Genomic DNA, 72,089 nt, shown 5'->3' with positions numbered 1-72,089 from the left:
TCTGAATCTGTAAAAAAAAAAATCTAAGAAAAATTAAAGAGAAGTAGTTTTATTTTGGTTCACGATTTCAGAGATTTAAGTCCATAGTCATTTGGCCCAGTTACTTTGGGCCTCTGGCAGTACAGTACATCATGGGGAAAGCACATGGTGGAGGAAGTCTGTTTACCTCAAGGCAAGAGGAAGCAGAAGAAAGAGGCTTGAGTTTCCAGTATTCACTTCAAGGGCATGCACTCAGTGGCCTTATTTCCTGCTACTAGGACCCACCTCCTGAAGGTCCCACCACCTCAGAATAACTCTTTGGGCTGTGTAACAAGCCATGAGCACCTGGGCCTTTGGGAGACATTTTAAAATCCTAGCACTAGAGTTGACAATTTTACCATTCTCTCTAAAGAACTGTTTGGGCTTTTGTGATTCCATCTTAGTATTATTTTTGTATTTAATTAAATCTACTCATATCTCTATTGTTATTTCTTCACTTTATTTGTTCTGTTGTTCCTTTTCTAGCTTTTAAGTTAAATGTTAAATTCAAGAGTATTCAGCATTTCTGCTTTTTAAATGTGAGAATAAGATTATATAGTTCTTTCTAAATACAATTTTAACTGCATCCCACTAGTTTAGATATGTAGAATTTTCATGATATCTCCATATTTTCTAAGTCTCTCACTGGCATATTCTTTAACCCATGTGGAAGATTTTTGTTATTGGTTGTGGTGCTAATATCTAAATATTAGGAATTATTATGGGCATCTAATCTACAATAAGTTTCTTCTGAATTATGGCAGCAGAGTTGTGGCAACACAATTGGTTAGAAAATATTAGTTGAGACTTTAAACAACCTATTGTAATCTATTTCATGCCCAGTTTTTGTAAATATTTTAGTCTATTTAAAAATAGAGTATATTTGCCAGTATTTTGATGTAATGTATACATATCCATTAGACATGTAATTATTGTTAATTGTTAATTATGCTAATTATTTAATAATTGTTAATTGTTAATTATTATTAATAATGCTGAAGAATTCTTCAATATTCTTACTGATCTATAAATTATGGAGAGGAGTGTGTTAAATTCTTCCATTAGGGCAATGTTTTACTGATTTCTTCTTGCAGTTTTGACTATTCTTTCTTTTTATAATTTGAAGGTATTGCTATACTTTGATTCTAGAATGTTCCCAAAGGCCTTGGTCCCCAGAGTGATGCTTTGGGGAGATGATGGAGACTTTAAGAGATGGGGCCTACTGAGGTCTTTAGGTCTCTGGGGCATGGCCTTGAAAAGGATAGTGGGACTCTGGACCTCTTCTCACTTTTTTTTTGGCTTCTCAGACATGAGGTGAACAGTTTTGTTCTATCCCATACACTTCTACTCTGAGATACTGTCCTTCCAGCCTCAAATGCAATAAGGAAAACCGATCATGGACTGAAATCTCTGAAACCATGAGCCCAAATAAAGGCTTTCTCTTCAGAAGTTGATTATCTTGGGAGCAATGGTGAAGGAAAGCTGATCTGTTTATGTCAGTTATGTTATTACATGAGAACATTTTAAATTTGTATATAAATTTGTGAATTTCTTTATCAACACATAATGACTCTATTAGCATTAATAACATTCTGGGTACACTCTACTTTGATGTTGGGATAGTCTTGTTAGTTTCTCTTATAAATATTATATTACTGAATTTTGTTTTATTTTAATAGTTGAAATCTCTATATTTCAACTGGTGAGTTTATTCATCTGCTTATTGTGGTCACATCTGTATTCATCCTCACTCTATTTCTAAAATTTTGTTTTATGATTTTCAGTTTCTCACTTTTTTACTTCCTTATTTCTTCTCCTCTTCTGTATTCTATGGAAAAAAAATTCACCTCTTATTCAGTTTTATACAGTTCACTAGTACGCATGTTAAACAGTTTATTTACTATTTGTTAACTGGTACCTAGAAATTTAAATTCCACGGTTAGCTTTAAAGATTAGGCCTATTCAATATCTTACCCTCCTCTCTCCAAAATATAAGACATTAGAATACCTTGAGTCTGATCATCACATACCTACTCTATATATTATTGTATCTAATATTTTGGCTTTTGTTTAACCTTAAAACTCATACATTCTGGCTGGGGATGTGGCTCAAGTGGTAATGTGCTCGCCTGGCATGCATGCGGTGCTGGGTTATCCGATACTCAGCACCACATTAAAAATAAAATAAAGATGTTGTGTCCACCGAAAACTGAAAAATAAATATTAAAAAAAATTCTTTCTCTCTCTTTCAAAAAAAAAAACCTCATACATTTAAATTATTTATTTATTTATTTTGCTATTAAAGTTAAATTTTCTTTACCCAGGTATTTTCCTTCTCCCACCCCATTTTTCTCTTTTTATTTCTCCTTGCATTCAAACTTAGATTCACAGGATGTTTTCCACTTTTCAGAAGTGGATATATAGTTAAAAAATTAAGCTTCATTAGTAGTAAACTTTTTATTCTTGAACATACAAAATCTCTTCCTCACCTATTTCTTGAAAAATAGTTTTGCCTTTATATATTCTGAATGCTAAAACATGCTGTTCTACATACAAAAAGATGTGTGTATGTATGCCTATATACATACACCTTTGTTAGATCTGCACTCTGTTCATTTCTTTAGTTGTGTCATAATGATTCCTGATATTGGACAGTTCAACTCCATGCACCTTATAGGATAAGTCTATCCCATGAATATTAATTTTCTTTGAGTAAATAAAATTAATAACATAATTTAAAAGTCTAAGTCAAATAATTTATCTGTAGATCCTTTTGTGGTGTTATGTAGACAATCAGCAAGTCTAAGAATAATAATCTTTCCCTATACTTTTTTTTCTTATGGCACCAGTTAGAATCTCTAATGTAATATTGAATAGAAATGTAATCCTAGACATCTTTGTCTTTTGCATTGTTTTAAAAGATATGCTTTCATTTTTATTAAATATGGTGCTTTCTGTTTTGTATATATCCCAAATCAGGTTCAAGAATTTGCCTGCTTTCCTCATCGCTAAGATTCTTATTTTTCTAACAAAAAATTTTAATTAAATGCTATTCTGCTATTGGTATTTTGTTTGTATGAATATTTAGACACATTCATAGTTTTTATAGACCTTCCTTTAGTAGGGCCACTATTTGATGGAATTATCCACACTATGTATAGTTAGCAGGGGGCTTCCCTTTGGTTTTCCTCCCTCAGCTTTTCTTGGGAAGATTATAGGTCTTAGAACAAGTAAAAGAACGAGTAGTCAAACCTAATTGCAGTTCCTAGTTGAGAGTTTTAGAGGGATATTTAAATTCAAAAGTAACCCTCCAAATTTGGAATTGTATCAAAGTTTTATCCAAAAAGCAAGGGGAAATGATTCTTCAGTGGTGGAGTGAGAGTGAAAGGTAATGGGAAGGAATACATTCTTCTTCTATTTGATGAACTTTCAAACTCCCTTTTTGTACTATTAGTTGCATGAATGGATAATTAGCAATGGCAGCCACATGAAAAGATTATATAACTCTGGTTTCCTGAATGAGCACACCCAAGGCAGTTAAGAGGCAAATGCCCACATTTGGGATCCTACTACTAGGCAGGACACTGGAGGAACCCAGTATCTTGTAATACTTGTTCCTGTACTATTTACCTATCCTATCAAACCCATTGGGGAAACCATTTTATTGAGCAATGTAAATTTGAACAGTGTATAAAACAGAAGAAATCTTTATTCTTAACCCATAGGCTTTTGACTCCATACTATAAAATCATTTTTTCCCTGACCTTCAAATTAAATCTTGTACAGAAGTTCAAGTTTTTGGGTTACTTTCAGATAATAAACATCTCTTCTCTATCTTTAGTCTCCAGAATGGCTCAATCTCAGTAACAAAGCATCCACTCCCTATAATAATCAAAGCTCCAAACAACCTTCAAAATACACATTTTGCCACACACTAGCTCATGCCTGATTCATATATGGAAGCCTGAAATTGGGAGCAGAAGGTGGGCAACTTCTTTCTCCTCTAGTTTTTCTGTAAACATCTCCGATCTCTTAGCATCTCTGGGAGAAGGAAGGAGAGGGACTACTGTTGTAATTTAGTATCAGAAAGAGATGTATAATTGCTAACTCATGAGATGCTTTTGTCATTCTGCTTGACATGCTTCCTTGTCAGGCACTTTAACACCACATCCCTCAGCTTCTGCAAGCAATGCTACATGGTCTCTTTCTCCTGTGTTGGCTTCAATCCCATCTGGAAAACTTGCTGAACTGGGTCCTGTTTAAAATTACCCCTACCACCAGCTCTATATGGACTGGCAGGCTCTTCTTGGTCCAGAAGAAAATGCAGGCTTTTTTTTTTTCTTCTAAGGCAGAGAAATACCTTCATTCTCCTCCCTGGACCCAAACCAGCATACACAATCACCACTCCTCAATCATCTGCAGTTCAAACATTTTACCTTTAATCTTTTTGCAGTTGGGTGATATTTGGTTCTTAGATTCTCTCAAACCCTAGACAGTTGTTCCTAAACTTTACTGCACTGGAAAATCACTTGTGATCTTAAAAAATATCAACATGCAGCTCCCACATCCAGACAATCTGATTTAATTAGTATAGAGCACAACCCAGGCATGGAAAATTTTAGAAGACTCTTGGTGATTCTAATATGCTGAAAAATTTGAAATCACTGCATTAGGGGATAAATGTCAATCTATCAGGGTGACCAACTTGAGACCCTGTCCTAAAATGAATATAGTGACCTTTGTCCCAATATTGATAACTCTCTTCAGCCACTTCTCTGAATTGACCTAGTATCTCTCTTACTTTGGGCTGTGGAAGTACTTAGTACCTATCATTCTACAGTTTGTCATCAAATTTGTTCTAAAATTTTATTAAAGTCAAAGTCTAAAAGAATCACATTATAACATTGAGATTACTGAAAAATAGTTCAGAAATTTTTAGCATGAAGAAATATAGTTAGTGATCAAATATAGTTTCCATATAATTATAGAAACAAGAACATTGCTATATGGAAAAATAATACAAATAATTTTAGTTCTGTTCTTATTAAACATCACATTACTTTGAATGCTTATTTTGTAACACCCATCCTGAAATGTATTTATTTTTGCCTATATTCAGATGCTGAATATTTTTGAAGAGGGTTAAAATGTATGAATTTCTCTGGATTGCTTGTTATAGATTCTTTAGAAATCTTGATTCAGTGTGCTAAGAACAGTGTGTTGAATGAACATCCTCAGCTGGGCAGCAGCATACTGAGAGAACTATAGATCTGATTGAAGTAACCACAATAACTGAGCAAATGAGCTCAAATGAATGGCTTAAATATTGTTTGCAGTTTGCAAATTAGATATACACAGGCAAGAAAAATGTTTCTATACTTTCCTTCTACAATTATGCTCAGTTTGTTAAAATATTTCCCATAAATAAGAGGATTGGGACTCTCAAACCTGGGTTCTGATTTTGGCAAAATAAATTTGCAAATAACCTTGATTCTGGGGCATACAATTCCAAATCAAAGCTATTTACAGTGTAATTTGGCAGACTGCAATCCAAAATCAGGGCTCTTTAGAATTTCATCATCCCAAAATGTGAAAAAAAAAATCAAAATGATTTTTCTTTTTCTTCTTGGAAACTTTTCTTTTAATTAAAAAAAAATCCTATATCTTTTTAGATGGCAAAAGCATAGAAAGAAAAATCTCATTAAAAGAGGAACTGTATCAGTCAGGGTCCTGGAAAAAACAGATGGCAAACTCAAATTGGGTAATTGGAGAAGAGTTTAATAAAGAAACTTGTTATAAATGTGTGGGCAGAGTATAGAATGTTACAGTTCTTTGGAATATCCTGGGCCTGTGGGGAAAATGGAGGAGGCAACAAATCAGAATGTGGAGAAGTGCTGAGCTCTGTGAAGGTGGTGGGGTTGGGGAAGTTATCACCTTTGGTAGAGGGAGGTTGCCAGTTCATTAAACTTCAAAGAGAGAAAGTCTGGGGAATAAATCCCCAACATCTCTCTTCACCCACCCTTCCTTCTTTTGATTTCTTGTTACATTTAGACAATGTAAGGAGCCAGTGGTCAAAAATTCAGTTTTTCTTGGTGGACTTAGTGGCGACTGGAAGCAAATATTTGTCATACAGCATCTGTAGGTCTGAAGGGGAAAGTGGAAAGCATTCGCACAGTCCATTCCTTTGGTCCTCAGACTCCACTTTTGCATATCATTCAGGTAAGAAACCACCATCTTTGACAAGGTGTGACACAGATGAATTCCATTTCATCATGGGGAGATGATTATGTAGACAAACTCCTATCTAAAGCCCCAAACACTGGCAATCTGTATATAAGGTAGCAGGGAATAACAAGGAAGGAATAAACAATGTGAAACAGAGTTGCTGTAGTCCCTAGTGATATAGCTCTTCAAAAACCTTTTATTGGTACTCATAATAGTTTCTTCCCCTATGGTCTCTGTACTCTTTTTCTGCTCTGTTAGTGCCTCACCTAAGTTGAGTTCTTTGCCTAGTAGGATGATCTATATTTTCATTTAGTTGGGCCATGAAGTCTTAAGAGTCCTGTATTTATTGGATATCCACAGTTCTTTAATGACAAGAATCTCCTGGTTCTAGCATAGTTCTAGCTCTCATAGTATGGTTGCAACCCATCCAGGATCAAGCGTATCCCATAATGGAGTTATCCCTTCTCTCTGTTAGTTGGTGATGTGAGACATCCAAAATGACCAAGGAGGAGTCTCAATTTAGAAATAATGGCATCATAGCTATGTTCCTTGATAAAGGCACCAGGGAACAAGACTTTTACAACAAAAGAGACTGAGTTAGTGGCGACTGGAAGCAAATATTTGTCAAGAATTTTGGTGGTAACCTGGGCCATTTCTACCTCCATGCGCTGGTTCTGAAACCTGACTGTGAATGAGATGGCAACACATATTATCCACTGGTTAAGAAATATACTGTATCCTTTGACATAGTCCCCAGTTTAGCAGGCTACTCTCTCTCAACTGGCACAACTGAGCTTTTATTCTCTAGGATAAAGAGCAGCAGCAAGAACAGTGAATTGCATTGCCATATCGCCTTCACTATAAATTGATGTCTTTAACAGAAGGAATAGAGGCAAGATCACATGAAGATGGACAAGACATTCTTCAAAGTGGAAGAAACAAAGATCAATAAATACCAAGAACATTTCTGACCCTCTGAAGACAAGTTACTAATCCCTCTGTGATGAAAGGAATCCAAGATAACAACTTGCTATCAGGTAGCAGGTTGGTCACCCTAATAAGTGACATTCTGTTGGCGGCATAGTGTTGAACTCTGGGCTTGGTTGACACACAGCTATGGTGGCAGCCAGATTACCACTGATGAGGGGACATGTGTGGTCCTTTTCTATTGTATCAGCTAAGCAGGTGAATAAACAGGGATGTGATAGGTAATTCAAGCATCTGTTATGTGTCAGGGACATTTGTCTTTTAAATTCCCTACAGAGGTGGTGTTTAATTTTGGTTTACTCTTTTAGTGAAATTAGTGGCCAGGGATTTCCATCTGGCCTTTTCTGCTATAATAGTTTTTATTCAACTAAGAAATACATAATGAAATTCTTTCAGAGACTGAATACATTTAACTTCATTTTCTGGAACTGGAGAACCATCCCATGATGGATGCACAGCTCTACTAACTTGTGAGAAGAATTCAGGTCACAGCTCCTTTGGTTTCCTGGTCTTCACTGAGCCACTCTGGCCAGCAATATTCTGTATTTCAATCTCAGAAAACAAAATAACAACAACAACAAAAAAACCAAATAACCCAATCTTCACAAAAGAAATACAGTTGATCAACAAACATATGAAAAAAATTTTGTTCAATATCCTAGGAATTAGAGAAATGCAAATAGAAACTAAGATTTCATCTCACTCCAGTCAGAATGGTAATTATCAAGAATTCAAGCAACAATAAGTATTAGTGAGGATGTGGGGAAAAAGGCACACTCATACATTGCTGGTGGGACTGCAAATTGGTGCAACCATTATGGAGAGCAGCATGGAGATTCCTCAGAAAACTTGGAATGGAACCACCATTTGACCCAGCTATCTCACTCCTAGGTTTATACCCAAAGGACTTAAAATCAGCATACTACAGTGACATAGCCACATCAATGTTTATAGCAGTTCAACTCACAATAACTAAACTACAGAACCAAACTAGATGCCCTTCAATGGATGAATGGATAATGAAAATGTAATATATATATATATATATATATATATATATATATATATATATATATATATATATATACACACACACGCACACACACACACACACAATGGAATATTACTCAGCATTAAAAGAGAATAAAATTATGGCATTTGCAGGTAAATGAATGAGCTGGAGAATATCATGCTAAAAGAAATAAGCCAATCCCCAAAAAACCAAAGGCCATTTTTTTCTCTGATATGAGCATGCTAATTCACAATAAAGGTGGGTGGTTAGGGAAGAATATAGTTACTTTGGATTAGGCAGAAGGGAGTGAAGGAAGGTGGTATGGGGGCAGGATGGGTTGTAGAATCAATTGGATATTATTACCTTATGTCCACATATGACTACATAACTATTGTGATTCTACATCAGATACAACCAGAAGAATGAGAAGTTAAACTCCATTTATGTATGATGTGTCAAAGTGCATTCTACTGTCATGTATAACTAATTAGAACAAATAACACCAACAACAACAACAAAAACAACAAAACCACACATACAAAAAGCTCTGGTGACTAGTGCCACCCCTGCAAATTCTGATTTAATGGTTTGGGATGTGACCTAGACTTTGTAAAATTTTAAAGCTCTCCAAATGAGTCTGATGTGAATTTTGAGGAATTTTGGTAGGTATTAGCAGAGTAAGCTGTTGTATTTTACCAATCTCACTGGGTGATTTTGAGAAGATCAGAGAATCTCTGCCAGAAAGTTGCAGCATTTGCACTTCACATGCCATAAACCACTATGAGTTCTAGCTCCACTGGCCAACCTATAAGATGATTTTCACTATGCTCAGGAGCTCCAGGCATCACATGAAACCAAAATTGCGCTAAGAATGCAGATATGCTTAATCCTCCTGAGTGTGTCATAGGCTCATGCCTATAGAGCATAACTTGATTTCTTAATTTCTTTGGATATATGTCTATTTCCAGAGCAGACATGTTACTTTTTTGCACCGGTTATGTTGAGATCTATTGGCATGGAGTATAGGTGTGTTCTGAGGAGAACTGGCATCAGTTTCTAGGATGTCTGATTTAAATGAAGTCATTTATAAACTTTGATTTTATAAACTCTTTCTACTTATAAGAGTTTCAAAAAGATTTAGGAGTTTTGCACTCTGATCTTTGTCTTTTTTTTCCCCAATATGTCAGGGTCTCATATGAGTGAGACCTGTCAGGGTTAAGTATCTGTCTGTAATATTTAGGTTTAGATCACTGGCTTGGTTTATAGACTTACTTGGCCCATGACTCCAGGAGATGAGGAACTCTTTAAAATCTATTTCTGTGACTTTCTGATTTCTACTTGTGTAATCATTTTATATATACTGCTTTCTAGACAGAGTTTCTTAACTTCATTACTGTTGACATCTTGCACTGAATAATTATGGGGATTTTATAGTGTTTAACTACCTCCTTGGCATCTATCCACTAGATGCCACTTAAGTGGTGACTACCTAAAAGTGACTTTGGATGTTGCCAAATGTCTTGCAGAGGCAAAAATTGCCACCAGTTGAGAACCACTATTTTAAAGTAGTCAGAAAAAGCCATAATCTCTGAATCCCCACATTATCATTATGGGGGCTTATTTCTACAGCAAAATGACTTTCCAACAACTTGCCCTCGACTTGCCTTTCCTTCTGTTCCACTTTAATTTGAATAGTCCCACATGAGTTAGCTGCTGAAGTCCCCTTTGCCTGTGGCAAGGAGAGAATTCTCTTCCAGATGCTCATGTAGAGGGTCTGTTTCCTAGAGCTATTTCTAGTACCAACTTCTTCATCAGTTAACATCCCAGCAGGAAACAGATGTTGCCCTCAACATGAGCATTTTGACAACAGTTTAATCAAGGGGCTGGTTACATAGATGTGAATGGAATGTAGGAAACCCAGAAAGGAGAATATAGTACCTCTGAATTAGCAATGGGGGACTCCATTCTCACCTCCAGATCTGAATAAGCAGGGAAGAAGGAGAGGTCTAGAACCTCAGTACCAACACAGGGAAACAGAACAAGAGAGTGGGTTTATGTTAGCCAAGGCTTTCAGACAGCAGCTCTAGTGAAGGATGAAGCCTGGGAAGACAACTACTGCAACCTTGCTGTCTCCTCTCCTTTCTGCTGATGGTCTCTATGGGCAGGGCCCAACTACAAGACAGGCTGAAAGGAAGGCCCATGACCAAGGTATAATGAATTAATTGACCTTCTGGGACACATTACAGTGTAGAGAAAGGGGAAAATTAGATCTATAGGAGTGCAAGAAAGACATCCTGCTCAGGAGTTCTGCTTCCCTTGCTGGGAGGGAATATTATAAGGGGATATTATAAAAATATTCCCAATATATCATACATAATGCATATAAATATATATATATATTTATGTAATATATATATATATATTTATAAATATATATATATATAAATATATATATTTATATATATATACATAATATTATGTATATGTACATGTGCACAGACATATATGTACTTCTCTTTTCCTTTCCTATATTTGTTAGGGCAAAATTTCCACTTTAGTCAAGGCATAATTTTAGGGCTTATATTTTCTTTGGTTTTAAAATCTACTTACCATCCAATTGATTTTATCTCTGAAATGGCCCTTGAATCTATTCTCTTTATTTCATATGACTTTGTTCACCAAGTTCTTCTTTCTGCCAGATAATCACAAAGGCCTAATACTTCATATTCAGATTTTCTTTTTTTAAAAAAGTTACTTTTTACTAATTATTACTTAACCATATTATTTTAGGCTGACAATTTAATATGTGTCTCTAATGTGTAATGAGCAAACTCTAATGTGTAATGAGCATTCTGAATTAGCATGCAGAAATCTGGCATTTTCGTCTGCTTAAACTAAATTTTTTGATCAACATATAATAATTGTACATGTTTATGAGGTACAATGAGATATTTCAATACATGTATACAACATGTCTTAATAAAACCAGGGTAATTTACTTTTCCATCTCCTTATCATTAGTATATGTTTGAAGCCTTTTAGCTCCTCTATTCTAGTTATTCCTAAAATATACTATATGTTATTGTGAACCATATCCACCCAGTTGTGTTGTAGAGCAATAGGACTTATCACTTCTGTTTGTGTTTGGGTACTTGTTACCCAGCCTTCTTCTGTCTGTCAGGTCCTCCCCACCCTTCTCAGCTAGGCTTCCTCCTTTCTAACTTATTCTCTTTATCACCAACAGTTTTTATTCTAAAACAAAATCTGATATACAAATTAATTGGATGAATAATTCTCAGTGTTCTCTGTTACCTATAAACCAAGGTTATAACACCTACCACAGCTTTAAAAAGATTCTGCTTTCAATGTATTTAGTTGTCATGGTCTCCTGCAATTTTGCCCAGATATCCCTTGTGGTACATTTAATAGATCACCATCTTATTGATCATTTCACGCTTTATACTTGTGTGTGTATGTCATTCTATCTAGAATAAACTCTGCACCATTCCATAACTACTTCCCATGTTTCTCATGAAAATGCAAATACAGTTTACTTTTCAGAAGTCAACTCAACTATTAATCTCCAGTGAAAGACTTACCAAGGCATTTGGGCAGATTAGTGCTAGAAAATAGAGTTCTTATAAGCACTAAAAGTACTCAATACTGTTTTTTAGATGTTTTATTGTAATAGCAGCACTTAACATGAAATCAACCCTATTAACAAATTGTTAATCATGCAATACAATATTTTTGACTATGGGTAAGTCCTGTTAACATACAAAATAATTAAAACAATGTGATTTCATTGCTTATTTGATGGTTACATCAGATGTGCCATGCTGGTAGGAATGTGATACAAAGGTCATTTTCATAAATTAATGGTTAAATATTAAATGAATAAAACATTTGTAGAAGGGAAAACAAAAGACAATGAATCCAAGCTATTGACTCAGTAAATTTGGTTTTAAGAATTTATAAGACCCAGTGATATGATATATGATTACTACTTCTGATATTACCATTGCTCCTACTGCAGCTTTGTTTTGTTAGGCAATAGCTCTTGATGGGGATTGTTCTGATATTATAATGGTCAATTCCTTCAAGGATTCCATATGAAGAATATTAATACTTGCATTTTATGGATGCAGAAACTGAAACTCTAAGAGGTGAATTAGCATGCAAAAATCTATGGCACTTACTAGATGGCACCTCTCAGAATCACACCCAGGTCTCTCTGACAAGAAGGACTATGCTTAGAATGATAACAAAGAGCTATTACAAAATTTATTGAAACAATAATCACCCTTTCAAAAAATTAGGAAAATCATTGATAGAAGTGCAGTGTACTAAATTTTACTACCACTATATTATGAAATATTTAGCTAGTAAGATAGTGTTTTGGAAGATATTTCAATAATATGATATTTCCATAATATCATTATATAAATTTAAATAAAAATAATATTTAAAAAGCTTATACCAGAAGTGAAATAAACCAGACATAGAAAGATAAATATCATATGATCTTGCTCATATGTGGAATATATATATGCTGTCTCATAGAAGAACAAAGTAAAACAGGAGGGTAGAGAGAGGTCAGTCAGCAGGTACAAGTTATAGTTCAATAGGAGGAATAATTCTGGTGTTCTGTCACACAGCAGGGTGACTATGCTTAATAACATTGTACTGAATATTTAAGAATAGCAAGAAGACAAGGTTTTGAATGTTCTGACCACAAAGAGATGATGAATACATGAGGCAATGGATATACAAGGTACCCTGTTTTGAGTATTACACATGGTATACATATATCAAAACACCACACTATATTCCATAAATATATACAATTATTATGTGTCAATAAAAATAAAAAATAAAGTATATATCACATTGTCTATACATCTATCTTAAATAAATATATATTTAGTACTTTTTTTTGCATTGTGGAATCATGGAGGATTTTTCATTCTCATTTATTCTTTTCTATATTTTTCAAGATACCAATGAAGGTCATGTGTTATTTAAAAAATAAGAATAAAATTTATTAAAAAGTAAAGATTCAAGTTTAAAATTCATAGCAAAATTTAGGGAAACCATTATGACATGAAAGACAGCTGAGTATGGGTATGCCATTGGTTCTCACTCTTGGATTGCATCAGAAGAAGCACTTAAGGGATAGATAAAAGACAGATTGCTGGACCCCCAAATTCAGATTTTCATATAGTAATTCTAAGAAAAACCCAAAGAATTTACATTTTTTTCCTTTTTTTGTTTTTTTTGGTACCAACGATTGAACCCAGGGATGCTTAACTATTGAGCCACAGGCCCAGCACTTTTAAATTTTTAAAAATTGTTTTATCTTGAGACAGAGTCTTGGTAAATTGCTTAGGGCCTCAGTAAGTTGCTGAGGCTGGCATCAAGCTTACAATCCTTCTGCCTCAGTTTCCCAAGTTGCTGGGATTACAGGCAGGTACCATATTGCCTGGCTCAGAGTCTTCTTTCTGTAATCAGTGAATTAGGCAATACTCTTTGAGAACCATTAATTAAAACACAATGGTTACCAGGCTTTTTCTTGGCAACAAAACTTATAGTGCATACCATAGGTGCCTTCCTGAGATTTTCCTTAATTTCTTTCCATACAAATCCCACAATTTTAAATTCTTGGTCTATTTCTTATGTTTCTCCAGTGAAGTATAGCCTCTACTAACTTCCTAAGAAGGAGTAGATAGCAGGGTTAGAAGGTCTGGTTTTTCTTCTCCCTCCTAGACTTTCTCTTTTCCCCTTCCTTGTATTTTTAGTTTATTTATTTGCAATTTTTAAACTTTGAATTATTTGCTGCATTGGTATTTGGACTCTGAAATGATACTGAAAAGTCAAATGTCCTACTGATTTCCAATCTTTTGCAAGACAATATCATTTCCTTTCTGGACACTTTAGGATTTATTCTTTAGGGTTGGGGTGCTCCCCTTGCATGTAGAAGGCACTGGGTTTGATCCTCAGCACCACATAAAAATAAAAGAAAGGCATTTGTGTTCATCTACACTAAAATATATATTTTTAAAAAAGATTCATTCTTTAAATTTCATGTTCTGATATTCCACAACCATGATCTTTCATGTGGCTCTGTTTTCTCTATTTTTTTCTATCTGGTGAAGTTCTTGAATAATTCTTGAGATATTTTTATAATAATTACATTGAATTTATAAGTTAATTTGGGAAGTATTGTAATCTTTAAAATATTTAGGTTTATAATAAAAAACATGAAACAATTCTCTCCAGTTTTTAGGTTTTGCAATAACATATTTCATAGTTTCCTCTTGAACAGCTTTATTTAGCATACATTCCTATGTGTTTGGTATTTGTAGGTATTCCTTTTTTTTCCCTATTGGTAATGTAGCTTAATAGTAAATCTTATAATGTTTATTGCTGATTCATAGACAAATTATTAAATTTTGTGTGTTGATCTTTATATTGCCTGTTATTGGTTACTGGTAAATTTTATTATTTTTTTTCCTGTGGAATCTCTAAGACTTTGTTTGGAACCAACCATATTATCAGTGAACAGTAATTTTATTTCTTCCTTTAAAATTAAACATGTTTTTGCATTCATTTTTATACATTTTTAAATCTATAATTAAGCTCTGATAGCAGGTGTCCTAGTATTGTTCATGATTTTAAGCAGATGCATCCACAACAGGAATATTTACTAGTTTATTGCCAGGTGTCTTTGGTAGATGCATTATCAGATTCAAAACATTCCCTTTATTTCTATTTGCTAAACATTTTCTTTTTATCACACATTAGTGTATCATATAATTGTCATGTTATTCAATGCTTTTGGTGCATTTGTTATATTGAAATAGTTTTTCTTTATAATATCTGTTAAAGATGAATTGTATCATTTTTTTCTAATGTAGATTCTCCTGGCAACATTGGGATCAATCCTTTTTCTTCAGTGTGCTTTAAGTGTTCTTTGTCCACCATTCTCTTGAGGACTCAGCTTTTTCATCCTTTGGATCAATGCTTAATGGACCTTTCATGGCTTTTGACAAAAATGTCTTCCTCTCTCCCTTTCCACACTTGACACTTTCAGAATTCTCATCTTCCCAATGTGTTTGATTATCCCTGGGACCAGATGAAGTCTAAATCTTCTAGATACTCCTTCGTCACCCATACTCTTCCATGGTCTAGAGTCAACAAAATTCTCCACAGCCTCACCTTCCACTTTTAACTTTTTGATGTAACTGCAAGTTGTTTTCCTCCAAAACCCTCTTGGATGGTAGATGTTTTCTTTCTACACTCCTACAATTGATCCTGGAGTTAAGGGAGTTGGCTGTGGCAGATTGTGTTTTCTAGAGATGACCGCATGGTGATGTGTCCCATCCATATGCTCTTCTTTCAATAAGACATTTTTACTCCTTCATTTGAAGTGTGGGTTCTGTTTCCTTCCCTTGAAATTAGATGGAACATAATAGTAACTGCTCAATCACCAGAATGTGGCACTGATATTGCCACATGACTTGCAAGGCTAGGCAATAAAAGGCAACACAGCTTTCACCTAGCTTGCTTTATTTTAGGGTGTTTGCCCTGGGAACCCAGTTATCATGTTGTGAGGCAGCTCATGTGTGGGTACTGCAGTTGGCTCATTAAGCTCACACATAATAGCCAGTGTCCAGAAAATAAATGCAATTTTAGATTATTCCTGTCCCTCAGGGTTTGCATTTTCTAGATGGGGATCCAACTCTAGAGATAAGCTGTCCCTGCTGTGCCTTTTATGAATTACTGATGCACAGGAATTATGAGAGGAAATAAACGACTATTGCTGTTTTATGTTTTGAATTAATTTGTTATGCAACAATAAATAACTAATAGAGGTCCTTAGTGTTTCCCATTACTGTTTCCAAATCATTATCCCTACCTTCTTCAATACTAAGTTCTTTGCAATTCATGTTCTTAGACTGTATCATGCATTACTTTTCATTCTTGCTTCTCCTTTTTGGATATTTTAGCTCTGTACGTATCACTTTCTATATTAACATTTCATTATGCATACAATTTGGTTATATCAATATAAATTCATAGAAAATATTTCTAATACCTGGATGACTCCTCTTTTCTCAAGCTTGCCTTTTCCAATGATCATACCCATCATCAGTTTCAGCCACCTAGGTTTTTAATTTCAGGGTTGTTGTCACTCATGATCATCGAAACCCTTTTTCATAACCTCAATTTCAAATATTCCATTCTTTGACCATTGCTTAAAGTCATTGCAATTTGCCATCTCTGTTCCAATTTCATTTATTCCATAGACCATTGATGAATTGACCTGCAACTCTGTCTTTGTCCTTCAGACTCAGTTCAAGTCTCATTTCCTTTCATTCCTAGATTATAGACTCTGGTCCTTCACTGCATTCATTGTCATATCCCTTGCCACTCTTTTTCTTTATTCCTGGCAGAGTACTTCACCTGGTTAATTCTAGTTCTCCATGTACTATCCACCTGTACTCAAGAACAGAAAAACACACTCTGATACTGAATGGCCTCTCCTTCAATTCATGATCATTATACCTAGAAGAGTTTGGGTACCAATAATATAACATGTTCCTAATTTTTTCAGACTCCCACTCTTCTGAAGTCTCCTTTTAATCTCCCAAACGTCTTGCTTTTCATTCTCAAGTAATGCTTTTTAAAATTTCCATTTCTATAAGAAAATGTATATATTAAATGAAAACTTTCACAGCTCCCACCATTCTACCTGTGTGTGTACACATATTCTGCCTTGCCTTATTTACTTTGATTCTCTTTGGTCCTAAAACCAGCTTCTAAGCTTATGTAGAGACTTATTTTCTTTCTAACTCAAGTACACCCTTGAATCATCTCTCTTTTGTATCACTACATTTCCTTTTCTATTCAACCATTTCCATCATCATACCTTTGTACATAAAAATGAAAACCTTAAAAAAGCCTTTCTTGACTCCATGTTCCCCTCCAGGTGTCCTGTTTTTCACCCTATGCTTTAGAAAAAAAATTTGAAAATGTTTCCTGTACTTCATCTCTCTATTTTACATCCTCTCATATCTTCTTGAGCCCACAGTGGTAAGCAATCACTGCTGCCATTCTACCATGACCTCTCTCAGCAAGGTCATCTGTGATTTCCATGTGGCTAACACCAGTGAAGATTTCCACATGTGATAACTTGCTCTCCTGCCCCTTTTTAAACAGGTTTCTGTCTTTGGCTTCTGAGGATTACTTAATTCCCAGATCAATCATCCATGCCAAGGTATTTCTACTACTATAGAATCTCATGGAAGAAAGTGATGTCAGTTCTTTTGGGGAATTATTGATGAGAAGTCATTCTTCATGAATAGAATTTATATTCATTCATGTAAATGGGAGAGATGAAAAGGCATCACTTATTTTTGCTTTCTCTAATGCTCCTTTTCTCCCACTTTTCCATTTAGGAGTTTTTCATTTGTTTTAAAATTCTCCTGTTTATTTTAGTACCAAGGAATTTTGTGGTCAGCAAAGTTTCTGTTTTTCTTTGTCTATGCAATTTTTGTTTTGTTTAATAAGAATTTAAAGTGTGTATGTCATAGATAGTGGTTTCTAATTGAATAGAAGGATGTGTCCTTAAAGTGCTGTAGATAAAGTGATCTTCTGGACAGCAGTAACCTGATCCTGGCATTTATTTACACATGCCACATTTCTTTCCATGAAAGATTTATGGCAGTTTACAGAGAAAACTAAAATTCAAGAAGATAATAAATGTCAAAAGTGAAAGTTACATAAAAGATAATATACCAAAGATAGAGACATAAAATGGTACCAAAAATGAAGCAAAGTTGAATGAACTGGGTCAGCCACTAATTTTTTAGCAGACAACACAAAATGAAAAATCTGTCAATTATATAATTCTGTGTCCATGAGTGAAAAGTCAACTAAATTTTCAGAAGGTGTAAAACTAATTTTTTATGAGCACCAAAGAGGACTTCCTCTCGGGAGTAATCACTGCATGCTGAACACAAAATTGTTGTTGACAGCATCATTTACATAAGTTCTATTAATGTGTTCACAGCTTCTTTATTTTTGTTTCATACTGACACTCATTAAATGAGCACATGCTGTCAGACTAAAGTGAAGTAGAATAAGCATAAGAATTCTTGTGGGCAGTGTGAGATGGCCCAGGTATCCTGTTCTCTGATTTCCTTTTACTTAGAGATGAAGAGTTATCTTCAGGGGAAGTTAGAAATCCTTCCTCTGATGCATGGATTATTCCCACAAAGCTATTGGTGAGAATTAGGTATTGATGAACTTAAGGTTGTGTGTCCTGAATTGTGGCTGGGGAGAACCTAGTCTATGTCTCTCAGTGTTCCAATCCACATGATATAGCAGATAATGGCTTGTGCATACAGTTGATAGTCTCTTTGAAAACTAGAGATTAATAAGTCTTCTGCCTAAATGGTAACACACCTCCAACCATTTCAAAACCTCTGTCCTGTATATAGGTGTGGGTAGTGCTTAGCAAGGTCATCTGTGATCTCCAGGTGGCCAACTCCAGTGATGATTATTCACAAGGAGCCTGGCTCATTGAGTAAGAGCTTATGCCAAGGAATCTAATATCCAATAATGTCCACATAGAATATTGGGTCCATGGCAAATTAAATATTTACTAAAAAAGTGCAAGATTTTAATATTATGAAAGCTTAGGATGTTTTAGGGCATTCAAGATAGCTCCAAATTAAACTGGGTATCTTTTTGGTTTGTGAGTTTAAGAGTGACCGAAATGTTTTCATCATCTCATGTTCCATTTCTATTTTCAGATATATGTAAAGCAGTTGTTGCTGATGTGTATTTGTAATACTTGAGTCTTTTAGATCCTTGTTCAATTAAACAAATCACCAGTGCATAACAAACAGCCTCCAATCACATAAAACCACTCCTGCCTTGTTAAAATCTCATTTGTTATAGGAACTCTTAAAAACATAAGGTGCCTCCAAGGAAAAATTATTACTACTCATATTGCCACTGGAAATAATGTTCCCTATAAATCAATACCAGGAGGCATGGTTCTTATTAAAAATGGATTCACAGGTCAATTGCTAATTTCCAATTGACATCATAATTTAGTAAGACATACCATGCCTTTATTGTAGCTAGTGATCACATTTAGAAAGAGTAGGGGTTATTTTTGTCAGGGTCTGTTAGAAGTAATTTGCAGTAGAAAATAAAATAGAAAAAGCTTTCAGATAGGTGTGTGTGTGTGTGTGTGTGTGTGAGAGAGAGAGAGAGAGAGAGAGAGAGAGAGAGAGAGACTGAGGTTGAAATCAAACTATGGGAGAATTAGGCCAAGTTCAGTAGAAAGCATGTTTCTGCAAAGGAAGGTGAGTCTTCTGAACTTAGTAAAGTCTAGAGAGGATTGCAAAAAGGGCTGAAGCATGCGGTTCAAGTTTCTGACCTTAGGAATTTAGGAGCAGTGACATAATAGCCCACCAGTTTTGGTTCTAGACCATTGTATCACAGACTAATGTATAGTTAAGTCTCATGGGAGGTCTGGTTAAAATGCAGATTTTTAATTCAAAGCTTCTACAGTTTTGAATTTCAAACAAACCAACGAATATGCTACTAATCTAAAGAACACATTTAAGTAGAAAGGTTCCTGTCTATTTATCTCATTTTCATTCAAGATAGCTATATCCTTTGTCCACTGGAGTTACCACTGTGTATAAGAACATCATTAGGAAGGTATGGAGGTATGAGGCTGCTTATTTTTTATTGTCTTCTGCTTTTTTTTTTTCCTAAATGAGAACACTAGTTAACATCTCTGGAAAACTTATTATATAACAAGTGCTACTCTAATTAAGACACCATTATTACATTTTATTTAAGAAATATTTTCTTTAAACTTCACAATGGTCCTATGATGCAGGTCCTATTATATCCCTAGTTTATGGAGAAAGATGCTATAAGACTTCCTTAGTCCAGATGGTCAATGGTGAGATCTGGACTGATCCCAAAGTGAGTCTGCCTGAGTCTATGCTCACGGCACGTGTTCTTGGTGAAAACTGCCTCAGAGATGAGTAGTTCAGACTCACATTAATTGCACAATCTTGAAAGCATCATGTATAGTTTACTTCCTTACAAGGTTGGCTATCTGTCCTGCTCATCTAAATATTATTGCTTGTTTTACCTTTTTTTTTACCACCTCTGGTTTAAAAATATTGTCTACCATAATCTCCCTGATATTTAAATACATCTATCTATCTATCTATCTATCTATCTATCTATCTATCTATTTATAATATACACACACACATATCAGACAATATAGAAAATGCAAGTAAAGGAACACAGAAGCCCTTAATAAAAATAATGCATATGTGTTGGGTTGTTAATATAATAAAGTCATTATAAGTGTCTACTTATATGTTTATGAGAATCAGGTAAATTTATATATGTAAATATTTCATAAATGTGCCTGAGACATTGCATTTAACATTAACTATCATTGTCAAATATTGCTTACAATTTTATGTTTTAATAATTTTCAAAATATTTTTCTCTGATGTTGCAAATGCAGTCCTCTTATACATCTAAATAATGTTTTGATTATATAATCATTAAACTGATCTGTTTATTGTGTTTTCCATATTTGGATTTGGTTGTCTTGAAGTAGACTACCAGAAGTGGCTACAATGATTTTTGCCTTTATATATTATTAAACTTATTTTAAAAGTACCAGTGACATATATATCTAATTGATTTTTATGAAACAGATGAACCTTCTTTATTAAATTCCACTATTTGGGGTTCATTTATTTTAATTTATCTATGCATGAGTTTTTTTTTATTTTTGAAAAATCTGAACTAATAGAGGTATATTAAGACTTATTTGCTATCAGGATACATGGATTGATTTCTGCCCTTTTGACATCCACTCTGGACTTTAGTGAATTCCCATCTTCAATCTGTAGCTGCTATATACAAGCAAAGCCTCTAATATCCACAGATTAATCTAGTGAGGTTCTGCTGAATTGAAAAGCTATCATTCTCCAATGCTATCTGGCTTGTTTATTGACACTGAAAAGGTGGTGGCATAGATGAAAAACCACAGTTCTCAGATTGCTTGGGCATTGGACCTCTTCCTGTCTTCCCTGACCTAGTCTCTGATTGAGGTGTATATTTATCTGCCACTTCACAAGCAGCCACAACTCAGGGGAGGTCTGGTTTCTCTTTCCTGGAAGACACAGCTGTTGTAATCTATGAGCTGTAATTTAGAGGGCTGGAGGGTTGTTCTGTTCTGAGTGTGGGAGACCATAGAGAACAATTCTAAATCCAGCTCCTTTGAGGTTGCAATTAACATAAAATCCTTGCAAATTCTGGCAATGCACTAGCTGTCAATTTTAGCTTTTAAAACTGGCATGAGTTTCTATCATTCTTCATAGGTGTTATTTTGGAATTTTCTAATGAGACTTCAGTTTAATCTAGGCTTTTACTCAAAACCATAGGCATTGTACTTTTAGGAAAAACATTTCTAAGAATCCTTAAATACTCTAATCATTTGCAAATTTTCTACTTCTTTGGGTGTCAAAAAGGCTATTTTAATTGCAAATTGAGAAGGCTTAAATCAGCATCAGTTTAACACAAACTTTAACTGGGTCCCGTAGGGACTGTGTGATATTTTGATCATAGTTTGAAAAAATGTTGGGTCCCAAAGAGCTTTCATTATTTGCTATGGTAACTCAGGTAGTAAGAGGTTAAATTTGATATTTCTCATCCTAGTGCTCTTCAACTGTCTTCCATGCGAAGATAATAAAATGACACATCTCATTTTTTATTAGACTTCAGAAACTTCTTTACATACATTACCTTATTTGCTTCTGACAGCCACCACATGAGATAGTCAGGGTAGAACTATGATTTCCACTGACAGGTAAGGAAATTGGGGGCCAGGAAGGTTAAGTGGCTCATTGCAGCCATGCTCCTGTAGTGAAAGATGTCATTTTTTGTGGAAAGGATCATGGGATAGGGGAATGACACCTGCTTAGGAAGCAGCATCTTAGTCCTGTCTTCTCCTATCTTCTGTACTGTCTTGGCCATGTCATTTATATTCCCTGAGGTTTGTATCATTAAATGAGACACCTAAAATGAAACATAGCAAGTCACAGGAACCCCACAAATACAGCTCATGAGAATCATGTGAAGCTTAGGATGAGAGAAGAGTGGGGAAGACAGGTGAGGGTTGTATCCGGCCAAGAAAGAATGATCAAAATGAAGCAGAAAAGCAACTTTCATTATTATGTGTATTCCTCTGCTTTGATGAAATATTTATCTGCACATATAATTGATCAAAGACTTAAGATATATTGATGGAGAATACATGGAACTTATTGTCTTGGACATGATGATCTTTTCCCATAGTATCTGTCATTTCTTTGAAAAGAATTGACTAAGCAGAGGGCAAAGAAAAGACACTAAAAATAAACTGAGGGGGTGAGCTCGGAGGATTGAGTGATGTGTTTCTGGGTTGTATCACTGATGGCAACTTGTAGTGCATTGGAGAGTGATCATTAGGGTCTTATTTAGACCAGAGGGTATTTGGGAAGAAGCAGTGTGGGATGGAGCTGAGATAATAGTGTGAGGCCATGACTTGGAGAATACTGTTTATGCAATTTATACTCTTTGAATAAATGAGGGACTCTGAAAAGTGCTGAGCAGAATTATATGTTGCATTCATTATGTGCATTCACAGGTTTTCAAATAGATTCAACAAGATAAATGACTTTTTAAAAATTGAAACCTCTTGCATTATATGGTTTGTATGTGGCTATAATGGTGTACATACACTTAATAGATACTTACAATAACTCTATAGATATTACAAAGGACATGTAGGATAATGCCTTGTGATTACAGTTTGTGAAACTTTTCAATGCTGTATTCTCTGCTTTATATTCTGGGGATAACAGCACTGGATCTGAAAGTAAATAGATTATTTCCAATTCTGATTTTTTTTCTGAGAAATTAGTGGTGACACTAGTAATGTTATCTCTGTTCTCTTATTAGCAACTAATTAGCATTAGATATTAAATTAGAGATTTTTGATGGAATTCTTTCCTATATTGCTTTATGATTGGTCTCTCATAGCTGTCTTTGTTGTTGTTCATAGCCAAGAGCACATGCCTATCTTTGCAATTTTCTTTTTTCCCAATGGCATTGCACACATTCTTCTCAAATTTATGAGAGTTCCTTTTTTCACCCTTCCACTTCCTGAAAGAGGATGAAAAAGGAGGAAAAAAGGATGACCAAATTAATATGTAACAAAATGATGAATCACTGCCTCTATAGTTAGGTATAATTTTTGAAGCTTATATAAATCATTTTCATTCCCTACCCCCAATCACGGATAATAAAATGCAAGGATGCAGCACAATAGACATATAAAATGATGTGACAATGCTATCTATTCCAACTACGCTGTTCTCATAAAAAAAGGGACCAGGTATGTGTTAGTGCTGAGGATTATGCACAGCTGCTGCCAATTTAAAAATGAACTAAGGCTCTTATTAAAATTTTTAGGCATTCTTGTCTTAGTACATTGAAATATGTTAGGCATAACAGTCTTATCCATAACTATCACTGAAGCAAATGCATATATAAAACAGATTGCTTAAGAAAAACCTGCATGAAGTACTAGAAAAAAAAATGAACTCGGTTTCAAGACAACTGATGTTGCACCTAATGTTTTCTGATTTTTTCAGAAATTTTAAATATAAATTAAATAATAAGAGTTCAACTATATATACGATTTCACAAAATCTGTGGGATGACAAAAGCTGATGATGTGTGTAAAAAATCAGAATACTGAGCACTCCCTCAAAGCTTAGATATTAAGTTTAGGTATTTTCATACACTCAACCAATAAATCTTACTTCTTTCCTCTTATTTTATTTTTCATTTTTATTTTCTCTTTCTTCATTTACATACATGCATATATTACTACTTCAGGCAAGATCCTATATTGCTAGAGATGCATAGCTATACCTTATAGGATCTTATGAAATGTACCACTGATTTCTACCCACAAACCTGATTCATATTTTCAAACTTTTGAATTTGAGATAAAGTAGAGTGAAATCTTGTAACAAGTAAATTTCTAACTATGCATGGGGTGGAAAATAATCACAATGTTGGGTTTTAAAGGCTTGTTGATTCCATTATAGTTTTCTTTGCATAATCATCATAATTATGACATTTTAATAGTATAGGTTTTAATATATATTTTGCATCTTGGTGTGTGAAGATTTAATTATTATTTGTCTTGAATTTTAGTCATGATACTGATTGTGACAACTTTGTAACATTGGCATTGGACATTAAAGACATATTGATATCACAGTGATTGCTATAACCGTATTCCAACCTTAATCACAATCAAGCTCAATGGTTAGTGTCTCAATTTTCTTTTAAAGCACAGAGAATTTTAAAGCATTTGAGTCACCTTAAAAAATTCATAGACTTTATTGTTTTAGAGCAGTTTTGTTTACAGAGAATTGAGCTGTACATGAGCTGGTACAACTTTTTCTCCCACTTAGCTTTCTCCCGGAGTGTACATTTGCAACAATTGATGAATTAATACTTTTTACATCACTCTGTCTTGTACAGCTCTGTGTATTTTTTTTTAATATTTATTTTGTAGTTTTCGGTGGACACAACATCTTTGTTTGTATGTGGTGCTGAGGATCGAACCCGGGCCGCACGCATGCTAGGCGAGCGCGCTACCGCTTGAGCCACATCCCCAGCCCCAGCTCTGTGTATTTTGACATATGCACAATGTCCTGTATTTACTGTTACAATGTAATACAGCATAGTTACACTGCATTAACATTCTTCTGTACTTTTCCCCCTTCTTCTTTCTCCCATTCCCATGAATCTTTGGCAACCACTAAACTTTCTACTGTCTCTGTGGTTTTACTTTTCCAGAATTTCCTATGGTTGAAATTATACAGTTTGTAGCCTTTTTGGACTTAACTTCTTTCACTGAGCAATATGCATTTTTAAGTTTCCTCAATCTTTCTCTGAGTTGGTAACTCATTTCTTTTTAAAATAGGTTTTATCTTTTAGAGCATTTTAGGTTTACAGAAAATCTAAGCAAAAGTACAGTTTCCATACACCCATTGCCTCAAAATATGCCTAGCCTCCCCCCCCACATTAACATCCCCCACTGAAGTGGTACATGTGTCAAAATCAATGAATCTATATTGATGCATCATTATCACTCAAAGTCCTTACTTTACCTTGGAGTTACTTTTTGGTGCTGTGTAAGAGTTCTGTGTTTGGGATTGAGGTCCCTGATAGCTTCATGACTGTGGCATGCTTGGTGGCTAAGGAAGTTTCTTTGCAAACACATAGAATGCCTGGCTGATAGGAAGTTGCTGTGCAAAGACACAAAATGCCTGGCTCCTGGGAAAACTTCAAAGACACAGAATGCCTAGCTGCTGTAGCAATGTCCTTCATGAAGAGGCTCTGTGTTAAAAGAGTCTCATCAGCCTCCACCTTGATCTCAGGCACACAGCTCTGGAGAATAAAGGAACTCTCTTATTAACAACCACAATGTTTCACTGAGCCTAAACCAGCCCCCATAAGAGTAACTTCATACAATGGACTTTCTTGAGAGCTACATAAAGCTCCTATCATTGCACATTGCAACTTAGTATGTAACTGAGGGATAAGCTGCATGATCTTGTGAAGTCTGTAAGTTGCCTAGTGATACAATGAACAATATGTATTAATGATGCCTATGACTAAAGTAACCTATGGGTATAAATAAAGCTAGCAGTTCAGGTAGTAGCTTTTGTTTTTGCCTCTGCACTTTGCTTCTGTCTTGTTTTTATTTTCCTTACAGTGCTGTATATTTTATTGAGTTATGCAAACATATAATGACATAGACTCACCAATATAGAGTCATTCAGAGTAGTTTCACTATACTAAAATCCTGTGTGTTCCACTTATTTATTCCTTTCTACCCTCAACCCTTGGTAAATTCTGACCTTTTATTTTTTTCCTGGGTTACTGGGTATTGAACCCAGGGGTACTCTACTACTGAGTTATACCCCTATCATTTTTATATTTTATTTTGGATAGGGTCTTGCTACGTTACCTAGGCTGGCCTTGAACTTGTGGTCCTCCTGCCTCAGTCTCCTGAGTCACTGTGATTACAGATATGTGGCAAGAAGCATTGGAACTTCTGATCTTTTTATTGTCTCCATAGTTCTGCTTTTTTTTCCAGAATGCCATGCAGTTGGAATTATACAGTACGTGGCATCTTCAAATTGGCATCTTTAATTTAGTAATATGCATTTAAGTTTCTTCCATAGTTTTCATGACTTGATAGCTCATATCTTTTTAGTGCTGAATAATATCCCATTGAATGTACCAAAGTACATGCAGCTACTGTTTATTTCTTCACCTACTGAAAGATGTCATGTTTCCAATTTTAATAATTATGAATAAAACTGCTATGAATATCTCTGTGCATGGTTTTGAGTGAATGAAGATTTTCAACACATCTAGCTAAACACCAGGGAACACTATTGCTAGATCATATAATGAATATATGTAAGATTTTATATTAACAGACTGCCTTCTAAAGAGGTCCAATACCATTTGCCTGCCACCAGCAAGAAATGAGAATCCTGTTGCTCCACATCTTCCCAAACACTAGGTGCTGTTGGTATTTTCAATTTAGATATTCCTATAGATGTGTGGTGGTTTCAATTTTACATTACCTAAATGGTGATTTCTGGCATGTAGGAATGTGAAAAAATGTTGTCTGAATATAGTTTGAATTTTATCTCTGGGTTGGTCACCTGTTGTTTTGTTTTGTTTTTGTTTTGTAGAATTTGGAGGAACTTAAAAAAATACCTTAAAGTTAAAAAATTGTAAAGCTATTTCTCTCTTACTTGAATTATTTGTTCAATTATTGTCTAAATATTAGCACACTCTGCCATTTTTGTTGTTGTAAGACACAATGGTACTTTTGAAAATTTTTGGTAATGGTATGGTTTGAAAGCTTCCCCAAATTTCATACACTAGAAATATAATTCCCCAAACTCATATGTTGAAGGTATTTGGAAGTGGAACCTTTGGAGTTAACTGAGTCATGAAGTTCTTGTCCTCAGAAATGAAATAACCTTTCAGGGATCAATGTTTTCATAGGTTATCAAGGGAATGTGCAGCTGTATTATAAGTGAAGTGTTTTTTTTTTTTTTTTTTTTTTGCTAAAATAAATAACAAAGGCAATTATGGTATTTGGAAATGCATGACTTTGAGAAGGATTGTTATAAAGACTCATCCTGGAACATGATATGGTTTTCCAATGATTAATCTTTTCTTTTAGTAATTTTTGTTTGTTTTCTTCATTTAGGTCCAGCATATTTCTTGATATTGTTATTCTTATTTAATTTATGTGTGTGGGTTCTTACTGTGAATGCATTTTCATTTACATTATATTTTTCTAACTAACATTGAGAAAAACGTTGCTTTTGTATATTATTTTATCTTTCACCTTCTAGTCAATTACTAGTCCTAAATTACATCAGTTTATCTTGTTATGCTTTTCACATTTAGTTATATTACTTTGAAATTATGATAATAATATGTTCTTTATAGTTTTTGTTTCTTATTTCTGTCTTTTCTATTGGCTAGATAAGTATTAAATATTAAAAAATAGCTGAGATTGTGGACTTGTTTCTAAGCTTCATGAAAATGTTTAAGGGTTTAATTGTTAATAGTATGGTTTATTATCTAGAGTTGTGTTATCTTACCTTATTTCATCTTATCCTAAAATAATACATTTTTTTGAGCTCAGCATTGGGGACTTTGTTTCCTAGGAAGGTATGCTTCTCCAAGTGAAAAAAAAAAAAAGTTTCATTGAATTGGAAGTTGAGATTACTATCTGCCTATTTGAGTTTTTCATGACACTGAATCTATTACAGATTTTTACAACATGTACATTATATTCTTGCATAAATTTTGGTGCTCATTTCTTGCTATATCATACAAATTTATACTTATTTCTTGAGTCTATCCTTCAGAGCTTTGCCTATTTTATTATTAGCTGTTCAAACTACTTTCTCTTGTATTTGCTCTTTAAAGCTTTTCTATTATGTAATTCACTATTTTGTCTGTATTATTTCTTCTTAACTTTTGATTCTTTAAATGCAACATTTTACCTTTTTGGGTTAAAATGTTTATGATTTCTTTTGTTTGATATTAAGACACTTGGAATACCCATTTTTTCTAAAATTCAGATATAGATATGTGCAAAGCATTAATCTTTGTCTTGTCCAATAGGCTGTTAAGCATACCACAGATTGGATGATTGAACCAATTAGCATTGATCTCTCACAATTCTGGAAGGCTGGGATGTCCAATATCTGTGAGGACTTGCTTCCTGGTTTATAGATGGCTGTTTTATTGCTGTGTCCTCAAATGTAGAAAACAGAAGAAAAATTTCTCTAAAGTTTTCGGCATAAGGTCACTAATCCAATTGATGGGGGCTCCACCCTCATACCTAATAACTACCAATTATATCACCTTTAAATATTATCATATTGGAGTTACAACTTCAACACATGAATTTAGGGGTAACAAAATCATCCAATCCACCACACTTTGCATTAGGAACTCTTACAGTTCATATCTGCCTTACCACTTCAATATGTTCAACTGATATAGTTTTCCTTGCTTACTAAGTTTTTAAATAAATATGCTAGGTACTGATTTTGGACTATTACATATGTTGAAATGGTTGTTTTTCTTTAGTTCATCTTTTGATATTGAACTTTTACCTACATAAAATGTTTAAGTTCTGTATACACTCTTTTTTCATCAATATTTTACTTTGCTTGATTTTCCTCCCATATAGTCAATAACTTATTCCAAGGATGCTTATCAAAAAATTTCCCCTGACATTTGGAATGCTATAATGTTCATTTTCTACCTTATATACATATATATATGTATATATAAATGTGTATATATACATTTTTGATTGCTGAGGATCCATTAAATATTTCAAGTCACATTTTATATATTCTCTAAATATCTTTAAAAAAAGACTTTTTGGCTGCATTGTGATTCATAAGTCAAGTTTAACAAAGAGAACAAATTCCTCATGATATAATAAGGTGAGTTGACTGAGAACTGACTATGTAACAGGAATAGGAAATCACAGTGTGACCTGTTTGTGGAAATTATTTGTACCTTCAGAGTCATCTTAAGTACTTTATGGCTTCTACTTGAGAATGGACTGTTGTCATATACCTGTATTTATGGATTACACTAAGTCTCAACAGGTTGTATGATTGCGTGGTGTCCCATCTTTATTTACATTCTACCAAGGGAAAATCATATGAGTTACTTGCCAAAAGGCATAATTTTCCTAAAAAATTTAGAGACCTTCATAGCAATTTTCCTATAAAGATTTTCAATAGGGCCTATAGAAAATTCTTAAATGAACAAGATATTTTTAACTCCTTTGGACCTACAATGTTATACTGGTCAAAGTGAAGAGCTACTTTTATCATGGCCTGGGCCAGATAAAAGCCTCTTTCCCCCTGGTTTGCACTGAATCCTGGCAAACTTTCAGACCTTTCAATAAATAAATCAGACAGCATACCTGACTGTAGTACATGTTGTTTCCAAAATCCAGGCAGACCCATAAAACAAGTGTCTTCGTTAGTGGTATATGGGATAAGATGTCACATTTTTATCTTTTAGGAAGGAATCTTCTAGCATACTTCAGATGCTGACTCAATTATTGCATTTGCTTACAAAGGGAATCCTAGTCTATGCATTCCCTTGTGGCTTTCATCAATTATGGCTTTAAGATTCAATCCATACATCTGTAAATAGTCCCAGTTTGTTTGTTTTCATTGCTTTTTATTCTTCTCATTTGTGAATATACCATTTGTTTATATATTCTCCTATAAATGATTATTTATGTTCTTTCTAATTAATGAATTATTAAATGCTTCTAAGACCATTTTTGTATAGGAAATAGATATGGGCATCATTGTTCTGTTCCTCACTTCTGATTATAAAGGGAAAATATCTAATCATAGATAAATGTTGAATTTCATCAATATCTTTATTTCATTCATTGAGATATGTGTATACTATTTTTTCTCTGTAAATAGTTATTATTGCATCAGGAACTCTCACAGTCCATATCTGCCTTACCACTTCAATATGTTCAAGCACATTTCCAGCTGTCAATGTCTGCAGTTTTTTCCCATGAAGACTGTCTTGGAAGCTGCAGAAGGCAACTCTGTACCTGTAAAAGGCAGACTTAAAGTACCCAGAAATGAAACTCCAAATACCAGCTACCTTCAACCAATGACTCACAGAAACTTGTATTTCAATATTCCAGATTCTTTTCTTTAGTTGGATATAAGTCTGATGTATCTGTTTAATACTATTTGCAGAAAGCACACCGTATTTTTCTAATTCACTGACAGTTTGTAAAAGACTGGAATTAGTACTCCATGAATATTTAAAATATATGTTTGAAGTCATCAGTGGCCCATGTTTATAGTTTATCTTCCATTTTGTAAAAAATAGACATTATTGAGACTCTATAGTGATTTTTCCCCCTCATTTCCAGCTCCTGTTAGTAAGTTTTTCTGAGGGCTGCCCAGGAAGACTGCTTGTGGCTCAGACCAATGGAGTCACTGCAACTTTGAGATAAGGTGATAAAGGAGTACTTCTATCCCTGCCAAGTGTAGAAAAAAAATCCTCCTTAAAAATTCTAATTTCAATAAGTATAAAGTTACCCAATTATTAACTGCATGACAGGTGCTGCAAACTCAGCTAATTTGCTCCAGTAAGTAACCCACATCGGGACTAGCAGCTACAATTGTACACAGCATGTAATTATGCTTATGATTTTCCAGTCTCAAAATTCAGCAGCCTTCTGTACCATCAAAAAAAAAAAGAGGTAAATGATTCATCCATTTTGATAATATCATTACTTCTCCATTTCCTCCAGGATAAGTCATTGCTTTTTATTGACTATTTTTGTAAAGAGGAGAAACTTCAAGGCTCTTCTTAGAACTATTGCTGTTACCTCACAGGGCAGAGAAGCAGTGGGTGAATTCCTTCCATCTCTAAAACTGTGCATTTCAACTTCTTTTAGGAGTTGGGGAATAATTGAAAGTGGGTATGGTGGTCTCATCGAACACACAATGACTCATAAACTAATCACCTGTCACCTAGGTCTTTGGCTATGGCACTCAGGGACATAGTTTAAATTTTGAGCTATTGCTTGAGGACAGAGAGGTGCGTATTTCCCATTCTCTGATATTCTCTAAAAGGCTTCATTTTTGGGGAGAATAGGAGTAATATTCCCAGTATGCCTGTGAAATATAGTTGGTGGGACCATTGCTCTCCTCCTTGAGGAGTTCTAAGAAGTGGCTCTGCTACTGGACATGAATGAGGTGTGCAACTTTATTAGGGTGGCTCAAAACTGCTTTGGAGTATTGGAGGATTTTTCTTATAAGATTATACAAATCAAATGTAAATTCAAGGTTGTAATTCCTTCCTAAAGACTCCACGATCAATCTCTCAGATAAATGATTAAACACTATGACTTTAATAAATTCTGCTACTTCTCTGGGTACTGGGGGCAGGTGTGGAAGTGGACTTACATGGTTGTGTTCGTTTTATTCTCCAATGTATTTCCCAAAGTTTTGAAGAAAATGCTGCCTTATCAGTTGTAACTAAGGATTTTACAAAACAGGAAGGAGGCTCAGATAAGGATAAACTAAAAAAGAAAGATACAAACCTAAAACAAATCACAAAGACCGCAGACATTAAGAATACCCTCATTGTTTCCTTAACCCCAACAATGAACCAGAGCCACTTTAGTAGAGGACAAAATATGCATTCTTTTTTTCTTCTTTGGTTACCCCTTGACTTTCAAGTTTCTAATAACATAAGAGTTTAGAACTGAAATTATTGTGCCATGTTACATAGTTTCTTTTAATATGTTTATCGTTTATATTATACTTTGGAATAAAATACACCTATTATATTTTCTTCAAACTATGTGTTGTAAAATCATTTTACTTTTTTTTTTTGACAAGCATGGACAGAAAAAAAAATAAAAGTAAAAACAGAATGAAATAAAAAATAATAGAATGCATTGCATGCACAATATAATGATAAGTACTTTTTGTGATGCTTTTGTTTCTTTTCATATACAGTAAGATACAATAAAACACTCCACCATTCTTTAGATTTAACACAATTTTAAATCTCATATGGTAGACAGTTTACATATGCATATTTACTTTTAAATTTATATTTAAAAGACCCTGTCTCAGTTGGGTCATATAGGCAAATATGATTTTCAAGAAGAGTACATACATGTTATTATTTTCTAAACTTGTCTACCTCAGGATAATTTTAGTTCTTTAACAATGGAAATGTAACTTTTTCATAACCCTTTTCCATGAAGATACCGTGCCCCGATGGTGCCCTTTCATCCATTGACTTCTGGGAATTATACTGTGGATAACTCTAAGCTGTCATTTTCTCATTTTTACAATAATGTGTGTGTGTATGTGTGTGTTCACGCTGTAGAATTTTTTCTTTTGTCTCTGCTTTTAAAAATATTCAATTGAATAGATATTTTAATTGATTTTTATTTTTAAATGTTTTAATTTAATATTAATCTTCTTGGTTAATTTTTAACAAATGTCTAGGAGTAAGTATCTTTTCTTTTGATCCGTCTGCCTTTTCCATTTATGTAAAGAGGGATTTCTTCCAGGAACCCCAGTGGATGCTTAAAATAATGGATAGTATCAAACCCTATATATAATCATTTTCCCGCACATACATTCCTGTGATAAAGTTGAAAATGCTCACCTTTTTACTTAAAGAATTATTTTTATGCTGGATGGTGCATGCCTGTAATCCCAGTGACTGGGGAGGCTGAGGAAGGAAGACTGTACCTCAAAGCCAGCCTCAGCAACTTAGTGAAGCCCTAAGACACTTAGCAGGATCCTGTTTCAAAATAAAAACTAAAAAGATCTGGGTATCAGGCTCAGTGGTTTAGCACCTCTGGCTTCAATTCCCAGTGCAAAGAAAAAAAAAAAAGAACATCTCCAAAGAAGAATATTTTATGACTTCTCCTTTGTGTACATGAATTGCCATGAATTGCCAGCATGATTATTCTTGTGCTTTGGAGTCACTATTAAGCAAAATAAAGGTTATTTCAGCACAGCATTGTGATACCATGGCAGTCCACCTGATAACTGAGATTGCAGCTTAGGGACTAATGGACAAGTAGCATATCCAGTGTGGATATGCTGGACAAAGGAATGATTCACATCCCAATGGGGGGTAAAGCACGACCGTGTGAGAGTTCATCATACTATTCAAAACAACCCTCAATCTAAAACTTAGAAATTATTTTTGGAATTTTCCATTTAATATTTTAGATGGTGGCTGATGGTAGGTAACTGAAACCAGAGGAAAGTAAAACCACAAATAAGGGGGTACTACTGTACTCATGCTTTTATTTCGAATTACATTTTCAATGATTGCAATTACACACTCAAATTATTCATCCATCCATTCAATTTCTCCCTTTGCTCCTCAAAATTATCAATTGTAAATTAGCATTAAGATCTTGAGTTAGTCTCTCATGCCTCCTGTGTCCATGCAGTATCAATCCAACAGTATGACCTATCTCAAAGACTCACTGCTGTTTGCAAAAGAGTCTGGTTAACAAGTTGAACTTCATGAGAGGTCAGATTCCAGAAAGAGGCAGTGACCCTGATTTCAGAATAGGAGTTCTCACTGGAAGTTCACAAACTCTTCCTGGATCCTGTTTGCTCTCCTTGGCTCAGTATTGCCTGGTGTTTTCTTGCCCAATCTTATCTCAGGTCACTCTCCCCTCACTTGTGTGCTCTTGTCCTCAGTGCAGTCCCTGAACAAGCCTGGGTGGACTTTGCTTCAAGGAGTTTTGCACAAGCTTCTCTCTTTCCCTGAAATCTCTTCTTCCAGATTCTCTCTGGACTGGATTCATATTAAAAGTATGTTTAAATGCCACCTCTACAGAGCAGCCTCCTCTGAACTGCTGGTCACACCTCTTTGCACCATCCTCAGGTGTTAGAATTTCTTGCTTTTGAATGTTTTCTGTCTGATTCTCCTTAGATCTAGGAAAGGACGTTATCTATTTAATGATTGAAGCCCTTAAGTCTTCATACTTCCTGAATGACTGAGTATCCCCTTAAATATGAATAGGTCTAAAAATAAAATTATTTGGGCAAAACACTTGAAATTATGTGCATATATATTTTATAGCTTTATAGTCTTATTTCTAATATATAATTATCAGAGTTTGCATATTATCTCAGAGAGATTACATTTATCTTCTGAAATATTATTTCTTTACACAAACTAAAACTAAGCTATATTTAATATTTCATATTTTTTAAATACAGGGTCAATACTAGGACCACTTATTTCAATAGTATCTGTGAAACCTTTGCAAAATTACATTAGCATCTGTTACAAAAATTCGACAAATATCACCCCATATCTTTTACTCCATCTGTAACAAATCTAAAGGATTTTTTTTTTCTGGACTTAAAAATATATGTTTTCTTTGCCAAATGTGTGTGTGTGTGTGTGTGTGTGTCCTAATATATTTCCCTGAACATGTCTTGCTTCCAAGAGCTTTAAGGCAAACCAATTCAAACATATTGTAACCAGGTCCCCTTCTGTTCTCAAAATCATCTAATTATTAAGTTTTAGGCGAGCAAATAGTAACTAAGTCACTTTCAGAATCAATGAATGTGAAGGACCACCTCCATAAAACAATACACATATGCAAAAATATACATATATAGCCATCCCTAGCGTCTTCAGGGAGGGGATCAATTCCATGAACTCCCTGGGATACCCAAATCTGCAGATGCTCAATTCTTTCATGTAAAATGACATAGTATTTACATATAACATATACATATCCTCCTTTATACTCTAAATCATCTTTAGACTACTCATTATGCCTAATACAAAGTAAACATCATGTATATATTATACTATATTGTTTAAGTGTGTGTGTGTGTGTGTGTGATGAGTGACTATAATTTTGGTAGATTCATAGACTCTACCAAGTTTATTAACTAATCCAAAGTAAGAGCATCTGCTTTAGAGAAGATTGTTATCTTATCCTCAAGTGTTTTCATTTGTATAATTTGTAATCAGTCTGTAAATTTTTAAGAAAGAACAAAGGATCTGACTTGAATTCAAGTAAGTGATTTCAGCTTTCTATAAATCTGTCTTATCAAAGACATCACATAACCTTGAAAACAAGGTTGAGAAGGCTAGATAACTTATTATTCAATCTTTATTCATTTCCACAATTATGGATACACACAAAGTTATAGCCCCAAAGGGATAAAGATGAAAACCACTAGAAGGTCTCTGCAAGGTGTTATAGTTTTTGTCCTACTGTTTAAGATTCCACAATAATTGTCTCAGTTTGGAGCAAACAGATAATAAACCATGTTCTTTCTCAAAGTGGCCAGTGAGTTGGACTATTGCTAGCACAGTGACAAGTAGGTTTTCATTATTTTGAACACTGATAAAATGAGTCTCATGAGTGTTCTTCCCAAACTAGCATATGCCCTTTAATATGAGCATGTCAACATTGTTACAGATGCAAGTCTGTCTTGCTTTAGATTGACTAATCTCATTACCTGTACTTTGAGAAAAAGTATATTACATGGTGGATTTTCCCAGGTTGACTAAATTTGAATCTGTATACTAACTTACACTTTATTGTATGTAATCCTTAAACTTCATATAAACGTAACAGATGATATTTATCTTACCAGTATTTTATGCATTTTAAAATATTAAACTTTGAAATAAAATACATTTCTAAGTTAATAAATAGGGCAATCAAAACCTTTATTTTTCTCATTTGACTGAAATAATAAACCAAATGAACAAGAATGGTAAGAAAAGAATAAACCATTATTTCTCAGAAGGTAAGGTCTAGAATACTATGAAAAAAAAATGCACCTTGCTAAAAACTAAATGGCAGAGTCAATGCATTTACCTTTGAAAAGTGAACTATTCATTGTCTTCAGGCTTCCACTTAGGATCTTAGACTGGGAGTACATAGTCCCCACACAGATGATCTTCTGGTTTTGTAATGAAAGAAAATGGAAGAATCTCTCTGGAAGGAAAACTTAGGTCATTTCTTTCTCAAGCCAAATTGATTCCACAGTGTATGTGGAGCACATTAAGAGTTCTATCTTTCTTTGCAAGAGTAAAAACAGGTTCCAAGTAAAATAGTCTAGTTATTATAAAATCAAAAATAAGAATGGAATATTTAAAATTATAACTCACTTAACCAGTGAAAACTGAACACATATCTTCTTTAGTCAGGGATTTGCAGTCACATTTGCATATTATATTTAGCCAGCAACTAAATTTTAATTTTTAAGTAGGAGACATTTAAATATAATTATCAGCAAATAACAGAATGACAAAGCTACAAAAATTCATGAAGTTCAAGGGAAACAGCATCCTTTAGCCATACCAAGACGTGTTCTCCCAAGAAAGTAGGAAAGGAAGGGGTCTGCTTCACTTTCCTCATGCTGGCCTCCAAGGCAGAATTTCTAGAAACAACATTCCTTTCTGATGATAGAATAATGATGACAGAGGAGTAGATGTCAAAACCAGAGTATGCATTCTTCAGAGTCAAGAGACCCTCAAACCTCAATAAACACCATATTTAAAGGTATGTTCAACATAGTAAATTCCAACATAGCATACACATAACAAAGCTCATTTATCAGAGACAGATACAATTTTGAATATGCATTTTTCCAGAGGAAAGCAGAGGACAACAGAGACCATCTGCAGCTGTCAAACCTGTGGAAGTGAAACAATGCACTGCAAATTTATACAATATATGAATTATAAATGAAAAACAAACACTATTAAAAGAAGTTGGTTGGTGGCTCAACATATAGACATTCATATGTATATATTTTATATAGCATGATAAAAATCAGCTTGCATGAAGGTTGTAGTATATCTACTTTGAAGTTATATCACACGTACTATAAGCAATTTACAGAATTTGTTGGGTTTGCATATACAGGAATTGCAAAATGAATTGAAATATAGAACACTGAAAATGTATTTATATAAACCTCCCAGGATTGACGGGGATTGGCCATTATCAGCACTTGCCACCATTGAACAAGAAAAAGAAGAAAAAAAATCCAAGAAAAAAGAAGTTTTAAAAAAATTTCTTTGATTATTCCTCGTTTAAAATAATGTTCTCCTTGTTGACTCAAAATGTTGATAATTTTGCCCACAAAAGGGTTTTTTTTTTTTTGTTTGTTTGGTGATAGTTTGTGTTCTGTTGAATTTTGATCTCTGTTTGCTTCCTGCAGATAGTGGGTCCTTTAGTAGGAAATCAGTGGTATCCATAGTAAATATTTACTATACCGATGACTTTCAGGCCAACCCCTGAGCAGTCAGTGAGATGATGAATTTTTTTTTATTTTTTGTTTTTTGCGGAAAGAAAAGGAAAAAAAAAATAGATCTTGCTATTAGAAAATGTCCTATCACTTCACACTAATTGTCTTGAAAGAAAAGATCAGGTGTGATTTGCCAAAGAAAATATTATCAACAAAGCATGTGATAGCCTCTTCATTTATGGTTCCGGAAGCAGGCGCTCCTTGTGTAGGTAATTAGAGTACAGAGGGTGCGGAATGATGCTTGGAGTTTAGGGTCAACTTTGCTGTCCGCTCCGTAGATTTTACAGGCGATTTGCTCTTTGCTTTAAGAAGAGAAAGTGATATTGGAAAAAAGTCAGCACTTTAGATTAAAGCAAAGCACCCTTCACAAAGCCACAAACAAGAAGCAGGACAGAAAGTCCATGGCTTGTAGCTATCCTCGCACCTGCGGAAGAAGTTATAAGATATTCGCTCATCTTGAAGATTTCCAATGCTCCTTATTAGGCTGTTTTAAACACATACATATATATATTTAATTAGCTCGCCAGCTTGGCTCTGGTGCTCATGAATGTCTTGGCATGCACTGCAAATAACAACACATACAAAGTATTTCAGTCCCAGGAAGTTGGTGGCGTTTGTTTTGTCTGTTTTCAAACAATGCCATCTCATGGTAGGGAGGTCTGAGAAGAATCCAAATACGTTCCCTCAAGGAATTCCTTGAGGATCATTCCCTATAATCATTTACTTGTTCCTATCGTGGCATCTAAAATCACATGCCCCCTTGTCCTAGAATTAGCATAAAACCACAGGAAAAGCAGAAAAACTGACAGCAGCAGGCTGCTCAACTGGGAGAGAGGGATGCATTGGAGGAGGTGCCTCTGGGCTTTACATTTAGGGTCAGATCTTTCTCAGTTACCTGTCCTTCAAGTTGGAGGAGGTGTTAGTACTATCAAGAACTAGAAATTCTTGAAAGAGTTCCATCACTATCAAAGGGGAGGAATTAAATTGTACTTTTGCATTTTTTTTTCCTTCACATATTCTCTCCAATGAACTACTAGGTATGAATGACATACAGAACCAAATGTCATTTTGTTAGTGAAAAACAAAAATGCAATGGGGCATAGAGCCTTTATTTTCTGTCTTGATGGGAGATGGGTAAAAAGACTTTGAAGGGAAATAAGCATGGGGAAGCTCAATTTTTAAAATATTTCAGTTAAATCATGTTTGATTCCATAGTGGCAATGATAAAAATTGTGGAACAACCCTTTGCCACTCAAAATGTCACATTAGAATTAGCATTTGGTACTTGAAAATGGACATTTAGTGACTCACATTACCATTTTTCTGCTAGGCTTTTAGATAGTGAAATTTAAGAACCTAAAATACTGATATTGGTCCTGTATTATTTAAAAATTGTTCACCATTATAATCCTCATTCATATGTATACTATTTGCACAAAACATAACTTAAGTATTGTCATTGATTGACTTTTTGGGAGATGGCCTGTGTATGTAATATATCTCCTCCAGACACCTAACAACTGAAGACCCAGACCTTAGTGTTGGGACTCTGAGGAGTATTCCCATATTCAAGCTGGATAACAAGGTTCAGAAATACAAAGTGATGTTTCAGTCTATGTGTAGCTCTAAGTACAAAGACCATTCAAAGAAAATACACACAATCTGTGTAGAACCACTAGCTTAAGAGCTTTCCAAAATTAAGCATATATTCCTGTAAGCTTTTGATGAAAGATTCTTTAACAAAGATTCATTTGATGAAAAAGAGAAGAAAGGAGAAAAAGAGAGATTAGTACACGGCTTCTTAAGTAGCCACTGGCCCTTAATATTTTGCACAAAATATGTCTGGTATTGGAGAAAATATTTAAAACAGTTGAAAACAATAAAATTGGGCAGAATGACGTAGTCTTTTAAAAATATTTTGTGAAATAGTAGTTTCCTCTTCAGCTTGTGCATTGCAGATTAGCTCAAATTTGCTAAAATTGCACATTTTATGTTGTTTCTTTCTTAACTCATCAACTTTTCATATGATATGCCTGGCCCCATCATCTCTATAAATATTGAGGGAGAAGCTGCTTCATTTTGACCCAACATTTCCTATTATACATCCAGCAAGTGCAAGTTAAAGCATAGTTTCAATGGGAAAGAAATCCCGTTTTATACTGTGAAGAATTTAAGGCTACTAAAATTCTGAACTGCCTTCAGCTATGCAATCAACCATTTTTTTAGGATTGTGTACAACCACTCTGGGCGTATTTTTAAGTGGAGAATTTATTTCTGTTAGGATAATTACAAAACATTTTTCCAATGTAGTAAATTCTAAGGCAAATCTGTATTGTCATCAAATCACTCATTAGTTTTTTCTTTTTCTCTGCTTTTTCATTTATGTCTTGAATGACGAGAGGCTTACTCCCAAGGCTTTTAGACAGTGAAATTTAAGAATCTAAAATGCTGATATTGGTCCTGTGTAATTTAAAAATTAATCACCATTATAATTTTCATTCATATGTATACTACTTGCATAAAACATTATTATTTATCAAATATATTATGGTCTAATTATTTTGAAATATGATTTTGTCAAGAACCAACTTTGGCTACTCATGCTTTATTCTTATTTTTACATAAACATTCCACTTATGTGAAATAATGAGAGCCAGGATTGCTGTCAGGAGCCTTGAGTGCTACTTTCTTTGGATAGCAGTCACTTCTGAGCTCTCAAATAAGATACTTACTTCTTCTATGTTTTCTAACACAAGCTTAAACATTCTGTATTGCTGTTTGTTTTCATATCAGTAAGCCACATCATTATATCAAAATAAGTGAGCCTATTTTGTTTTATTTGGTTTCTTTTGCTCTATGTCCAGGCCAGATAGATAATCTGTTATCTCCTGAAGGAGATCATACATTTAAGCAACTATTGCCCTCAGATAACCTGCCCTCCATTTTATCTATTCTTACCAGCTTGTGGAATCTCTCTCTTTCTTCTGAATTTCAGCAGCATTTTGGTTTTGCCTCTCTTGTGACCTTCACCTGGACTATATTGCTTTTAATTCATTACAGTCATGTCTTATCCTTTGGATCACACATTAAAAGAAAGGACTAAAGTGTTTAGCATTTTTTCAAATTACTCTCTGTATCTATAACAAGGCTTTGAGTTGTTTTTTTTTTAACTTTTTCCCCCAACATAAAATACCCTGGGAAGAAGAAGGGAGAGATGCTATTATCTCAATTAAGTAAAGAAAATGTTTATGTAGCATGCCTGGGCCTAGAGATTTCTCCTGGACTCCTAACGCCATTTAATTATGCTCCTCAATTAGATGCTCTATTCTGTTTTTATGCCTAAAGATTTTCACAGTGTGCTCTGAGGTGTGATTCCCCATGTCTTTGTAAGGTAGGGGAGGTGTTTTCTCCATTTTGTAGATGGAAAGGAATAATCTAAGAAGTCTTAGTACAGAAATAAAGCTTCGATTTCTCATCCTTTTTTTTCTTTTCTTTTCTTTTTTTTTTTTGTGTGGTGCTGGAAATTGAACCCAGGGCCTTGTGCATGCAAGGTAAGCACTCTACCAACTGAGCTATATTCCTAGCCCCATTTCTCATTCTTTCTTAATCCTCATATAATAGCTAGTGTTGGCATTGGCCTCCAAGATGTGCATAAGCAAGCCGTTTGCAAGAATGTGATGAATAGTCTGACCAGGGATCAATACAGAAACCGCCTCAAAGATACTATTTTCACTATAATTATCATTTCACAGAATAACAGAAATTTCATCTATTTCTTTGGGGGAAAATCAAAATTAAAAACAATCAAAGCACAGTATTCAGGAGTTTGGATATCTTCAGCAAGCAAGCCAGAAATGGTGTGCAGTTGAATGACCTTTGGATATTGCCTGTTTCAACAGTTGTACTCTCCTCCATGTTGTCAGAGAGTATCACTTCATGGTAAGGTTAGTATCCCATCTTCTCCACATTATTCAATTGAGGGAGACTTCGAAGACTGGGTAGTCTGCAGTAGCAGGCAACTGTTCTCCCTCTATCCCACTTGCTGCCCCTCTTATCTGTCTGCCAGATGGAGAGCTTAATTCTCTTTCAGCACCTTCCTTTTTAAACTTCCATCTGTACTGCTATTGCTTTCTGTATCTAGGATCCATAGGCTGGGAGACATTGGATATTTTCAACAATGCCACTCCCTCATCTTGCTCATCTTAATGTCCACAATGACAAATATAAAAATAATTTTAAAAATGTCTGGGGGATTTGATGTGTATCAAGCAATATGCAAGCAGGCACTTTACATACATTATTTTAGTTAATCCTCTCAACATCCCTGCACAGTAAACATACAGATCAGGGAAAAGTATCTCAGCAACATGAAATAATTCACTTTCAGATACACAAACAATAGGAAGTAAAGCATAGACACAGAAAGAAGACAACAGATCAGTAGGGTCAGCACAGACCTTGGAGATGCTTCTTTCTGGAACTCTCTGAGGCAAGTAATGTTACTCCAATGTCCTCACAGCTGCTAAATCATTATTATTGAAATGTATACTAATATTTTCAGAAATAAATGTGTTGGACACAACACATTTTAGAGAAAACTTTTTTGCTCATGAAATTTAACTTGTCTCTACCTCTGAAATGACAAATATTAGATATGGAAACATCACCAGTATCTTAGTTTTCCTAGATGTTAATAATAAGTAAGGTTTGTTTTGCTTTTTATCATGTAACAAATGTCTTATGATATAAGAATATTTTTAATTTTTCCAACTATAGACTTTTGGAACTTAAAGATTGCTCTGAATTCACTTGAATGGTTGGTTGAGATGTGGTTCCACCATTAATGTGACATATCCCTTTTCTTTCTAAAACCTTTTTCCCCTACACTTTTGACTCAAGTTTAATAGTCTGGGACCAAGAAAGCCTAAGTTAATTGTTCAAAGTGCCACCACTAGTTAGTGAGAGGAAGAGAATGAAAAGCAGAGCTCTTGGTTACTAGGAAAAATTACCAGGAAAGGAGAATTTACTTCAAATAATCAAGTAGAGGATTGAGACAACTACCCAAACAATTTGTCTCATATAAATTTTACCAGCTCTTCAATTATCCATTTTCTCTTGCTTTTGAATATTTTCTGACGCATTAATTTTCTATGTGAACAGAACTTTTAGTCAGCTTAGATGTAGGGAACATTCCCCATTCAGGGCATCTGCCTGCAACTTCAGGCATGATTCTCGAAAAGCTTTTCTCTGCTTTATTCTTGTTTTTCTAGTGGAATCAAATGAAGCAAGAAGAAAGAAAGAAAGAACACAAATTCTCTCCCCCTGTGGCTCCAGAGTGATTCCAGAATCTTTATTTCATAAAAGTGAATATCAGAGAAGCTCATATGGATAAACCTAAAGATGAAATCCCTCCAATACAAAAAGGAGCAATAGTCTAATTTTTTTGTGTGTGAAGAAGTCCAGCTTATAAAGAACTGAGTGTCCATTACAGTGCCCAGAATAGACAGGCCCCTTTGACATCCTTTTCTTTTATAACAGATGTCAGCTTTAAGAAAGAAAAATACCTGTGTGAGAAAATTTGAGCTAGCTTTTAATGTAATTTTTATTCAGGTTTGCACATACTAAATTGCTATTGAAGGGGAAAGGTCAAATAATAGGATGATTTTATCCTATAATTTTTTGAGAAGAATATATTTTTATTAGAATTCTTAGAGTTCCAGTGCCAATTTCTTCCAGAAATCCATTTTTTTTAAAAGAAATGTGCTTCTTTTTGACCTAATACATAAATCGCTGATTTTATTGTGCCCCAGCTTGTTGGCAGGAGCTGCTTAAATTTCCTGTCTTGCTTTCCTTTAGTCAGCAAATTTACAGCTCCATTCTAGTTATGAGGCCTCTTAGTGTAGCTGAGAGAAAAAGAGCAGTTAGTTGTCCATGAACACAAGGACTGCGTGGCAAGACACAGGGGTGATATCCCATTCACCACAGAATTTTCCAGATGTTCCCTTTGCCTACAACCAGTCACTGCAGCCTTTCAGGATGTCTACTTTCCCCAGTTACTGAAGAGTGGACACATTAAGTAATTCTACCTTCCTCCATCAAAGACTATAGTGCATCTTAAAATAGCACATTTTCATGTAACTCACCCATCTGAGTAAAAACTGATTTTTTGCATCCAGGATGATCATAGTGATAGAGATAGCTAGTATTTTTTGATCACTTATTATTTCTTTACCTTTGACTATGATCCCACAGGTGTTAATAATCATTTTCTGGTAGGAAATTGAGGCTGAGAGAGTTTATGCAATCTGTTCGAGTTTCCTCAGCAAGTAGGGAGTAGAGTTGAAGTTCCTATCCAGTTTGTTTGATGCTAGAACTAAGTTGTTACAAATTACTTTGTGTCTCAATATTTTATTTGGCAGTTCTTCATATGTAAAACTCTATGCTTTCTCAATTCTGCTTGATTAAAGTATAGGGAAATATAAGAGGCTTTGACAAAATGGAAAACAATATGGTTTGGTGGAAAAACAGAATGTTTTCAAAGGAAGTTTTAGTGCCACATATATTTAATAACTGCTTTAGAGGATAAATTTATATTTTTCATTTACAATTAGATTACATTTATGACAACAAATAAATGCTGGTAACATGTTTGAAATTATTTATTCATAGGGTTTAAATATGCTTTCTGCTTGTATGTTTTTGTTGTTAATTAACAACCTTTTTATTTACAATGAAAAGGTAGATGTTAATCCAGACTTTGAATAATCACACAATACATATTAGGGATTGCACACATGTGGTTCTTGCACAGATAATGTTCAATAATGTCGAGTTTCACTAAAGGCTTACATATGTGCATTTAATTTTGGGAATGAAGTAGAGAAAATTATGAAGATAACTGACATCCATGTGGGATGACCTCCTTACAGAGATTGTGTACCCAGTCCACTTACTACTCCCAAAGTAGTAAGTGGACTGGGTACACAATCTACAAAAGGAGTTGTCCTGGGTACACAAGTAGTAGTTCTTACTACTCCCAAAGTAGTAAGGATACTTGTTTGCATAAGGAAACTGACAGAAAGTATACCACAGCTAATAGTATTGCTATTAAGTAATGGGGCCAGAGAAATTATTAAATGTATTTTCATAACTTCTGCATTGAGAAAGTAGGTGTCAGTTTGGCTAAATATTTGAGCAATTGCTCACTAATTGGTGAAATAAAGAATATCTTCTCTCAACTACACTCCTTTTTCATGTTATAGACCCTATCTTCAATGTCTTCAGAGAAAAATTCCTCTTCAAAGAAGGAAAACCATCTCATATTTTTAAAGAATTATCAACTGAGGAATTCAGAGTGAAAAATGGAATAAAAAGAAAAGAAAGTAAAGTTAGCTGTGAATATGAGATTTTAATTTCCATGATCTTATGTAAATCAAAAAGTAAAGATATTACCATATATAATAATTTGTCTAAATTAAATAGTTATTTTTGTTGTTCAGCAATGTTTGATTTTAAGGAAGAAATTATTTGAGGACCTAATGTCTACAGGACACACAAATCATCAATCATATGTCTTCAGAGAACACATTTATTTTAACATAAGGAAAAATCTGCCCATATATTTTTCAAGTTTGAATTACAGGCTTTACCCTTTTCCTTAATCTATTTGCTTAGAAATATTCTGAGTTATAATGTTTAATAAGTTATCTTCACATCAGAAATTTTCTTCTAAACTATGAGGATTTAATAATCAAAGATATTTGAAGCAGTTTTAAACACATAATATTCAAGACATGCAAATCAAAGGATAGAAGTGAGCAGCTGCCAAGGACTCTTTATCTAACGTCTTAGATAAATTGGCTGTTAAATATCATTTTAGATAAATGTACATAATTGTTATCATTCAGTATGTAAGGAAGAATGATCCAAGAACTATTTTCCAATATTCTCTGACCATTCTTATATTAACGGTCCACAGTTGTTTTCATGAAGATGCACTAAATTCACATGTATTCTTAGCTTTATCCTCATAAATGTTTTTTTATTTTGTGTAAACCCAAACATAAATTTTCAATCCCTAAACATTTACTTAACTCTAGTTATATGGTAAGCACACTTCTAGGAGCTATAATAACACCAAAAACATAGAGACACAATTCATATCTTCAGATCCCTTATGATATTTTCATATAGTTTGAAATAGAATGAGTTTTTAAATTCTGAAGATTTTTTAAATTTAGTGATTGTGATTCTAGTGCTTGTTCTCTAAACATAGCATTTTTCAAATTAATCATTTACTATGCTGGTAATGAGAGAACTGCCATTTTGGCATATGATATTGTTTAATCAGAAAAATTAAAAAAAGAAAATATTTTACAAAGGGCCAAAGAAGACACTGCTAAGGATGTGTCTGCAAGATAGAACACTTAAGTAAAGCATGAAACACATTGATCTCATAATAGTCCCTGTCATTGCACAGTGGCTGATACCTTTAAATTATGAAATTTGGAGTATCTGAAATCATTATTTAATTGTCATTAAAATGTTTGTAGCTATGAAGCTAAAATTTGCTTAATTTCATCTTTAATTTTCAACAGCTCAATAGTATCAGCTTCAAAAAATCAGAAATCGTAATTCCTAGCTTTTACAATTTGCTTTAATTCAAGCACGGCATTCCACCTATAATTGAGTCTGTTTTAAACATAAAAGACTCTGTATTCATGCAAAAGTGCTCTCTCATACTTTTTTGAAGCAACCATATTAAGTAAGAATTCTGGTTATTTATAACTTTTCCTGTATGTTGATTTCCATTTGTTATCCCCAATGATGATTAAGTGCTCATCATTTTAATCTTTTGAATTGGGGACTGAATGAATCATAACAAATAATTGCATGATATTTTATTTATAGATGGTAGGTGTGCTTAATTTATTTAATCAATATAGATGCATCATGATCATACCTATCTGTTTAGAAGAACAACTTAATAGTATGATTCTCTACATGGCACCCAGAAAAATAATATATCATATATATGCATATGGGTGTATATATATGAAATTCTTTATTTCAATACTAAGCAATTTCTGAGTTACTACTTTCATAACAGTGATTTAGGTATACACATTTGTACATTTGTGTGAACATAAATATTCAAGTTGTATTATATATTGGGTCTTTTCTAAGACTACTAAACATTCTTTGAAAACATGATTCTAGAAACTGCACAATAATCACTTTATGCTTTAATGCATGAATTAGATGACTTCTCTAGGTCATTTGCAAATTTCCACATATATGATTAACTCTGTGCTGAATGTCAATGTTCAAGAGTTCATATCTGATATACTACTGATCTGCTTGCAATGTCCTCCTGGGAGTACAATTTCAGGGATACATGGGCTGCACACCAGAAAGCCCCATGAATGGTCTTTCCTGCCAAATTTTCCTTGAGAAAGAAGTTTCAACTCAGTGTTGGGGTTGTGGATTACATAATCATAGTATATGTAACTCTTAATAGGTAAACAAAACACTCTCTTAAAACAAATGTTTTGGATTATATTAAAATATTATGTTCCTTTGTAAATTATTTTGTAATTTTAAAATTTCAAAGCCTTAGGCCTCTGATTTTATGCTATTTTTCCTGTATTTGATTTTTCTTTTTTGCTTAGCTCTTGAATCAGAGTTCACTTGCATATATACACAAAAGTGAATATATATATATATATATATATATATATATATATATGGTGGTAACATTTTCCATTTTCCTTTGGCTTCTTTTAATTGAATAAATTGTTCTCTAATTGTTATATTTTTAATTCTTCAACTGTTATTTTATATACTTTCAGAATGTTATTATCTTTTCATTTTTCTATTTATGTTTCTTTATTGTTCTCTTAAATAATAGTACTTAATAATATATTTTCATATTTAATAGGTAAAGAGGAAGAAAATGAACAGTTACTGAGCTCCCTTACAAGCTAGGTTTATTTACTTTGTTAGATGTTTGAATTCATTATCTCACTTAAGGCTGAATATGACCTTGGGGGAGATTATATATATAACCATATCAGTTTTATAAATAAAGATTTTTTTAAGATTCAGAGGGATTTTTTGGTCAGCTCAAAGTGACAAGGGTAGATAGTTAATCTGGGAATCAAATATGAACATATATGATATCACAAACTGAATTTTTATGGTAGGTTTCTACTTTATTTTCTTTTTAAAAGGCTTTTAAATATATTCTCACTGAGGTATTTTTTTCATATGTATTTCCAATTACTTTGTGACTTAAAAAATTCATAGGGTCTCTTTGAAAGCTTTTATTTAAGTCATATAGCAGAGAGTTCATATAGTTATGACATCTGAATAGATATGTTGCATATTCAGGTCAAATTCACAAAAATCCTTTGGAATTTTATTGTGCACTACCATAAGGATCTAGTTACAAGCTTAGGTAAGACAGCTGGTGGGTAATATGTTATGGTTGTATAGAGAAAAATTTATCATCAATTAATAGTATGACAGAAGGACAAAAGAAATATCTGAAATTATAAACAAGGCATAAGCCATGAATAAAGACTCTCATTCTTCCTTCTTTAGCTCGTCACCTCTCCACAACAACAAGAAAATATTTGCTGAGTGGAATTGACCATTTGCCGTGTTGCCTCCTTATTTACAGATTTCATTTCAGTCACTGAGAACAACTGCTGTCCAAAAAATTAATATTTGTCTTGACTCTTAGGAGACGAAGATCATGTACACCAAACTTTTATTACACTATAATTTTTCTAATCTTCTTACTAGTTATTGTTGCTAACCTCTTCTTTACCCAATTTATAGATTAAACTTTAGTACACATTGTGCACACAGAGGGAAAAAAATAGCATCTGTAGGATTCAGACTATGTGCAATTTCAGGCATCCACTGTGGGTCTTGGAAAGGATCAATATTAGATAGACATCTTCACTCTTGTCCTTTGATTGCTGATAATCATAATAATATACAAGCAATGCAATGATAGTCATATTAATACCATAACTAGTTGCCATTTGTTAAGTGATAATTAAGTGCCAAGTCTTAAATGTGTCACATTCCATATGTAATTTTCATAACTCTGATCATTCTATAGTTTTTATTAAAGAAATGAGGAAACAAGCACATAGCAATGAGTTATGGAGCAGAGCTGTGAACCATCTGCCTCTCTAACCACTGTGCACTATGGCTTCCTCTGTTGTCCGAGGCAGAAGGTCTAAGAAGTACCTCCTTGTTTATTTAGGACCTTTCATAGCTGTGTTGAATGCACAAATGCATGTTGTCCAAACATCAGTGGCAGAAGTGGTCCTCCAGAGAAGGAGTCCCTGCCCTATTTTGCTCTTCTTAGCATGTATGTTACTTTGATCAAAAGAATGAAGTCTTTTCTGCAGTTTTCTGACCCTTTGGTCATATTATCCAGAAAACTACTCCTATTGTACTTTCCTGAAGTCACAAGGACTGTGAAATCATTTGAGACAAATCATTTGACAAATTCTGCTTCATGTCCCTTCAATAACCTTCACACAGCTAGTCATGTATGGAAAAGCCCATCCAGCCAAGCAAAGGGCCTTGGTTTTATAGGCCCAGATAGTGACTGGATTCCAATGTGTAAATAAATATGGTTTGTTAGAGAATTTAACCAGTATAGACTCTTAATCTGCAAAATTCTGGTTCAAATAGCTCTAGCAGATAGATTCCTTGGCCTGTGTTACCCAAATTATTGCCTCAAATCTGCTTTTCATCTTATTTATAGACATTTGATTTACATAGTGGTCATTTAATTGATAGAATTACAATGATCAGATTAATTTAACCTGTGTAAGCAGCCAAGATGGATCATTTAAACCAAAATCAACATTAAGGTCTGAATTCTACAACTGGCTCTCTACCCCAAAACTGTAAACCATTTATTTATAGATGAGATCAGGAAAACAATCTTTTTGTAAGATCCTCAGTATCTTATCTCTCTCTCCCCAACAGCTTTGAAATTCTGTTTTAAGATCATTTCTGCTAAATCTGGCTACTTTTGGAAACCTGCCATGTTTATCAGCAACAGAGGAGCTCTGGCGTGATCTTGGCTTCTGGCAGCTATAACAGCAGCTGCCTCGGAACACTCAGGTTTGCTTCGTGGTGAAAACACAATAATCATATTTTGGAGTTCAGAGAATCAGCATTCCTGCTGAGCAATGACAGACTCCACACGTGGAAACATAACTGCAACCTTAAGCACAGCCAGTTTTCTTACAAATGCCAGCTGTTCATCACAGGAGTGAAGAGAAGACCTTTGCAAAGTCAATTTCAACACTGGAAAAAGTAATCGCCAAAGAAAAGAGTCTCTAAAAAAGTATTTGAGGCATCATACACAAACAAAGAGGGATACCTGTCTTGGTTTGCCTGAGACTGAGAAAAATTCCTGAAATGTAGGATTTAGAACATGAAAATGAGGCAATTATTACAATACAGGGTGCAAAAATAAGGGCTTCAAAGGAAATGAGAACAAATTGCTGCAGGAGGCTGGATGAGGAAACAACCAATTATGACTAAAGCAATGGGAGAAAGCTTTATAAAGGAATTTGCATTTGAGTAGAAACTCAGCAAATGGGGAAAGACTCACACAAAGAAAGCAGCATTTGCAGAGTCACAGAGGAAAGGAAGTGTCTGAAAACATTGGGGAAATACCAAGTAGCAAGAGTAAGTGTAAGGATTAGGAACTCCCCCAAACAGGGCTGGAAATTAGCCTGTGAAAATTAGAGATGGTGCTCCGGAAATAGTAATACATGTTCTGTTGTGATATGTTCCTTCATTGGAATTAAAACAGGGAGACTATTAGGAACTGCTGGAATAAAGAAAGTAAGGAGGGCTTATGTTGAGAATGAAACCAGTGTTAGCATAACAGGAAGAAAAAAAAGTTTTTCAAGGACGTTTGGTAAGAAAATTACTAGGACTGAATGACTAATTCAGCAACTGACAGAGGAAGACATAAGAACATTTTCAAGGTTTTTGCAAAATCTGTGATTGTGATTATGTTATTAAAAGTTTAGGAAAACAGGAGGAAGGCCATTTCTTTTGGGTGAGCAAGTTAGGAGAATAAATTCAGTTCTGAATATTTGAGTTTCAGACCTCAGATTTGGTTATATATTGCTGTGAAAAAAAAGCAAAAACAAAAACAAACAAACAAAAAAACCCCAAACCAACTACCCTAATAACCAGGTGCCTTCAAAAAGACAATTGACTATTATCTTGCACTGCTCTGTGCTTTGCCAGGGCTCAGCTGGAGAGTGACTGCAATGAAACAGCATCTGGGGCTGAGTTGGATGAAGGCTGGCAAGTCTGAATGTCCAGCAGCCTCCTCACTCCCATATATAGTGCCTACAGTGGGGCCTCACCCAGGAAGACGGTCTTAAGCTATCTGTGCTTCTTGTATGGTGGTTGGCTTTCAAAAGGTTTCTAGTCCCCCTAAAGACAGGTCTGGAATTGGCATAACATCACTGCATTATATTAGTCAAAGTGGTCACAGGCAAGCCCAAATTCAAGGTGGGGTTGGGGAGAAAAGGCTCCACCTGTCAATCTGTGGAATGCATACTTGTGCAGTTATCTTTTCCAGGACATGTAGGATGAAAATGTAGAGATGTTTATGGAACAATTATGAGCCTTTTTTGGATCTTCAGAGAGAAGTTAGAAGTAGAACTGTGAATGGGAAAATTTTATCAAAACCAGGGGAACAGGGGGGTAAGATAAAGAAGGTGAGAATGGAAAAAGAATGACATAGCACTAATTAAGAAGTGGAAGCCAATAAAGGAGAGGGTAGATTGATAAAGCCAGTGAAGAGCAAATCAACCTGAGGAGACAAGAGGGGTAAGAATGTTAGGAGTGATGAGGGTACAAATGCTGCCTGCAAATTGGGAAGGATCTTATCAGAGGATGTGGTAATTGGAAGTTTAGGAGATGCCAGTGACTTGAATGAACATTTACAGTCACATTGACCAGGGAGAGAAATGGTATTGACTTTATGATATTGAGATATAAGGAAGCAGGAGAAAGCATACAGTGCCCCTCTTGGAGGATGGCAGGCATCAGTTAGGTGTGCCACCCTGAAAGATCTGACTTTGCCAGGATGGAGAAGGGAGGGAAAGGGAAGCTGTTTTCCCAGTTTTCTCTGCCTGTTTGAAAGGGTGGGTTGGGAGAAGGAAAGACGAGAAGGAAAACATAGAGAACAAAGAAAGGACCAGTAGAAGAGAGGTACAGAAGAGGTATTTAGCTTTAGAAAGGACTGGAGATGCTGGATGATACTGGAAGAAACATGGAGAATGGAATTTGGCAGTGGAGGGGAACTAACAGTAATCTTCAAGCTTTCTGTGAAGAGAGAATTAAACCACTTCATCCTGGTAGAGATCTTGGGATTTTCCACCTGTAGCCTGTTATATGCCACTCTTTCTGAAAAATCTTTTCCATCTTTGCTTGTATACTTTCTCCCTGTAGTTTGAGCCCTTTCTCCCAGGTTGCCCTCCTTGATTCAACCAGCTAGAATCAAGGGTTCTTTCACCTCAGAACATCTATCAAATATTTCTTTAACTTCTAATTCCATGTATTTATTTCCATCCATTATTTAGTGGCAGTTTCTCTTTCTTTCTAAGCTTTCTCTAAATACATTTAAAAAAGAAGGAGGAGGAGGAGGAGGAAGAGGTAAGGGATATGGAGGGATATAGGTTTGATATGAAGAGTGTTGGTCATTGGTAATGAGTACACAAAACTGGAGAGGGTTTGGTAGAACTGGAGATGAGAAACATAAAAAACTGCAGAAACCAACTTTCATCTAGCTTTAGCATTTTCTTCATTATTTTGGTTCTAATTGTTGATTAAGAAATTATGTAGAATTAAAATAATTTAAGAATTTATAATTTACTTATTTATGAAAAATTCTAAAGATAAAGAAAATTATAAAGGTAAACAGTTTCAAGCAGGACAGGACTGTGTCATGCTCACTAACTTTAAAAAAAATCTAGTCATATTAAATGATACTTAAATCTCCATCTTTTAATATTTAGATAGTCATGAACTATCCTTTCCATCTTCTTTTTTTGTATAAGTTGCCTTAGAGAAACTGGTTTAATTGTTTTACAATTTGAAGATTTTACATAACATTATTTTCAGCTAACACTTCTCTTTTATAGACACAAAAATTACTTGACAGAAAAATAGTATGAATTAAGAGTTGAGTGTGTTAGCATAAATAATATAGTCAACTAAGTCAAAGATAATTATGAAATAAAAGGTGAAATAGACCATCTTTTTTTGGACACAGGCTAATATTATAGTGTTATTTATACTGAACAAGAAGCATGCCTCCTTGTATCAGATCATAAAATATAAAAGTCTAGAATAGCCCTTGGCCTGTAAAAAACAGATTTTAACTGTGTGTTTTTACCATGTCCTGGTTTTAATAGAAAACAAAAGATGCATGGTAAATGGAATTCCCATGTATTTTGTTTTCTTACAAACTAAAATATAAGCCCCTTGAGGAGAGGGAGTATATCTTTCAAAAGTCCCTGTGCCTGGTGTAAGCGTTTCCTGAAGTGATGGAAGGTGAATAAATGAATGAATAGATGAAGCATGGGTATTGAAGTAAGCTTTATTTGAATATAATCTGAAAAATTCTAAAGCAAAATTATAAACCAGGATGTGAGTAATACAGTGAATATAATATATAAATATCCATCCTAGGTTCCATATTATATACAATAATTGTGCAAGCATAAAACTTACACATCAATGGAATGGGCAACTGGGATACCCAATACTGAGAGAATGTTGATAAAATTATGTAAAACATTTTCCAATATGGTAGAAAAAATATATTAAATATTTTGAGATAGTCCAGATTAATCTTTGCTATAAGCAGGTAAGTTTTTGTGAAAAAAAGTTTTTAATGAATATAGGCTTCCATCAGACAGCATTCTTTCCCTCCTTTTACCCCTAACTCAAGAAAAAACTATTTTGTACCTAAGAGCAAGTCTGATGGATATAGATAAAATGAGCAACAATTTTCATTTGAAAATTGTTTTATGATTTCTAGAGCTTATAATTTGGCTCAATCACAGTAAGAAATAGATATTAAAATGGATATTTTAGAGTATATTATTAACACCATAAAGAAAATATCTTAGAAATAGAACATTTCATCAATGTTTAGACTCTTTCATTTGAAATAGGTAATCTGTTTGATTTTATTCCATAGAGCAGATTTATGATATCTGGCTTGGAATATTATATGTAGGCTAATAATTTCACTTCCATGATTTGGAGTTCTAATTGGATCATAAATTGTCTGCTGAGGCTACTCTGTAAATAGAGTCTAGCTGCTTCTTTTGATAGTCTGAAGGAAGAGGAGGACAAGTCCTCCAAAGACATTAAATCTTTCTCAAATAGTGGTTACAAAATTGTAACTGAGATATAAATATGTGTGCATACCCTTATATAAAGTAACATCCTTATTAGCTCTGTTGATAAAAACCATTATTAGCTCTGTTGGTTTTGTCCTTTAATTTGAGAAACAAAGGCAATGATAAAGAGGAAAATAAGACAAAGCCATACAAATTGGACTTCAGAGAGGCTAAGCCATCTGTTCATCAGATTGATAAATTACTATGACCAAGGCACCATGGGAGAACTATTCATTAACATATAAAGGCAGTGCAAACTCACAGGGACCCTAAGCCAAGTGGCCTATAAATCTATAAATCATATCCATTAGAACAGAAAACATAAAGAAGAAATCTGTATTGACATACATTGATTGATTGATTGATTGATCACAGTGCTGGGAATTGAACCCAAGACATTGTGCAGGCTAGGCAAATTCTTTATCACTGAGCTACACACTCAGTCCTGGCATATATTATTTTAAGGTATTTTTCACAAGCAAGGATTTAAAGATATTTATATATTATATATACATATATACCTATTATATATATATTCTTTATATATATTCCTTTAAAGATATACATATATATCTTTATATATATGTATCTTTCATATATGTACAAATATATCTGTGTGTATATGTATATACATACACACACACACACACACATATATATATACACACATATACATATATTTGATCAGGATGATTTTTAAGATGTGTGCATATATCTCCATGTATACATATCTATATCTGTCTATATACATACACATAAGATGAGATGGTCAGAGTTTTTAATTTAATAACTGAAGTTATTAAATATTAGCAATATAATTTTCTATTACCATTAGTAGTATCAATTATTGTTCAGAAAAGGGAAAAGCTTAAATTATTATAAATTGATATTTTTGTGCTCTCTTTGTCCCATAATATTATGTCAGTATTAGAGAAAATCAGGACAGCCATGGGTCCTGTAGGAGACTGCTCTACAAGAAGCCTGTATCTCATATCAAGGTTAAAACTTCAATGAGTTTCCATTGGCTGAATGATTGCATAAATTAATGCCATTCAGAACAGCTTTAACTTGCACAGCTGACTTAGGAAATGTGTGACTAAGCTTCTAAATTGGCATCCGAGGCGCATTTACAGGAGTTGCCTTATCTCTGCACCACTTATTGCCTTTCATCCCCCCTCACTTCCTCCCATTATCATCATCACTTTCATCACAGGCAGCTGAAGTTTCTCCTTCAAAATCAAAAGCCCTTGGAGACTAGTCCTGCTTAAAGTTATGGGTCGCTAAAAATGTTGATGATGTGGTGTCTCTCTTTCATTTCCATTTTGATTAAGTGAAAGCCTCTTAATTTGGGTCATTATTGATACATAAATCTGTAGAGAAAATGAACATGCATTTATAATGTGACCACATTACATGATTTATTGTTCTTACAACATATATATACAGAAAGGAAAAATAGAGTCCAGCTCTTAGATCCCCTGGATATGAAGCACTGACAGGGACTAATGGGGCAAATGCACATCCTCTGAGCAGATCAGCCCCTGCTCTCAATGGCTCAAGACTCATTATTTCAACTGAACTAGGTCTCCCATTAAAAAACAACAACAACAACAACAACAAAATAAAAATAAAAAACAAAAAACCACATCTAATATCAGTCTGTCTACTCTATTTGACTTAACTTTTTGTGGAGGGTTTGTGAGTGGTAAATGAAAGACTCAAAATGGGTTTCCATACCTGATTGTGGACTTTGTTTAGGAATTTTGGCTACCGCTTGAGGGCTGGAGGTGGAGTGCGTCCGTTGGTTGGCTGAGCTGTGGATGCTGCTGGGAACTGCAGCTGAGATGTTCTTTCGGGGCTTCATATCTTGCAGCCACATAGGTGAGGCTTCGAAGGCCTGCATCCTCCGAGCATGACTGTTGGCATTGACTTTCAGGTAGGCCTGGGCCTTGTGTTCTTGGAGCTCCCCATAATTGGCATCAGTCACCCTGCACTCATATAAACCTTCGTCCTTTTTCCTCACTTTGGAAATCTGAAGTTTGTGGGAGATGTCATTGCCTTGAACTTTCACTGTCTGAAAAATTGCAGGTAAAAAAAGTGCTGCATGAAATGATTTTGTTCTCATTCTTTTTCCTGAGCTTGTTAATGTTGGAAAACTAATGGGCCTTAATGACCTCATAGCTACTGTCAAGGGGCTTTTTATTTCCTTAACATCTGATCTTAAGATCTTATTTATTTTACTCCACTAATAATGACATTCACAGACTTAGGATAATGAGGTCAGTCTAAACAGAGCCATATTATCAGTGTGGTTCATACTCTTCAGGTTCTGATAAATAGAAGTGCCAGCATTTTCTCAACATGGGACTGGATTAACTCTGCTTGGTTAACTCAGATGAATGGAGTATAAACCAATGAGGCCAACTCCGTAGTTAATGCAGATTCTTTTCTTTACTGTGGGTTATAAACTAACCCCTTCAAATCTGGAAGATCACAGAAATATTTTTGTTGGTCATAACAGCTGAGATGAGAATATACTTTTATCCCCACATTGAGGTGATTACTAAAGGTACTGTTACAACAGGCCCACGCCTATTAATGTTTTTTTTTTCTTTCTCAAAATTTTCATGTAATCTTGGTTACAGTTATTGGGTGGCAAAGCTCAGGTACTTGTTTATATCACCTAAAGTCTTATGGCTCAAAGTATATACCAGATGCCTTTGTAGGAAATTGCAATGCCATCAATAAAACACTGATTTGATTTTCAAAATTGAAATTGACCTTTTTATTTCTTCTAATAATTTTGTCCCAGGTTTTTAATATAACAGCTATATAAAATGTATATGATACATAATAAATACGATATATTTAAATATTATTATTGGAACAGTTAGATTTAATATATATCATGTTATCCATGATTGACAGAATGATAGATTTCATAAGACATTCAGGATTTAAGGTTTGAGTTAATTTTGAAAGACAGAGAAAAGTAGTGGAGACAAGAATATAGTTATTCTGCTAATGGCTATTGCATTTTCAAACAGCCATAAATAATTAAGAAAATTTGAGAAGTGTTACTCTGTATTTTATATAAACATATATGTATATAAGCGTATATATAACAAGTAGTTTCTGACATTTGAATTATAACCATAAGTATATATTTATGTGTATACAAACTTATATATAAATATTCTAACATTATAAAATAATGGAAGTCAGTTCTACATATATTCCTGACTAAGTCTTCTAACACTTGGAGGTAGTCAGAGTATTTATATCATTATTATCCCATTTTACCATGGAGTAAACTGAGGTTTAAGAAGTTTGCTTAGTGATTCTTAACACTGATTTTTATATTACAGTCAATTAGTTTTGCTTGAATTAATACAGTTCTATGTGGTCTAGAGGTTGAAGTTTTATCAGTATTTTATAAATATTTCCCAGAAAATCTAAGTTAATAAATGTTGGTTTAGTACAGAAGTTAAGGTCAAACAGAATGTACATGGGGAACAAATTACCTTCTGCCTCAGTTCATATCTAGAACTCTTTTCAACTCAGTAGATTTTATAATCTACTAACCTAGCTATTACTATTAGCAGTTGCATAAGTGATTATGTCTCTGTATGTGTCTGAAGGCTCTTTTTGTTATTATTCTTCAGATGGTATGGTATGGGCATGAAGAGTCAGCTGTTAATATTCAATCAATAAGCTATCTAATTATATGTGTATGTACAAAGTAAAATGCTTATGAAAAACACTATTAATTGATTTTACCAGTCAAGCTTTTCCTAGCATTATAGGAAAACAACAGCTTCTGTGATGTAAGAAAAATTGAAACTAAAATATTCTAAAAAAGTTTGTGATTTTGTGAGTTATTAAGTTGTTTGATATTTCTTCCATGTTGAGATTACACAATTAGATGATAGATTTAAGTTCTGCATACAATATATTTTTATGCTTTTAGTTATAAAGTAACCCCAATCTTATGCCACTTTATGCTATGGTAAGAGCTTTAATATAAATCTTTCTAAAATGTAGATTATTGAATTTTTAGATATCTAAAAATAAACAGTATATTCATCCTCAGTAGATTTCTTCCTTTTGTATTATAAAACTATTTCATATCTAGTACTGAAAACTTGTTAAAGCCATTTTTCAAGGTAAGTTGTATTATTAATTAATTTACTCTGCATAGCTTCATTTGAAGTATAGCAAAAAAGATGATTTTCATTTTCTTCTCATCATATAATTATTCAAACTAATAACCAATAGGGTAAAACAATATTTTCTTAGTTTCAATAGGTCAGTCTTCTCCAGTAATGGTTGCAAATTTATATTTGCTTTTGGCTTTATATTTTTATGATTTTGAACACCAGCATTAGAACTACATTAGATACACTATGAATGACATTTAAATTTGAGTTTTTTTATTTCATTATAATTTCAAAATCTTCTTGGATGCTTTAATTTTTTTCTCTCTCTAGGAAGATTTTTGTATATTACTTTTTCACTTTCTATTAAAGGATAATCATTTCCAAAATTTAAAATGCACATTAGCATTGCAGCCCTTCACTCTTATACAACTGCTACAAAGAACAAGAAAAAAAAAAGTCACACAACCTTTTTGGATACCAAAATGATTCTCTAGTTAATTTCTAGGTATTTACATGATTAATACATAATTTTACTTATGGACTCTCAAATCGCTTCAGTTTTTATGTACCTAAAGAGGTAAAGAGGAGATAACTGGCTCTTAACCTGCGTTTGCAAAATTGCTTTTTTTCAGGGACAACAAATTAAAAGGTTTTAAAATCTAAAATCCATTTACTACTAATGTTCACCTTGGGCCTGCCTAGCAGCTAAGGCACGCGCCCCCTGTCGCCTGTCCCTGTGACACTCACACTGATCTTGGTCCCGTCGTTGTCCGGCTCTCTGTCTGGTAAGAGCTCCACCTGCGGGACAAGGATGCAAATGCTCAAATTCCCACCGAGGTCCTCTGACTCTCACGTCCGCAGCACAGTGGTGCGGAGCCTTCCAGGCTAGTCCCAGCCTTTGTAGGTGTGTTGCAACATTTTAGTTAGGACTGGGAAGAGAAGGGATGTGGCCCCATCTGCATCTGGTCCCCTGGTCGGCCTTAGACCAACCCGCCTCCCGGAGGTTCGCTGGCCTGCGGCCAAAGCCGCGCGGCTAGACCCCGCTACCTCCCAAGCGAGCTTGTCGCTGCTCAGCGCGGTCCCGGCGCCACCAGTTTCGCGGAGGCTGAGCTCCGGGAGGCGGGCCCAGTGCCCGCGGCCGGGCCAGGTCTTCCTTGCGGTTGGATCCGTCTGGGGCTTCGGGTTCCGGGAAGGTTAGGGACAGACACAAAGATGCAAAGATGGGCCGAGATGTGAATGTGGGTGGAAGTTTTCGGGCACAAATTTCTCCATCTTTTTCTGCGCTGCTGTACCATCCCTGGGATTTATTTATTTATTTTATTTTATTTATTTTTTTTTACAGACTTTCTTTTTCACTCTCCTGAACGTCCGAGTCCTCTTTTGCTCAACTGCCTTTCTTCTTCGCTCTGACCCTCTTCTGTCTCCCTTTCTCCTCACTAAAATTCCTTTTCCCCTCCTTTCCTCACACTTCCTCCTTTTCTTCCTCCCTCCTCTTCTTCCTCCTCCCCTTCCTCTCCTATCCACCGGTGGCTCCATCATTCCCTCCTCCCTTTCTCCCCTCCCTCCTTCCTCCGCTCCGCATCAGCCTCTCCCTCTCCCCTACTTCTTTTCTTCCCCATTCCCTGCCCCACCCTCAACTATCTCGGTTAAAGGCAAAGGTGAGAGAAATGGGACTAGAAGGGAAGAGGGTGGTCATGCGGGCACGACCTCGGACAGGAGTTCTTCACACACACATACTGTCTAGGAAAGAGTAGCGGATGTCCTGGGATGTATGTACAGCGCTGTAGTGTCACAATGGGCATCTTAATAAAAGCAATATTAAGAGTAGGAGGTTACTCTCCAATTTAAATCAGGAAAGGCTCCCCATAATATGACTTCCTTGGTGGTTTTAACTTATGTCGCCCAGGACAAATTCAGGCTTGTTTCCTATATGGCTGGGCGTCTTTCACGCCCCCCTCCCCAAAAGATGGGAAGGTCCCCAGGGACACCTAGGCAGCATCTTGGGCCCTGGGCCCCCCCCCCCCCCATTGGAAACCCAGAGAACTAAAAGAGTGGGACAGACAAGACACGGGAGCTTTGCGGACTATGTGACTGCACTACCTGCGCTCCAGCCACCTCGGACCCAGGCTCCAGGTCCTCGGGCCCCCGCAGGAACCACCATTGGATCTCCAGGTACACCGAGGCGGAGCCGCTCTGAAAAGCGCAGGACATCTCCACATTCTGCCCCTCTGTCGCTGTCACATTCCGCGGAAACTCGGTAAATTTTGCTGTAAAACAGGAGCACATCCTTTTGGCATATATACACCACTCTCTCCAACGTTTCTTTCCTTGAGAGCTCACGTTTTTCTCGGACTTAAAAAACAGCAACAACCCGTCTATGACATCCCTGACTTTGCCTGCTTACATCCCCCACCCTCCGCCTTTCTTTGCCTCTTGCCTGTCTTATTTTTGGTATCATGACTAAATCACTTTGTTGTTGATCAAGTCCAGATAATGGAATGGCTAACAAGCTTGCCAGTAACTCTGTTAGCCAAGATGCCCAGAGTTAGATCCAAATAACCTTTGTCAGATTGCAGCATGCCATAAAACTTACTGAGATTCAGTGAGGTACAATTTAGACCATATGTCAAGTTGTTATTATGAGGAAAGCCTCTTCCCTCTAAGTTTCTAAACAGTCTATGACTAACGGAATATTTCATTTTGCAGGCTGATCATGACTCTGTCAAAATGCACATTGCTGATATGACAAAAACAGTTATTAGCAATTGTGATCTGAAGCCTACAGTAGTGAAACAAGTTGCACACTTTTTAATGTTTTTATTTCATTCTCTAGAAATTAATCTTCACATTTGTTCCTATCAAGTTATTGTATAGCTATTGCCATGTCCCTTGGAATCTAACAATCATACATCCAGGTTTAGATGAGATTGAAAAATATTTTGAAGTCACTACAGAGATTTTTTTTAAAGCCTATTCATTACCAACTGTAACACTGCCAGTTTGTCAGATTCATATATACATGGTGAAACTCACAAAAATAAAATGTCCTCTTTCTCCTTAAGGGCATGTTTTTGAACATGTGATGCTCTTGTTAACATGGTTGTTCTTATCTGTGTAAAGGACACTTTGCAAAGAGCTGATTGCTTCCGAAAAGTAGTCTTAGATTTGTGGCGGATGGAATTGTATAGCTACAGTGCACAGTTATGGAAAGGAGGGCTGAGGGAACTGCAGGGATGATTTAGGGTGTATGCACTTTACCCCCACTTTTAAAAGATAGATACTCATTTCAAAATTTTATGAAATCCCAGATTGATCTCTAGTGAAATGGAACTGTGTTTATACTTAAAGGAAATGGGAGCTATTGAGAAGGCAGTCTGATCTGAAAAGGACTTTTCTTTTCAAACTGGAAGGAGGAGTACATGGCATTTCTGCTTGCAGAAGTGATGCAGTCTTCTGGCAGCAGAGATGTGATCTGTTCATGGTGCTGAAACGACCACTGCAGCCTGCAAAGTCCTGAACAACTGGATTCAGCAGGCTGCTGCAGCTTGTAATGCAAGTCGTGCCTTTTTTTATGGGTCCTCAGAGGAGTCTGTCCTTTGATAAACACACATGCAAACGAAGTCACACAGACTCAGAAAAGGAAAACTCTAAACCCTTTCTGCCTGCAAGGGAAAGCAGGACTGATGATGGAAAGTCCCCCAATATCCAGTTCTGTTTGTGGTGATTATGTATGCATGAGTGGTTATCCTGTGCATGCACACAGAAAGTACACACACACACACACACACACACACACAGCCCTGTGTTTGTGTTCACTGAGGAACTCACCTCCTTGCCAGGCACCAAGTGTATAATCTCTGAAACCTCTCATGCCTATGATTTAATAAACTTTAAAGAAAAATATCAAACAGAATACTATCCATACAATCTAAACCCACTGTTACTTGCTAAGAATCTCACCATATCTTCCTGTACATGCTTTGAATATAAGGAAAACAACACACACACACACACACACACACACACACACACACACACCAGATGTATATTTGCCATTGAGCACAGACTTACCTTGAGAAGAAAGCCCTTGTTGTACGTATAAAACGGAAAAGAAAACAATTCCAACATATGCCAAAAAGATCCCCATCATTCCAAAGTGGGGGGGTCACATCAGTGTAGCCAACAGCCAAAAAGCCCTAAAAGAAGAGAATGCAAGCGTATCAGGAGGCTCTGTTTCAGAGCCCTGGGCGCGACACTGCAAACATCCTATCTTGCTGCTCGCTCCGCGGGTGAAGACTGGCTTTGGGGAGAGGGGAATGCAATTCGCGAAGGTTAAAACCAGATGGCTAGGATTCCTGAGGCTTCTAGTGCAGACCCAGGCTTCAAACGCCGGGAAGTGTCTCCGCTGCTGGCTGGCTGCTTTCAGCTACCTGGCAGCTTGTCCAACGTCAGCCCGCTGCTCCAGCTTGCGTGATCACTGCCCTCCCTAAACACCGAGCCAGCTCGGGAAGCGGGGAGTGGGCAAGGGGGGCGGGCTGGAGGACTTCGCTGGGCTCGCGGCGCCGCAACTTTTCCCTCTAATGGCTGCGATGATGCCTTTAACTCTCTGCGTGCTGGAAAGCTCCGCACCTGCAGGAAGCTTGGGCCGGGCAGCCCGCAGAAGGCTGAGGGCTGGGCGGCTCCATCTGTGTTTCCCTTCTAGAGAGCAGGGACATTTATTTTTTCCCAATTTGCTTTTTCTCCCCATCAGTTGAATCTTTTTGTCTGGATCTGATGGCTTACTGCTGAAGAAGACAATACAGTTGGAGGGTTGCAGTGTTTGCTTGGGGCTAGGAGTGAGGGATTTGAGGAGGAAGTTGAAGCATTGTTGAAGAAGAGGGAGGAATGGGATGGGGTGGAAGAGACTGCTTCGGGGCAATGAAAACAGCCATTTGAGGGAAATGTCGCTTAACCAGTTATTAACTGCTCTAACTAGAATGATCACATGCTATTATTTCACAAGAATTTATTGCTGCACAGCCTCCAGTTGGAAGACAAGCCTTTCATGCAGGCACCATATCACTCCAGCTGGTAAACCAGAGAAGAAAAGTACAAAAAGTCACGTATTGAGAGAATTTCAAGAAGAAAAAGCCCACCATATTATGTTTATTATTTTTTATTCATATACCCTCTGCCTTCCCTCCCTCTATCGCACAGTATCTTGGAGTGTGGGGGGGTTCAATATCATTAAGGTTTTCACAACATGATTTATGTCTATTTTGTTCACTTTCTTCTCTTTTGTATAGCAATAATTTTGTAAGGTACCCCAGGATTATATGAATATGAAATATTATTTGAGGCAGAAAAACAGTTTTAGAATTTTTATCAAATATAGTTTTCTGCTCTGGCAAAGTTTGAGAAGTATATTCTATTTTTCAAATGAAAAATCTAAACAACAGTATATATCCTATTAGATTGAGATTCTATTTGCCCTTGTGAATTCTAACCATTATTGAGTTTGAATCTTTAACAAAATTGAACATCATGTGCTATCAAAGGAGAGTGTAATTTTTTTAAAATTCCAATTATTATTTCTGTGTAACAATATCTCCAATCTGTAGTATAAGTTGGAAATATAAGTTAATATTAGCAATGCTGTCCAGAAACCAATGCAGTATATGTGGATTCATTAACAGATAAAGAATTTGCAGTTGGCTAATGCGTTTATTGGCCAGAAACAAAAATTAACCTTAACATAGCTTTGGGATTTTAAAACCACTTCTACTGCTGAAAGCAGCAGAAACTTAAATTTCAGAAAACTAAGACACAATAACTTCGAAACAATGAAATTTATTTTCTGAAACTACATTTATTTTCTACCATAGGTAGAGGCAGAACAGGAGACTTGGAGACAGTCATGGAGATATTTTGTATCTGTTGACGTTTAGGCCAACCAGACTCTACATCCTCATATTTTATTCAGCAAAACAGATTTTGAAGTTTGTCATTCTCAGAAAATAAGACTCTTTATGTTCAAACACTCCTTCTAAGAATGTGTTCAGTGTATAGAAACACAGTTTAAATTAACACACCTATCCCATTCTAAATATTATTTGGAAAGCAAACAACAAAACATTGCAGGTATTAGCTATTTAGAGATTGGTCATCTTCAGCTTTGAATATACTTAACAGAATATGCACAAAGTGATAACAAGATTTAAAGCTTTTTTTTTCAACATTTATTATAAACACTAGTTTAGTATGTCATGAAAATGACCTGACTTCAAGGTTATCTGCTGTTTGAATGGTTTTCAATATGAAGAAAAGGGCATCCATTTTAAGCAAGAGAAGTTCTAAATTAATTTAGCAAAGCACTTCAACTGCTTTATGGGGAATTTTATCACTATAATTGTAAAAGCATAATAAAAATAAGATAAAAATGTAAAAAAGAAAGTGTGAGGAAGGCTATTATAGGGAAGATAAATCATTAAAGTATTTTAAATAGAAAGTTAAAGCATTCAAGCTATGAAAAAAGGAAGAAAGGAAGGAGTGTGAAAGGGAGTTAGGGAGGAAGGAAGGAAAGATGGATGAAAGGAGGGGTTGGGAAAATTTTGTTATTCTTCTTATGAAAATTGCCTGATATGTATTTTTATTTTCAGTTTTGCCATTGTAGACCAAACTATTTTCTTAAGTATCTATAACATATTCTTAAAGACTTTAAATAGTGCCACTAAACACATCTGTATTAATTTCTACAGAACAATTAATTGCCTTATTAAAGACAATATATCTCTATATTGGCAGCTTGAAATGACAAAAATATTAATAAAAAGTAAATATACACAGTGTATTAAATGATACTGTCAAAGACAAAGTCCCATAATTTTAAAGAGTCCTCATAAAACATTATATTTTCCTATAAGTTCAGAAGCAAATTATCAGGTAAGATTTCTTGTCTGTATCCAAATATGGGAGAAACATTTTCTACTCATCTCTTCTTCCCAAGTTATTGCTGATCACTGACACTATTTAAATGCCTGCAAATCTCTCTTTTTTTAAAAAAAAAAAACACATTTATGAACTAGTGTTCCGAAATTAAAAATCTATCATATCAACTTTTGATGGTTTTCTTGCTCTCTGAATTAGTTTTCGTCCATTATTTAACATTTAAAAAATGTAAAAAGTCCATATCCCCACAGGTATTTTTGGTCCTAAATTTTATGATGGTCATGGTCACATGATATGTTCCTTCCTCAGACATAATTCAATCTGTTTGTGTCCTATTGTTTTACATTGTATGTTGTTTCAGTTCCATTTATTTATTTTTCACATACTCAGATTTACTTAACTTTCTCTTTCAAACACTGTTCCTTTGTGATGTCTGGTAGCCTTCACATCTTATAAGCTTTCAGAGCTCTTAGTCCATCTAGATCTCAGCTGGAGAGGAAGGTCTTTAAGTTCTGTGCCTACTGACAATATGATCTCTTTCTCCTAAAAGGGATTTGGGGGACATTTTTTTCATTTTGAACTTGAGAGAAATCACATTTCACTCCCATTTGCTCTCAGTAGGTTGACTTTCCATGTCACCTTTCTTATATATACCAAATGTAAACATTAAACAAAATTGGAATAGGGGCTGGAGTTGTGGCTCAGTGGTAGAGAGCTTGCCTAGCATGTGTGAGGCCCTGGGTTTGATTCTCAGCACTGCATATAAATAAATAAAGGTCCATTAACAGCTTAAAAAAATGGAATAATTGGCAGATGTAAAACTAGGTATTTTCTTTTGCAAACAACCTTTAAAGTACTAAAAATATTCACTTACAGAATTGAAAAACAATCAGTGTGGATCCTGAAAGGTAAATTTTGTTTCTTTACTTCTCTTGCAGGTATCTTACTGGCTCAGATGAACTGTATTTGTGTTTCCACCATGCCCCTGGAGGTACATCCTACTGTGCTCTTGAACACTTTCTTTGGAGATAATCAAAACTGCATAAGAGAGAATATTTCAAGGTATTGAGAAAAATTTTCACATACAGTCTCATGCTTGGATTAATTTATTTCTCACTTGGGAAAATAAAAGGAAATATTACAAAGTCTAAATGTTGAAGAGATATAAAAAATCAACAAATTTTATTTCAACTAAAGAAAATGAGTCTAAGAGAAATTCACTAACTCATGTTAATCCAAAATGAGCTTTTAAAATATGTATTCTGCTGACCATACAAGCTAAAGTAGTCAAATTTATGTCTACTCTACATTCTGCAATTTCAAAGATATGGTAAAAATCAAGAACACATGGAAAAAATGGATGAAACAACATAAATAATATCTTCTTCCATACATGTTCATGTCAGTTTCCCCCAGAATTACTAATTGCACATATATGCACATGTCTGTACAAAATGAGTGCATTTCTGAACTGCAGTGGATTTTAAGAAAAAAATGAACCCTAGTCCTTCATGTTACACTGTTCTGGAACAAACTAATACTTTATTTCTTCAGGATCATGAGATATAAAATGCAAGTTAAGACAAGCATAGGAAAATTGTTAATGCTTATGGTTCTACAAATTATACTAAGAATTGACCGTATAAATCAAAATCAATTCTTTCTTAGGTACTGTTAAACAAGTCATTTAAAAGTCTAGGCTCTGAAGTAGTTCGCAAATCTCCTCAGTACAACCTCGTGTTGTCTTATTTCTTGTGTTTTATAAAGTAAACAATTTATGTAGAGGGAATAACTGGTGGTCTCTGGAAGTGATCAAACATTTTAAATAGGCAGGTAACCTATATGGACTCAGACTGCCCATTAAATGGCTACTGTTCATTTTAATCTTCCAGATGGCATTTATCCTTTTGTCTTTTTCTTTTATACATGACTGAAATGTAAATTACTTAGATCTGGCTTTTATGCTGTGGAACTCTGTGTAACTTTGTAATTGAAGTTCACAAAGTTAGAACTCAAATTATTCATGAGGTCGTGTTATGTCATTTTAAAACTGTAATGTCTGGCCTAGAGGCGACCTCTGGAAAAAGCAAAGAGAAGCCTCACATTTTCTGTAAAAGTTAATATCACAATCTGCTTAGATGCCCTCTACAAAACTCATGGACCCTGATATTCATTTTCTTCTCTTATGAGAAATTAAAATGGGCTCATGATCAAATATAGGTTGTGTCTGTTAATTTCTTCATTAGCAAAAAGTTCATATCTCCGTTTAAAAAAAAAAGTCTGCAGTAAAACACTACCAAGTAAGTCAAGCTTTTAATTTAGTTCTGCATTTGATTTAGCCATGTTCTGTCACAGAGTTCTATATTGGATAAAGGGCTTTGATAGTACTCCAGCATGTGTGGAATTCTCATTGTGACTTAACTTGGATCTGAGAACATGGTAGGAAGATTTTTGTTTGTGTATGCATAATGACCTAAATCTGCTCATCAAAACCAAAATTTTCATTTTATTTGTTTTTGTGTTTGTTTGTTTACCTCACTGGTATAGATTGGTTGGTACTTTGGAAGAACAGTCTTCTATTTAATTTCTAATGTCATTGTAATAAATGTGCTTCGACCAGATAATCCCAGCATGTTTAAAACCTCTGTTTGATGCAGCATTTCTTTGACTTATTTTGTGGTTAAGTGATGAAGTACTGTCACCAAGTAATCACTCCGTCAAAAAAAGAACCCGTTAAAATGAAGCACAACAGAGATGATGTCATAGAGCTGGCTTCACAGAAGTGGTAGCACTTCACTGTTGTAGTTGAATCTACTATCTCAGGAATGTTTCTTCTTGTTTCAAAATTATGCTGCAGTTAAATCTCAAGATTTGTGTTATTTATTAGCTTCACTATATGCTTTTTTCATTAAAAATCCCGTGGGTTTGATTAGACATGAATAACTACTGTCTACATCTATTTTTGTGCAACAGATAATTATTTGGGGGAAAGAAAGCAAAAATACAAGAAAAGCAGCAATTTTTGGTACAGTCTGTAATTTCCAAGCTTGTCCATGGTTCTATGCCTATATTTATTATTTGAATGAAAGTAAATATTAACTTTTAATAATGCTTTTGAAAATATATTTAAAGAAACAAAGCAACTTATAAATATTTAGCTAGGTTTACATTTTTAAGTATGCATGTTTCCCAATTAAATGTGGATTTTGAATACTGCAGACCTGGGTTCAAATATCCTCTCAGTGTTTATTATCTCTGTCTTTATGCAAGTGACTTAAACTCCCTAGCACCAGACTTTCCTGAAAATAACAGTTCCTGTTTCCTGTCCTGTGGATACAATGAAATAATGCACTTGCTTTATCACAAGTGTCAGGCACTCAACAAGTGCTTAATAAAAGCTAACATGTTTTATTGTCATTTATCCCTGTCTGTGACTCATGAATTTGAAGTTTTACAAAGATGTAATATTCAGAAAGAAGTCTCATTAAAACTTATAGTGATCATTTCGGAAGAATGTATGAGAATTCTGAGCATCTCCAGAGGCAAATCATGCTATACTATAATTTATTGGTACTACATTATAGTCTATTGGTACTAAGAACTGATACTTGAGAGAAAAAAAATGGAGTTAGTTCCAGTAAAAAGACTAAACAAACAATCAAAAAACTAGTGTACTCATACTACATTTATGAGATGTGCATGTGAAGGAAGCCCAGGCAATTCTCTGAAATTCTATATTTGATTTAGCCATGTTATAGAACAGAATTATATTGGGAAAAGGATTTTTTGTGACTCCAGTATGCATGGAAGTTTCACTCATACCAAGGTAAACTAAGTCAACTTAGTCAGACATGTTGTTAAATCACTAAGTGATTCTGCATGGTAATATGCTCTGAACATTATAGGAGCTGATTCTAGTCTGCCCAGAACTAGCTGCAATGCTTGAACTCCTCAAGATTTAAAGGAATATCATTGAAATCTAGGGCTGGTTAATAGTGTGGTCACCTTACTGGATGGTCCTGGTTCATGTCAGTTTCCCCCATAATTACTAATTGCACATACTTTTGCTTTCTAGCATTGTCCTCTTTGGATGATAAATGGTAAGACCACCCTAGATAAAAAGAATAAAAAGCCCTTAGATCCAGTATCAAGTTAAGAGTCCTGATTAGTTAACTTGAAGGGAACAAGAGGAAAGGTTGTTTAAGACTTCTTTAAGTGGTTTGGATTTAGTTGGGAGGTTATTTTAGGTAGTATGAAAGAAAAATTTGATCTCAAGTCAGTGTTCTAAATTCAGAGAATAGGAGTCAGCTCACATTCTCTTTGGAAATACCCATGGGCCCTGTGGGAGTAGCCCCTGATGACTGGGCTTAATCATCAATTAGTCTTGGTAATTGCTAAGAAGGAACAAAAATGCTTTGGATTTAAGGAAATATGAATATAGGAAACAAAACTTTGGGAAGCTGTGTTACAGTTTAAGGAGAACAGAAAAAGGTAAAATGAGGTCTTCAGAAGTCCCAGGGATTTGTTCTATATTTGGAGAACTTGATTACTAATTGTGAAAATTGCATTCACCTCTACTCCATACTGAGAGTAGAGGGTATGTATGTGTGTGAGTGGGTGTGCGCGTATGCGCATGAGCATGGTGTGCTACAGCAGTGAAATCACAGATGTGATGGGAAAGGGAAATAAATGCAGGGCAAGGGGAAAATTGTAACTAGTACTCATTATTTTATAGCATTTTTCAGCCAGATGAATTTTATGGATCACATGCTCTGGATACACTTGCTTGCCATGCAAGACATGCACCAACCTCTGTACTGCATGGAGCCCCATTCTCATACTGTTCCAGACATATTAACCAAATTGGCTACAGCTTCATCCTTTGCACTAAATCAATCTCTCTCTCTCTCTCTCTCTCTCTCTCTCTCTCTCTCTCTCTCTCTCACACACACACACACACACACACACACATTAAGTCCTTAATGGAAAACTACTTCTTTCCAAATACCACCACATTTTCAAGGAACTCACTTCATTTTCTCTTAACCTCTAATCTATGACCTGCCCTTATTCCTTGCTTCCTTCAACCTTCAGATGAATGATGCTTTCAAAGTTCTGCCATTACAGATCTCCAGTTTTTATACAAAATAAACGTACTTTGACCACACATTTCCATTGTTCATCATGAACTTTGTCATTTCTTAAAATGGTTACATTTTGGGAATAATGAAGGTAGACACCCATTCTTACCAAACATTTTTATTCTTTCAGTCTTTTACTCCATTGCTTCCAGGATATTAGTTAGTCAACTATTTTACAAGTTTCATTAAGGTTCCTTTTCTGACTTTTCCATATGTAGAATTTTATTCCTTTCTTCTCTTGCTTGCTTCCCAAATTCAGATTCAATGTGCTATTACTTCTACCTGTCTTGGCCTCACTCCTTATGTTAAAGAGTCAATATGAGGATTCTATAAGAATTTTTTAGCACGTGTATTTCACAATTCATTCATAAATAAGAAAAGTAACCACAGGGTTGATTCATCAACCCACCAGATCCAAAATTCTTCTATGAGTTGATCTTTATAAGCCTTCAAATATGGTGGCATATCAGGTTCCCAGACATTGGTGTGCCACAGGACTTCTTCAAGGGTACCTCCTTAAGAAGTTCTGTGGTGAACTGAAATATTGTTGGCATTGGAAGAATTTTTAAAAAGATATTTGATAGACAAACCAATATTAGTTCCAAAGAAGAAGACCAAATGAAAAATACAATAGGGTTTTGAGACAATATTCATGAGATGTATATGAGAAAAGGGCCAAGGCAAAAGTGTGGAGTTCTGCATTTGATTTAGCCATGTTCTAGAACAGAGTTCTATATTGGGTAAAAGGCTTTGGTATATTACTCCAATATGTATGGAGTTCCATTTGTGGCTTAACTTGCATCTGAGAACATGATAGGAAGATTTTTGTTTGTGTGCCCAAAATGACCTAAATCTGCTCATGTAAGACAACATTTTCATTTTATTTTTTTTATTTGTTTGTTTTTCTCACTGGTATAGATTGGTTGGTACTTTAGAAGAATGGTTTTTTCTTTAATTTCTAAGGTCATTGTAATAAATGTGCTTCAACCAGAAATCCCAGCTTTTTAAAAACTTCTGTTTGCTATGGCATTTCTTTGACTTATTATTGTCATTTTGTGGTTAAGTGATAAAGTATTGTCACCAAGTAATCACTTCATCATAAAAGGAGCCCATTAAAATGAACCACAGAAGAGATGATGCCATGGAGCTGGTTTCACAGAAGTGGTAGCACTTCACTAAGACACTTCATAATGTCTTAGTTAGTGGGGTTCTCTGAGTCCTTCCAGGAGAGGCAGTGTTAATGTGTTTCAAATCACAAACATACACAACATTCCTGTCTTTCTAGACTTGGCATCGTCCTCCATAATATACTAGGAATTTCATCATTTTGATTTTATTGAATGTAAATTGTCTTTAAATCAAAATTTCAGTTGCTGAACCAAGAAAAATCTGAGAGCCATTTTTAATTTCTAATGTTAGTGTATATTAAATCCTAAATCTCATTTAGTGACCTGCTTGAGAAATTTGTAAAAGTGCAACAAAATGAAATATTTATATATAATGACTATAAAATTATCCTTGAGTGTACATGAATATAAGACAATAGTTTTACTGTCTTGAAG

The 72,089-nt window shown here is 34.9% G+C and overlaps 1 protein-coding gene across 5 annotated transcripts; it reads right to left on the bottom strand.

Moving 5' to 3' along the window:
* Positions 1–36,215: 36,215 nt before the first annotated feature.
* Vstm2a (V-set and transmembrane domain containing 2A) lies at positions 36,216–63,133 on the bottom strand. 5 transcript variants are annotated; one of them, XM_058584767.1, is made up of 6 exons: positions 62,890–63,125; positions 62,531–62,655; positions 60,560–60,726; positions 59,207–59,257; positions 56,037–56,373; positions 36,216–38,123 (listed from the first exon to the last, which is right to left on the bottom strand). In XM_058584767.1, the coding sequence occupies exons 2-6, from the start codon at positions 62,607–62,609 to the stop codon at positions 38,035–38,037; spliced, it is 723 nt and encodes a 240-aa protein (XP_058440750.1). In that variant the 5' UTR covers positions 62,610–62,655; positions 62,890–63,125; the 3' UTR covers positions 36,216–38,034. The 5 variants fall into 5 exon arrangements, with proteins under 5 accessions (XP_058440750.1, XP_058440753.1, XP_046316267.1 ...); XM_058584770.1 differs by having other exon boundaries at positions 36,216–38,245; positions 62,531–63,133; XM_046460311.2 differs by having other exon boundaries at positions 62,531–63,118.
* Between the last annotated feature and the right edge of the window lie 8,956 nt (positions 63,134–72,089).

This window comes from Marmota monax, unplaced genomic scaffold (genome assembly GCF_021218885.2).
Source record: "Marmota monax isolate L192 unplaced genomic scaffold, Marmota_monax_Labrador192_F-V1.1 WCK01_AAM20220418_F8-fsc00219, whole genome shotgun sequence".
NCBI classification, from domain to species: domain Eukaryota; kingdom Metazoa; phylum Chordata; class Mammalia; order Rodentia; family Sciuridae; genus Marmota; species Marmota monax.
The sequence above is the reverse complement of the archived record's forward strand: the minus strand, read 5'-3'. Positions and strand labels throughout refer to the sequence as shown.

What these genes read in the sequence shown, in the direction of transcription:
- Vstm2a (XM_058584767.1), bottom strand. Translation starts at nt 62,609, where the DNA reads ATGATGGGGATCTTTTTGGCATATGTTGGAATTGTTTTCTTTTCCGTT. An exon ending in CCGAGGTGGCTGGAGCGCAG is followed by an intron (nt 59,258 to 60,559) that starts GTAGTGCAGTCA and finishes CTTGTCCCGCAG; the next exon opens with GTGGAGCTCTTACCAGACAG. An exon ending in TAAACAAAGTCCACAATCAG is followed by an intron (nt 38,124 to 56,036) that starts GTATGGAAACCC and finishes CTCTTCTTAAAG; the next exon opens with CAAAGAGCAAATCGCCTGTA.